The 71413-nt window shown below is 48.5% G+C and overlaps 2 protein-coding genes across 3 annotated transcripts in view; both read right to left on the reverse strand.

The window, feature by feature from the left end:
* Positions 1-2837: 2837 nt before the first annotated feature.
* NSMF (NMDA receptor synaptonuclear signaling and neuronal migration factor) lies at positions 2838-51440 on the reverse strand. The gene is made up of 14 exons (XM_067309159.1): positions 51262-51440; positions 42384-42445; positions 29775-30254; positions 25323-25398; positions 18156-18208; positions 15993-16082; positions 14162-14283; positions 11514-11597; positions 10307-10340; positions 9653-9723; positions 8442-8521; positions 6428-6530; positions 5949-6024; positions 2838-3977 (listed from the first exon to the last, which is right to left on the reverse strand). Exons 1-14 carry the CDS (start codon positions 51366-51368, stop codon positions 3880-3882), a joined length of 1536 nt encoding a protein of 511 aa, XP_067165260.1. The 5' UTR covers positions 51369-51440; the 3' UTR covers positions 2838-3879.
* A 15969-nt stretch (positions 51441-67409) lies between these two features.
* PNPLA7 (patatin like phospholipase domain containing 7) overlaps positions 67410-71413 on the reverse strand; it is a 129250-nt gene continuing 125246 nt past the window's right edge. For both annotated transcript variants that reach the window (XM_067308809.1, XM_067308810.1), the window contains exons 35-36: positions 69461-69564; positions 67410-68292 (exon numbers count right to left, since the gene is read on the reverse strand). In XM_067308809.1, coding sequence (XP_067164910.1) covers positions 68212-68292; positions 69461-69564 — 185 coding nt within the window. In that variant the 3' untranslated portion in view covers positions 67410-68211. The remainder of the gene's footprint in view (positions 68293-69460; positions 69565-71413) is intronic.

Raw genomic sequence — 71413 nt, forward strand, 5'->3', positions numbered from 1 at the left:
CAGTGCAGGCCGATCTGCTAATTTCTTGTCTCGGGTGCAGAGAGGCAGGATGCAAAGGGAGGTTGGTGGCTGCAGGACGAGGAGAGGCCAAGAAAGCCGTATATAAATTCCCCGCTTATTTCTACCCTTCTTATTTCTCAGGCAGCCAAATTTTCTTCTCTCCTCTCTTTTGTGGCCAAAGGAGAGGAAAACCTCTCTGGGAAGCCCTGCGCAAGACAACCACCATGTGCCAGAAGAGGAACCCTCCAAAGCCGCTGCAGCGGCGCGAACGCTCGCTGCACACCGATGCAGCCGCATCCTTTTCGGCTGCCTCGCTATGAGACGGCACCTCCCACACATGGTTGGGGTAAGCGGCCAGGGATGGTACCCAATTTAGCTATCCTGACCTAACTGCCCCTCTCCAGGGTTAACCCGTTATCAGGGTTTCTCCCAGCCGTGCTAAGAGTGGATTCCGACCCCATGGGAGCTGCTGGGCCACAGTGCTGCCCCGCAGGACCCCGGCGAGAGGGCTGCCGACCTGCCAACGCGGCGCGTGGGGACTCGAGCTCAACCGCGCCATAACCTGCTCGCTGGAATTAACGCTAATTAGAGGTGAGCTCCACCAACCCAGTTCAGACAGCAGTTGCGGACTGCGCGCGAGCAAGCTGGTTGCATGGCTTAAGACAGGCGCATCCGAACGGCAGATAGCTCAAAGGTAAGAGAAGCATTTTGAAGTGGAAGGACAAAGTGTCCTGTGCGCTCAGCAGCCAGGATCCCCCGGGCCGAGGCTGCGGGGGTGCTCGGGGCGCAGGGACGGGGGCTCGACCCCAGCGGAGGGGATGTGCCGGCTCTGACTGCGCTGTGCACTGGCTGGGAAGCACCTACCAAAAGGTCATCCTTGACACAGCAGTCCAATGGAGGAAGCCTCAGCATCTATTCTTACTCTAAAATTTAAATAATCGCAAATTTTTTTGCATCCTGTCCTCTGCTGATCCCTTCCTTTCTCAGCAGCTGCTTAAAAAATCCAACAAGTTAAAAGGGGAAGACACTTTTTTTCTTTTCCTTTTCAAAAGTGGTTAACTCCAGTGATGCTACTTGCACAAAGGACTTCAAACATCAAAATTCTATTGACTTTCCAATTATCTGTTTTAGAGTATTTGATCTCTTTAGTCAAATGAACACTACAAAGGAAATAATATGCTCATGTCATAATATCACAAACTACGTGGAATATAGATCTTTGGAAAAGAGAGAAATGCATTCATCATTCGTCATTATACTATACTAGAGTCAACTGCACCAGTAAAACAGTCCGTTTTGTTCATTCAAGCATACATCTTCCTACAGAAGTTCTGCAACTGTACAAGCGACCTCTCTACTTTGCAACCCTAGTTCTACAAGAGCTCAATGATAATAGATATACAATAGTTCTACAGATAAATCACCGAAGTGGATACATAAATGGGCCCTTTCAGAGTTATATAAGATTTTCAATAGTTCCACAATGCTACATTCATGCTACCAAGTTCACTGAATTGGGATTTTACTTTAGAAAGGAGAGAGGAAGAGCAATTTATCTTTCTCCAGTTAGGAGCATGAACACAGGAGGTGAAAGGGTCAGAAAGGGAGAGAGTTTTGTGTCAGCATTTTAATCCTGCCACTATCATTTTCTTCTCTCAATAACACATGGCTTTTTTGCTTTCATAGCACCTACGACTCCCACCTCTCGCAAGTACAGCTGGCAGAAGCTACCCACGCTAAGTAATAGCTAATCAACGTAATTTTTGTGGTTGTTTTTTTTAGATCTGGCATTTTCTTCCAGAAGTCAGACTGGTGCCAACTATCCCTTTCACTACAAGTCTGGAAAACATGATGGTGAGTCAAAAGCATGAGTCCAGCCAGGGATGAAATGCAACCACCATGGGTAGGTCCTACAAGGGCGAGCAGGGCAGCTCCTAACCAGAGCGGGGGGAAGCAGCTCAGACCCGTTTGGTTCAAATGGGCTAATTTCAACGACTCCAAACTATCTCTCTCCAACCATTCCTCTCCTTACTTACTAATATGTACATTACTTCTTCAAAAGTTTTGCTAATAAAACTGCTATAAATGTACAGGGTTCAGCAGTTCTAGCCGGAGGCCTGCTCCCCACAATTACAACCACAGATATGTCACGGAGGGAAGGAGTCCTCTACAAATCAGAACAAGTAGTTCTTTTTTGCAAGTATTTAAAAGATTTGTACACGTATTTTCTTTCACTTCACAATCAACTGATTTTAGATACCAGGAAGTCAGGAAACCAAGGTAATCTTTCCCTGTTATTCTCCAGTGTATTTTACTTATATAAGAAATAAATCATGTAATCCCCCAGAATAGCCAGAGTGACTTAGGCAGACTTTAAGTAATGTTTATCCTCTGAACAGGTGGGTTGAAGACTACAAAACCTCCCAAAACAAAAAAAACAACCCTCCAAACAAACAAAACGTAGATCTGTTCCAAAATACGTCCTCAAATATTAACAACAAATGTGGGTTCTCAAACCGCAGCTGCTCTGACAAAGCTCTGGGTTACTCTGCCCTGCGCGGGAAGGGATGGGGAGGGTGGCAGCTGAGCGCAACACACAGGTCATTTTAGCATCGGAAAAGAGGTGGTGTACGCGCAAATGACTGGCATTCAGGTGAACGCGGGGAAAATTCAAACTCGTGCTACAAACCCATGCTGCATCCTTCAAGAAGCATTTCTTCCAGATGCTTCGGTAAAACGGTCTGCTTGGAGGCTTTCGGATGGTCCTGCAACCTCCCTGCTCCATACGGCAGACGAGAAAGAGAACTCGTCTTCCGACACGTAGCGAAACACTGGCATGAGCAGGTAATTACCATGGTTATTAGTTTCTACTTCATTGTTACACCATAATGGACCTTACTGAATTCTCAGTCATGTAACTGTATTTCTAACCTAAAATACTCCAGCAAAACTAAAGGCATATAGTTTTGCAAGCAGCAAAATAGTAACAAAGTTGTGTCTAATTGGAGGAGAAATATACATTCGTGAGAGCGCATACAGTCAGTGCAACACAGCTACTCTGAAAGTACCAAACCAAACCGGATTAATCAATGCAGCAGACATGCAGCGTCTGCTAAGTTATGTTAAAACCATGTTTGCTGGTGATTAAATATGTCTACAGAAGATATATTACCATTCTGAATATATTTTCAAGCAGACCAAAAATACCTCATCTATTGGTTACTGGTGTGTTATTTTTAACTAATTAAATATCGGGAGGGATTTTTACCCCTCTCTCTATAAAAATTGCACTTATTTTCTATTAAACAAAACAAAAAGTTAGACTTCAATTCTATATTCCAGTATATATTCACATTGAAACTGGATTGTTTCACTCTAAGCTTGCAGGAGTAGGTGTAGCAGTCCTTGCTCTCCAAGATCCCCAGCACAGAAGGTCCCATCAGTACAAACCTCTCCTTCCTCTGTGCTCTGGTCACTTCTTTACTGTAGTGCATGGGTAATTTATTTTATTTTTTGTAAGAAAACCTGAGCTTCAAAAGTCTTTAAAAGGACCTGGAATCAAATCTGGCCCATTCTGACCCAAAACAGCTCAGTTCTGCAAGGAACTCCATCCTGTCCTCGTTTCACACAGCTCCTCCTGTGACACCATGGCTCTGACCTGAGGCGAGTGAGGTGTCAAACCCTTTCCCTCCAGTCTCTCTTGACTCAGGAGACTTTCCTCCTGATATACTTCTGAGGGCTCCTTCTTCCCTCCCTTTAGCACTGCTGCCTCCTCTAGGGCTTTGAAGGGCTCCCTGTGCCAATAAAAAAGTCTTTCTGCAGTAAGCATGACTTCTTGGACACTGGTGATCAACTTCTTCTTGCAAAGTCTTCTCCAGCTCATAAAATGTCATCATAATCCAATAGTTTAGAGTGCTGGCGGGTCTTCCAGAGGCGGTAAAGGCGGAAGTCAAAGTAAGTCTCAATCATTTGCTTACCTAGGAGAAGAAGGGAGATGAAGCAGAGGGGTTACACCCTGCAGCACGAGGGAGAGACCAGACAGGCTACAGCAGCAGCAAACCCACCTGCAGGTATGGGCACAGGAGAACCCATCTGGATGCCTCATTTGGGGAATACTGCCATACTGCATGTACCCAGGGCAAGGAAAGGTGCCCGTGAGACCCAAGTATCTTTTTAGGTATCCTCAAACAGAGAAAGGCTCCTCAAAATCCCTTGGCAGGGTCTGTCTATGGAGGTGGGAACTGGACACAGTCTGTCTCCAGACTTTGACCTCTCTGCACTGACTGCAAAAAGGAGGGGCTGTGGAAGGTCAGCAACAGCCCCAACGTCCTGCACTAGACAACCTGTGAGCCCTGCGAAGGACTGAAAACCCACAAAAGGAATATTTGGGCAAAGGATGTAACAACAAAAGGTCCTTCCCTTCAGTTGGAGAGTGCTTTTAAATTGGGTTTCTTTCAGGTGCAGGACAGCTCCAGCCTCCACAGGCACAGGGATCTTGGAGAATCACAAATCAAAAAAATTCAGTGTAATGGTTTGTGGGAAGTGTTAAAAATAATTACATTTTAAAATTCAAAACAAAAACTGTTGTGGGAAAATTAACAGTTAAAATTAACAGGGTCTCTCTGCCCTGCAGAGCTGTCTTCTCTTGCAGCAGTTAGCTCAACAGAACACTTTTTTTGACATGTGTGCTGCACTGTTGGCACCTCTGACTGAAAGCAGGGGGGCTGTCTTACAGGGCAGTCACAGACTCAAGGCCTTGCAGGGCTGGTGCTGGAGGCACCAGGAACAAACAACCCTGGACTCTAGCACAGCGCTCAAGGAGGGGATTTTCGCTTTTGAGCGCTGATTAAGATTAGTTTCAGGTGACTGCAAAGGATTAGAGAGGTTACATTATTAGCATGCCCCAGATTGATCAAAAGGGATAAATTCAGACGTGTTCTTCAGCCCAGCCTCCTGGAAGATCAACTGCTTAAACACATACATGCAGAACCCATGGCCTCACCTGCCAGGTTGTGTACAAAACCAGAAATTTCCCTGCAAGGTCCTTCTTGGCACGCATGTACAAACAAGTCTGCTGTGAGATCTGCGCAAGCACTGGATAAAGCTGGGTCCAAATCTCAGCGGCATTTGCACAGAGAACCCTGCGCAGTGCTAATGCGCTCAACCCCTGTACCTTCCCATGACAGTAAGTGGGAGTTAAGAATAACTCATCAGTGCTGAGGCCAGCAGTAAACAGGAGAGGAAATATCCCCAGTGATTACAGCCTGATGCTCTATGTCTTTATCTTCCAAAAGAACAAAGTACCAAGGACCGTGGCAAAGATGAAATAACAAGGGCAGCTTCAGAACAAGCTGACTGCAGGTCCCTCATTAAACTTCACCCACAATTACTTACATTGATCAATGAGGAAGAACTCTTTAGCCCCTTGAATTTCTGAGCTACAGGCAAAAGAAAGTGAAGCAGGCTGAGGTACAGAATGGCTAATAATAAGCTCCATTCAAGTCTCCTGTTGATGAGACAACCCACTTGGTACCAGTGGTTTGAATCCCCTGGAGAAACTTGCTTACAAGACAAGGTTCTGCTCCCATTTGCATCTCTCCCATGGACGCCACATGCTCTAGTAATATGGCGAATCTCCTAAACTCAGCCCAGAAGGCACGGTGCTATTTAGACTACTTTGCCATTGCCAGTAGCCTGGGAAGGGGCTCTGCAGGTTCAGACATAATAAAGGGGATAACTGAAAATGCAAACAAGGAAGAATTGTGAGGGGGAAACCAGGTTCTGCAAATGAACAACACAAGGTGATTACAGGCAAGAGGAAGGCCATGGTATGCGCTTTTCTCCTGGTAGGGCTCAAGGGAACTAAAAATTGCTTTTTCATGAAGATGCTTACTGAAGGAGGCAGGCTGATTAGGAAGACATGCTTGTTTGTACAGAAAAGAAGTTACCTTGAGCTGATAGTTCAAGTGGAGACTCAAAGGCAACCCTATAAGGATTCATTAAGTTTTTCAGATTCTGAAATAGCTGAAAGGAAAACATTTTGAGAGTTAGCAGCTGAAAACAATGAAGAACTCCGGGACACCCAGGATAGCCCATCCTTATTCCCTACCCCTAGAAAACCTCTCACTACATGCCCTTGAAAACATCTAGCTCATCACTAAACTAAAAGTGTTTGGACTGACTATTCTGCCCTAAGGATCTGTCCCTTCCTGCATGTCTGTTGCTCTAGCCATTCCTCCTCTGCCCTCTGGGAAAGGGGCAATCCACTGGGTTGTTCATCCATTTACAGCCACTCATGGGATAGGACAGCAGCAAGCTTCTGCCCAGCAGAAAAGGAGGGGTTAGACTCCTCAGTGTGATTTTTGCCTCCCTGGGCTTGGTGCTACTTAGCAGTCATTCCCAGAGAGGCAACTTGGGAAGCTCTTACCTTCTCCCCATTGGGGTTTCCAAGAACATAGCAGCCCATGATGTGAATGATATTTGGTTCAGGATTGACTTTACTCATCAGCCGGCCCAACCTCTTCCAGAAGCTGCAAGAAACAGGAAGAAACAAAATGGACCATTTAAAAATCTATCCACTCATATGCAAGCATAATTACATGTGCACACACTGGTCAGGAGAGGCCTGAGGCTGGCAGCCTCAAGAGCAAGCTGCCCAGAAAGAGCCCCTGGTTCTTAGACAAGGAAGAACAAGGGCAGAGCCAGCACCCGAGGAGCACGTCCAAGTCACACAGTGGAGAAAGAGGAGCACCAGTTCAAGCCAAGAATGGGCCAGGAAGTTCCAAGGAGAAGAGAAGGGAGCAAAGCCCACCAGAAGGGTTTTCTGACTAACAGTTTTACGAAGCGTTCTCTTTTCATGGCAGTTCCCTCCAATATCCCCTCTCCCATTTTTATCAGCACCACCCTTTCTAAAATACCAATGTTATCAGTACACAGGTTCATTTTCAGGGCATGAAATCAGCAGAGAACAGCTGGAGAGATTCTTCTTCTTCTATGTAGCTAAAGAGACAACACCAAAATAGACAGTTTTGTGTTAACCAGTGCTTGCTGCTGCTCACTGGAGTCAGACCTGGTTTACATTTAGTGACTGTTGACCAGGTGCACTGTGAGATATAACCACCTTCTCTGCACAGTGGGTCACAGCAGATCTTCTGGTAGGCTCTGAAGCCCAGCAGTTCTTCTGCGGAGTTTGTGATCGGATGTTTGTTTGCAACATTAGCTTCTCCCAGGCATGTACATGTTGGATGGAAACATTCACTTCCAAGCATGCAATATTTCAGCTCTATGTTCACAGCTTTCTGAGAATTACTAAGAATTACTGATCTCAGATCATTTAGGCTTGGAGCGTGTTCAGAAGTCATGTGTGTGTGTGTGCGTGCACATGTGCCTATGAATTTTAGTGAGAGTATTTGTGCCAGAGCATTAGTGTTGAACAGATGTTGAGTTTAATACTCAACTCTCATGCCAACATTAAGCTGTGTATGAACAGGTTGGTGCACATGCTCTCCCCCACAATGAAGTGCTCTTAGCCAAGTAAATTTGAGCCAGCACAAGCAAGCAGACAGCAAAACAGGCAAAGTTTAACTCTCTGCAAGGAGAAGCAGAATTGCCTCAGCCACCTCACTTCCCAGGCTGGCATGCTAGTTAAAACCCTCCCTCCCCCCATCAGCGGTTTATGGTAACATGCTGGACTTTGAGCAGGCTTTTCAGAGACACAGAGACAGATTCCAGTTCCCCCTGCCTTTAGAAGGGCAGTCACCAGACAGCTGAAGGGGGAACAGTTTGGATTTCTGCCACTAGTCGCCTGCTTAGAAATGCTACCTCAGCCACTTCAGAGCAACAGAGGCATGAGTGCACATTCTGGTTTCTGCTGCAGGAAGGAAACCTCCAGCAGAATAACAGAGCAAGTATCTGGGTGGTCAGCAAAGCCTTTGTTAGGAGAGAAACCTTTTTTCCTCTTTTGAGAGTCTACAGCTGAAAGCCCAGAGAGACACTAAACAGCAGATAAAAGCATGAAACTACCAGTGCCCCTCTACCCAAGGGTAGCAAAAAACCACAATCATGGAAGTGTTTGGTGGGAGGGACCTCTGGAGGTCTCCAGGCCAACCTCCAGCTCAGGGCAGGATAGTCGCCAACACTACATCATGTTGGTCATGGCTTTCTCTAGCTAAGTCTCAACAGCCTCCAAGGCTGGAGAGCCCCCAGGTTTCTGGTGACCTGTCCCAGGGCTACACCACCCTGGTTGAGCTTCATTCCATTATCTTTGTAACTCCTCTTCAAGGAGTTGTGAGCTGCTATTAGATCTCCCCAGTGGTCTCCTCCTCCCCAGAGGAACCCAGCCCAGCTCCCTTCACCTCTCCCGGTAGGCCATCTGCTACAAACATTAAGTAAATAGAGTAGAAAAATACTACGCAAGTCTGCAGTGTAACAAAGACACTCACAGGATCATATCTTCCTCCTTCTCCACTTTGGCAAAGGTGGCAACTTTGTTCTTTAACAAGTATAAGTGACCAGGACCTCCCTGCAAGAAAAAGAGACAGATGCAAACTACCTTGCACAGGTCCTAAAGAAACAGACTCTGGATGTGTTTCTTGTTCTGCACAGCCATACCCAGAAGTACCACAAGGGAGCAGAATGGACATGCCAGGCTGGCATGGCTTCTACAACCTCTGTAGCACAGACATTCCAGCCCTCATCCAGGAAATATTCACATACAGTTGTGTTGCGGGTTGGATTCTCTGTTTTCTACTATTATATAACTCACTTCACTCTAGTAAGACACAATAATAGACAAAAAAAATTCTTCACTGTGGTGGCTGGAGCATAATAGGGAAGACCAAAGAAAGTCCCTTTCATTTGGGGATGTTAGGGGACTTGCCATGGTGAGCAGACAAGGAGCTGAGCAAAGCAGGGATAAGCAAGCAAGTTGTTGCTGCAGAAGAACCGAGATTTGGTGGTTAAAAGAATAACAAGAAGATCCAGCACAACATCAGGAAAATTAAGAGTTGCAATCTCCAGGTCAGTAAACTGCAAACTATTTTGCAGCATTAGGCATTTGGGAGGAAGTTCAAGTTAGGATAGCTTCCTAACTTCTCATTTCAAGGTTCCCTGCACTGCCGCTGGGGAAGTCCAGAGCTGGCCACCCTCAAGAACAGGATACTTGCAAAGGAAATCCCCAGGCAAGCACCAGACGTGGCAGGGCCTGTCCCATCCACAGCTCAGCCAGCCTTGTACCCTGACCCCTCTCCAGCAGTATGCTGGCCTCCACCATGGCTCCAAGCTGAGCCACAGCACCCACCACTGTCAGTGTCATAATGAAGCTGTATGAAAACTATGAACATCACATCGCAAATACTTATTTCCTTCTCATAAAGCTTCCTTTGGAGATCCACTCTAATGTTAGTTTGCCTAGGTTTCTTTGAAAGCAGCTGAGAAGCAGCCAAGCCCTGAAGTTGGCTACACTAAGTCAAATTTTATTTGCTGCCTTCACAGCAACTTGAGACCGCTGTCTGGGGAAATGAGAAGTGGAAGTTGTATATATGCGGTTACTTTAACAGAACCTGGCTTTGGAAGATCAGTTCCTCCATTTAATTTTCTCTGACAGAGACAAATTTGTAACAAACACCCCAAGGGCTTAACAACTATCACGTACCTGGCAAAATATTAGCATCTTCCAGATCTTGCAGCCTTTCCGATAAATGTTGAGTTTCTTCTCTATTTCCTCTGCAAAAAACATGTTGGGAAAGATGAGCCATGGAGGAAGTTAAAAATGAGTCTTGCAGAATAGGTCTTATTTCTTCTCACTAGTGCTTAGTCCTGAAGGCGGGGGGGGGAAGCTGTGAGAGGTGCTCAGCATCCACATTCCCACTGATGTCAAAGCAAACCCTTTGCTTTCATGCTGTGAGAAGCAGAAAACCACAGCAGAAAAATCACAGAGCAGGTAAGGTGCAGCACCAGACAGTGCTTTCTAGTGATCACAGCACTGGACCAGACTCAGATGTCTTGACCCTCTGTTAATACTTTTAGTGACCTACTAGGGTGCATTGAACAGTTCCCTTTGCTGCCCTGTGCCTCAGCTTCCCCTTCATAAACTGGCAGCATGGACACAGAAAATGCACTACGGAAGTGAAGTTTTATTACTGCAGCATATCCAACAGCAGTTGACTGACTGTCAGACGTCACTGGGTTGATAAAACCCCTTTGTAAACGGCAGCTGAGGCACAGGGCAGTGGCATGACATCAACATACTGCTCTGTTACATTTGCAATGGGCAGAAGTTAAGAAAAAGGAAGCAACACTCACATACCTAGGATGTCATCAAAGGTGGCGTGTTCGTGGTCCTGGAAATGAACAGAGAACATTTATCAAGACTAGCTGTCACTACGCCAGCTTCCATGATATTATCTACAGAGATGTCTCTAACACAGCACACAGTTACGTTCCCAGGGAAACACAGGTTCTAGAGCACAATCAAACCGACTGATGGCCTCCGGGCACACCACAGGAATTACCACCCTAAAACCTGTCTTAGCAGAGAAGCTGAAGACTGAATGGTCCATGAAGACCAAGTCCATCTGAAGGCTTGGAGATGGAGAATCCTACAGACTGATGAGGGGGACACAGGTGCAACACAAATACCATCGGATATAGTCAGCATCAGCAGTGTGTACTTGCCTCTTGGCCCAGGTTCTGTAGCCAACCTATGGCTTTACACACGCCCAAGCTGGCCAACAAACAGCCACACTCCCAACACATCTGCCTCTGGCACAGAAGTTAGACACTCTCTGTGTGAGGATCCATGATGCCGGCTGTAGACCTGGTCAAACCTGGACCAGCAGGGTCACCACAACAACAGTACAACTCTCCAAAGAAGAGAGAGGTAACAAAGCTAGACGGCTGGCAGCACTATCTGCTGCACACTGAGACTGAGTTTTCTGGGCAGTCCAACCCTTCCCTTTCAAATTAAGTGAATATTAAGCAATGAGGAAAAGCGACCCATGATTCCCTGCTGGTGTTTCAGACACCTGCTCAGGCAAGACTCCTAGTGAGGCCTGTGTGAAAATCAAGGTTAAATTCATGACTGGCAGGGATGCACCAGCATACATGGCATGATAGGTAAGTCCAAGCTCCACCGCAGAGCTCTGTGGCCCTGCCTGGTCTAAGGACGAGCATAAGAAGAAGTCCTGAACCTGGCAACACACAGCTCTGCCCATGTGCTCAGGCCTGCCCTGCTTTCCCGTGTTCACCTTCCCACACCAACTGGCTGTGCCTGGCAGTCCACAAGTGCAATCTTCACTCCACCTTGCCCTTCCACCTAGACCTGAGCCCCCACAGAGCTGCCCCAATAAATCCCAGTCTGGGCCCAACACACCTCTGGCCCTTTCCTGACAGCTCTTCCAAATCACATCAGTGTTTCAGAATCACCCTGCCAGGAGCTGGGGATAGGGACAGAATAACTCACTGTATGGAGCCAGCTCCCACACTCCCCAATGTAGCAGAAGTGATATACTTACATAGAGAATGGGGATGATGGAAGGGTCGTCCCTGCGGATAATCGTTGGGACATATTCAGCTTTGGGCACCTTGGAAGAAATGAGCTGGAAGAAACAAGTGCACCAGGGTTAGGAGGAGCAGTAGAGCCTGGACAGAAGCACAAAGGCCAAGACAACAGCACCCTGTTCAGTCGCTCCCAGGTGTTACCTAAACCAGCAGCTAATCCAGTCTATCTGCATCCCTGTGGAAGGTCCTCTGAGCCTTTGGACCACCAGAGAGCACCCCGGGCCTGCCAGCTACCCCACACACATCACAGTCTCCCAGCCCCCAGCAACCGAGCGCACAGCTCTGCCTGAGGGGCACGACCAAGTCTGGGGGAAGCTGAGACAACATTGGTCTGTAAAGGGGAGGCGGGTGTGCACAGAGGATGGAGCAACTGGTGCATCCCAGCATATGGCTGTATCCCAGTAAAGATCGCTTTCTGTTCAGCCTCTCTCCGTGTGAGGGTCTGTGACGCTGGCTGCAGAGACCTGGGCAAACCGGCCCGCTCTGCTTGGGGGTGGTGGGGCTGCAGTGCGCCTGAGCAGGAACCAGCCAGAGCTGGACAAAGCAGTTGCCAAGGGATAATCTGGTATCAGGCACAGCTCTATGCACAGCGGTAGGATGCCAGGCAGATGCAAGATGCCTGGCAACCCTGGCTGAAGCATTTGGATGGCTCCATCAGGGCAAGAGCCCGAGGAGAAGGGCCTGCTACCGGCACAACTGAAGGGCTACGGGAACGTGAGTGACCTGGCTGCGCCATGATTTCAGGCACCTCTGTTCATCGCTGCAAGAGTGGAACAGGCACCGATGCTGGTGGGCCTATATGTGCAGCTCAGGCTCCAGCACGAGGTTGCCTCATGCTTCACAGCGTGCCCTCCTGGTGGGCAGCACATCGCTGGTTTGGTCACAGGGGAGCTTGTGTAAAGTTTCTCCAGAGGCACAGCGTGCCCAGAGGGAGAGACTCTAGGGCAGGCTGTACAGCACAGGCCACAGAGGCACTCTGGTGACCCAAGCAACTCCAGGAAGGACACTGTTCATGGACACCACCAGGGGAGACACCCTGGCAGTGCCAAGGGCTGAACGATCCCAAGGTTTCCCAGCATTCAGGTCTCACCCTGTTACCTTGCCCTGAGAGCACTTCAGGGTTGAGACTGCACAGACAGTCTGGGAACATGTACTCATGGGCAGCACACATACGTAGATGTGGTCACACCAGGACAGTGCAAATACAGCCAAAGGAACCCTGGACAACATTTCATCCCAGGTGCAGGGCTGTCTCTACCCCTGCTAGGGATAAAACAGCCATGGTATTCACAAGCCACTCTTAGCTACTTTATTCTTCCAGAACAAAGAGCAATTCTTTGCTCATCTGCTGAACGAACCAGTGGGTTTCCTACCCTTGCTCACTGACATCACACACAAGCCATGGCTTATCCTCCTCTCACTGACCAACTAAAGTTTCAAGCCAAGCAAGACTTGACAACCAGAGGGAGACAGGGGCCTCATTTCCTGCTCATGTGGATGTGTCCATGGCATGGCTGGTGACAGCACTGCATATTCTCAGCTTGGTCACCCTCTGAATGGCCCCTGCTGGACTCTGCTGTGGCTTCACCAACTGCTGCTCCCAGGCTGCTGGTTTCCATCCAGGCTATGCTGAGGACACTAGGCGCATAAGAGCTAAGGGAGTAGCAACAGCAGAAAGGCTAGTCTGAACCCAGCAGTTCTGTACCTGCCCCAAATGTTGCCAAGCTGCCTGCTCAGGGACCAACCTCCTCTGGGCCTTCAGCTCATGTGAATTTTATGGAACAAGTTGCAGACTCTGATCTTTCCTTCCGCTCCAAGTAACCATGGGATTTTATGCCAAGCATGGTTCTTAAGTCCTCCCCAAATTTACATGGTAGCAATTGCATACAAGATGTCAATTTGGCCTCAAATTTCCATTTTTCTGCTCAGACTCCGGAAAAAAACTCTTTTGTAAAGTATAAAAGCAAACTGTCTCCATGTCCCTCACTCCCCCAAGTCTTAGCCCAACCTGTTCAAACACAGCATTGCCTGAGTGGCAGTGCTGCCCAGAAACCAAGCTGGAAGCTTCAGGTCCCATTTTTGCTGATTACTTGTGCATTTTTCCAAAGAAGGGGTGTGCCAGAACCTGGTCCTGTCTGAAGGGCCCCATAAAGCAGGGGGGGAGCACAGGGGTGAGCCTAGCATCTAGGAATGATAAAAGAGCAGAAAACATCTCAAAGGATGACACACGGCTCCGGAAAAAAACAGAGGAGTAACAACTGGAGGGAGGGATTGATGGGACTTTAGACTCAGGCTTCCATCGTCAGGGGTTGTCAAGATTCATGCTGACCCAATCCAGTGTTGGTGACAGTCTTGGTCTCAGTGGGGGTTGGACTACAGGTCTTTCCATTTTTTTTCTTTCAATACATTATCCCCAGTGATAACAGAGGCTGAAAACCATGTCATGTCTTTGCTGATCTCTGAGTGACACTCGTACATATCTGGAGTTGCCTACAGGTAACCAAAAAACCTGTCTCTTCCCCATAAACATCCTAAAATTAGCAGCTGTGAAAAGATGGACAGGGTCTGAGCAGATAAAGGTACCTGAGTTGGAAACCCTCACCATTATTTTTGGTGGAATAAAGTCTTCTCCGTCACACGCCATGGCTTCAAGCTCCTTTTCTGCTTCCCAGTTCAAGTCAAAGTCACCATCCAAAGTGCCACAGGAATCCTGAAGGTCATGGCCTGCCAGAACACAGCGTGCATTACAAGGGCAGAACAGCTTGCCTTTGCCACTCGATCCGCTTTGTCTGGCAGCTACATTGCAAGATGTACCACAAGCCGTGAGACTTGTGACCTCCTTTCCTACACAGTGACAGACACCACACTTCGAGGCTGGCATCTCTAAACAAACAGTCTTAACAAGCAAGAGTACACAGACAGAGCCTGATATCACATACCACATAACATTTTCATCACTCTCACAATCACCAATTTTAGCTTTCAAATGCTAATTCACAACAATTCCCCTGTCATTTCAGAAATAGAGAAGGGGATGAAATGAAAAAAGCTCTCTACATTTTAACATTGCCAAGCTGATGAGCAAAGGACCCAAGACTTCAAAGCTGGTCTCCTTGCAATAATTACTGCTCTGACTACATCTTCTGAGTGGCTTTAAAGAAGCTCCACCTTGTTAGTCAAGCTGATCCTGGCAGAGAAGTTCCAGAGTATGAGGACAGCCATGGCAAACACAGTAGTAATGCAACAGTATACTTGAATTTGCTCTCCAACTTACCTGTTGGCCTGCAATGCTTCCTGGGAAAAAAAAAAACATCTGGAAGGAATATAATTGACTGTTAAAAATTAAAAATAGAAAGGATGCTTCCTTGAAGCCAGGGACTGAGGAAGAAAACTGAGATGTCTCTATTTGTGCCTTGTGGGATGTCCGAATGTCACTGGGCAGTGCCTGGAGCACAGATCATGCCTGTCTGAACCATGTCTTTTCCATTCGCCTCTGAGTTAGCTGAGGGAGCGGGGAGGAATCAGACTGCAAAGGAACAATCGGGTCATGTTTTGAACCTGGCCTTTCATACAGCTCCCCCTACAACCTGGTGCAGTGTCCTCTATAGCTAGGAGGGCTGAACCCTATGCTTACCTGAAAGGTCAATACATTTCATTAGTGAAATTCATTTACGATATAACCCATTTCAACATGGGCAAACTCATATCCACAAAGCAGATCCCTTAGAGGACTTTAGGGCACAAGCCTAGAGGACTTCAATAAGATCTGGGTAGACAGGTAAAACAGCCATTCGCTTTACAAAAAGACAGTGGGAAGATGCTGGCATTTCCTCCTGCAAATTAACACAACAGCATCTCAGTCCCTGCACACAGAAAACTGTAGCATCACCGGGGATTCCCAGAGGAATTCCTAGCAGTCCAGACAGAGATCAGATTGCCCCAAGCTATCATCTGTGCAGCAAGCACAGGCAGGAAATCAAAGCTACACCTCATGGAGCACCGCAGCTGTGCTCAGTTACTATAGCCTACGAAAGAGCTCAGAAAAGGCTACTGCACGGGAAGCTGGGCAGGTTAGCCCCACTACAGTGAACGTAGCCTGGACTGGTGTGTGTCAGTATTTCCAGATAAGGTGTTTGATCGCAAACAAATAAGGTAGGATGGGAATAGATGGCCATAAGACAGCTGTACCACTGGGTGTCCTTTGGCAACTGCACAATAACATGAAGTTAGAGCACAAGCGCATCTATACGTAAATACAGGTACACACAGTTGAACATGTGCATATACCTGGAGTGCTGTTTCCTCAGATCTTGTAAAACTAAAGGATCACAGGTGGGGAAAAAGGACACAGAAGCTACTCCAGTGGGACTCCAGTCAACACCTCAGCTGGAGGGTTTGGCCACAGGAGGAAGCTCAAAGGACTCAGAACTCACTTTCTCGAGAGTCATGGAAGGAATCAGCTTTGATGGGAGTCGGGTCACTCCAGGACCTGCTGAAGCTCCTCTCACGCCGTTCGGCAAATGCTAGGATAAAACCAAAGCATGACATTAACAGACTCCAAAGCCACCTCTGTTGCTGCCAGCAAAACAAAACATCCAGTAGATTTCCATCAAAGCTAAACATCACGAACTCCCCTGCGCTTGTTCTTCCACTTGCCAAATATGAGTCCTTTCCAAACAGCAAAACAAGGGTCTGTCTTCCAGACAGCAGCACACAAAGTGCCCACTTTCTGAGCAGGGCCATTGTGGAGTAGGTAACGCAGAAAAAGGAAGAACGCTTGATGGTCTGTCCTTAAGTGCACACTGCTCACATCTCAATTTAATCAGGGCTATTCCAGGGTCTCAGTGTAAATGCTCTGACTCAAAGGCCTCACAGGAAGATGTACTCAATACCTAATGACACATATGTGACCAGAAAAAGGCAGTAGTTGTCCAGTCAGTTCTCCCTTCACATCTGTTTCTGGGCACTCTTTTCACATTTTAGTGACACTCCAATCAGAGCTGGACTGAACAGAAAGGTCTCTGGAAAGCTCACGGTTCCTAAATTTTGTTGCAAAAGAAGAATTCCTTCAGTTTTTGCTTGCCAGGAATATTGTGAGCAATTTTTCTCCCCCTTTTCTTCCCCCCAGAAATGTTGTATTTTCTGTAGTGGCTTTTCCCAAGCAGAATCCAGGGAGCTCTGGCCCAGCTGGCTGCACCATTAACAAATTTCTGGGAACTGCCAACCATGATGTCTAACTTGGCAAGTATGCATGAGAGTCATTAGATTAACAGCAACTTATAGCCACTAATACCTATTTCTGGTAGCAGACAGACCAAGCTTGCCATAGTATATCTAGTAATGGCATGTCATGTCAGCAGCACAAGAAATCACTGCAGATCTGTGTTATGAAAGGCAACCTGTCCTCTGCTGCAGTGTGTCCAAGTGTGGGTGTACTCTCCAGGGGGACAAATCACACAGGAGGCTCTTCGGGTGTTCTCCATCCTCAGCTTTCATTTAAAATCAGGCATTTAGCTAATATGCATACGAAGAATGCTTTGAAAACATGACCCGAGAGTTACCAAGGCAGAGAGACTTGCCTGAACTTCCAGACAGCTCTGGGGGAGGTGGGCCCTGTTCACTTCAGGCAGTGCTAACTCAGATGCCAATAAAGACACTTTAAAGGACAATACTGTTTACTATCAGCTTCCCAAAGCATATAAGAAAGGAGAGGAAAGAATGCAAATCCAACTCGGTAACACTTTGCTCTGGGCAGTTCTTGCACGATGGCTGGCCAGGGAGGGAAGAACAAGCTGTTTCCTCTTCTGGAAGAATTCTCATTACTCAGGAGCTGGTTACACTGTTCTCAGCCCCGGGCAGGTCGCAGCAATAAGGGAGCTGCCCCAGCCAACCTCTGGAGCCTTCCTCAGGGAAAGAGGACTGCCATTTTCCAGGGTCAAGAGCTGACTTTTTCTCCAGTGAGGCATAATGCTCCCTTATTTCCCCCCCTTGCTCCGATCTCTTCTCTCTGCATGTTCCTCTTCTTTCTCCCCTCCACCTTCCTCTCAGCTCCCTAGGCAACCTTCCCCCCAGGTCCTGCTGTGGAGAAGAGATGGTGTTGGGACAGGGGAAGAGAAGAGAAAGCCCTCAATTCATGTAGCACATGAAGCACTGGCTGTCCTCGGGGAGCCACGGCAGGACCTCGGCTTCCATAAAAGGTCTAGCAGCCCTTGCTTGCTCCGCTGACCTCTCAGCTCTGGTTCTTCCCACAAGCTTCTACGTCGGTGATCACCAAAGCCGCGTGCACACAGGACAAGGACGCTCATGGGCAGCCCTCCTTTCGCATCTCAGACTGAGGCCAAAGAGATCTCCTACAACTATGGCAGAGGTTCCTTGGAAATAGCTTAAAGGCTGCTTGCAGAAATTTGTGTGTCTTGGAGACTTGCAACAACCTGGCCTTCTTTTCATCAGGTAAAATGGCATCAACAGGGTAAATCTTTTCTTGGGCCCACTGCTGGGTCCTTTCTACCCGTGTCTGCACACAACATGGGGCTCCCTGTGTCCCACTGACACAAACCCCAACTTCTCAAAGCCACATTTTGCAGTTTCTCACTTACTTTGTGCTTTAACCCTTCGGCTCCCCACCATGCGGAGATGCTTCCGAAAATTCCTGAAAGAAAAGCCAAACAAAAACTCTGAGAAAGGTGATGGGAAGCAACACCTGGACCCAGTGCTTGGGGAAAAAAAAAATGGAAGGCAGCCTATTTCCTTCCAGGCATCCAAACACTGGAGACAAGTTTCCCAGCCTGCATCTATTCAGTGCTGCGGAGGGTTATGTTTGTCAAGAGTGTGCCTGTTTTTTCTGAATTCTCTGGGCTGGTGGTAGGGGGCAAGTGAGGTCCTACATGGCAGTCCCCTTCTCATGGCCTGCTTTGGGCTTTGCTCCCACTTTCCTATGACTAAGGCACCTGTGCTGAAGGGACTGATGCTGCTTATGTTGGCAACGTTCCCTCTTCTCTTGGTAAGCACAGTAACCGCTCCCCTCTCTCCTTTTTTCCACAGATGGGAAGTGGGGTGCCCCAGGCTCTGCCCTGCTAGGCATCATGCATATACCATGCTATGGCGCTGCTCATTCGCAAAGACGTTCACAGCAACTGCTAAAATCTCAGCAGTGCTGTCAGCAACCATGCAGCCCGTGCCGCTTGCCAGGCTGAAGAATTAGGAAATACTGAAGCAGCTTTTTCCATCTTGGATGGCACGGTTCAGCAAGGTCGCACGTCCTCATGGGCCTGGCCTCCGGTAACCCTGCCCATCTCAACACGTGCTTTCCTGCCTGAGACTCACGGGTGGAGTTCAATGGGGCTGCAGAGTATACAGCTGCAGGGGAAAGTCCACCAGAGGGGCAGCCTCAGGTACTCAGGTCTATAAACACACCGTCCTGGCCATTCCTGAGAGAGCAAGGCAAAGCGACTCTTCGTCCAACCCCTCGGACATAAGGGACCACAGTTTCCCATGGTTTCTCATTACTTACCCAGACAGTAACCAAACAGGACAGGAACAAAACAGGACAGCAGAAGGGACAGTGGGAATGAGTAGCAGGGGGACTAGCAAAAAATGGCTCACTCCTCCTTGAACTCTACTTAGTTAGGGTGACTCTGTTCTAAACTGCAGTTTTTGTGGCCCCCAGGGGACATTGGTGAGCCCCCAGCAGCCTGCATGGAGTGAGGGACTTCCAAGACTCCCTCCTGCCCCACCAACATACGCCACAGACAACAAGCAACAGAGACTACAGCCAGGGGAAGAGGAGAAGTCATCTGGCTCACACACGAGTTGGTGGGATGAATAAGGACATGTTATAACTGTGTAGACACTCAAGCAAACTAACTTGAATAGAAGATACTTCCAACACAGACATTGAGTTGTTCAGAGCAAGTCAGGTATCACTACTCTGATGTAAAGAGAACAACCCAAACGCGTCCTTTGTGAGAGGAGCACTACTTCACCTACAGCACCTTCTGCCCTGTCCCCCTCTCTGGCCTTGGATCGCATGCAGTCATCAGAATCCACATTCAGCAGTTCAAGAAGGAAAACCTGTGGCGTGTAGTGAGGCTGCAAGCAATATTATTCCATGACAAATTTCCATCTGCACTTGGGCTATTAACGATCCTTTGCAAAGCTTTATTTGAGCTTTACTTGGATACAGGAAGATTCATTTCTGTGGATCAGACAACTGGCTCTTTAAAGAGGTAACCAAAACAAGATGCTTCATAAACATATGCTGGACTGGCTCTGCACACAAAGCCCTCTGGGGTGTGTGATGACCGATATCCTGGGCTGTCTCACTGCATTAAATCTAAATAAATACAATATTCTAGGGGAAGGAGGCACATTCTTTAAACTTACATTGTAACTCGTCGGAATGAAAAGCTTTGTGACCCATTGCGAGACTGAGCTCACACCAGACACCAAGCTCCAATATCAACTGCCCAGGCCACTGCTATATCCTTCGGGCTTTTGCCATTTTGGACCAAAACCTGTTTCTCTGTTAAATGCTCAGTTCTTCTCTTCGCAGAGGAGCTTCTTCAGACCTCAGGGGGGAACAGGGAGGGGTTTTTGCCATAAGAGAGTGCTCCTCCCAGCTGCCTAGATAGCTTGCTCCATCCCCTGAGGAAGGGCTGGGGGCAGCTTGCTAGATAATCTTCTAAACTCTGCTGAGAGCAGCTGCCGAGGGAATCCAGCTGCTCTGCAAGGTTGCCATCACACTGAACCCCTGGAGAGCAAGACAGAGGTCCATTTCTCTCCTCAGCTCATCTAGAAAAAAGCACGTTGGAAAAGAGGTGTGAGCCTGGGACTGCCTCTTCATGTGGGCATCCTGTGGCCATTTAGATCCTTCTGAGGACTTTTTGCAGCTGCATCATCCTCAGGCCTGCTCTGTGCTTGCATGTTAGCATGAAAGGAGTGGCTCCACACTGCCCATTCAGCAACCCCTGGAGGAGCAGAAACCTGCTCTGTGGGCACTGGGGCTACATAAACCTGCTCAGGCTCCCTGCCTGGCTCCTACAACTGCACCCAGCAAACCCAGTGTTATCTGATCACTAGCGAGATCTCTTCGCCCATCAAAAATCCAACAAGCACCACTCAAGTCACAAATAGTAATAAAGGCTCCTTATTACTCCCTTTCCTGAGCAATCCTCCTCCTCCTGACAGGCTCCAGCTTACCACTCAGTTGGCACAGACACTATGCCGCCTCCACGAAATCCATCCCACCCAGGGGATCTCCGAGACGCGGCAGCCCAACTCAGCGCTCCCCTCTATCCAGCCCTCTGCTAGCAGCTCTGCCTGCATTGATTCATTATCCAAACAGAGGTCAGGGACACCGAAAGAATTACTGAAGTCCATCAGTACTCAGCAAAATTCCCAGCAACACCTCTCACCTTCTACACACCCTCATCCTCCTCAGCTTCTGCCTGCACAAGTCCCAGGCTTCAGCAAATCACTGGGCATCACTCAAGGCAACATCCATCGCACCAGCACATGTGCTGTGCTGTGCAAAATGCCCTCCCTGTGCACCAGACACACAGGACCAAGAGCCGAAGGGGCTACATGATAACAAGTGAACTTCCAAAACATCTGAGAACACAAAAGGACTGCAGGATGGGCATTGAGATGGAGGTGAGGCTGGGATCCCCCCCACTCCCTGGAGAAAAGAGCTAAATGCAACTGCAGGGCAATCCTCATGGCTGACCAGGGTCTGCTTGGATAGCACAGCCAAAAACCCACTCTGACTTTGTCATCATTCCAATCCCACCTCCTCTCTACCGCAAGATAAATGCAGATGGGCTCCTACTCTGCAATCGTGCCCAGCCCTTCAGTGTCCGCAGGAGGTGAAGGGACACGCCGTCCACTCAGCAAGGATGACATGACCCTCTCCTCTCCTAACTAGTCAGCATCACTGACGTACATGACTCCTACTCCTGCATTTGAAAGCCACGGGAACAAGTCATTTTCTAACAAAGGCTCGTCTCTGAGAAATCTCTTTCTTTTTAAAGATACACTGTCTATTTATTTAAAGAGTCTTTAGTTTTTGTTCTTATTTCTCTTCTTTATTGATGAAAAAAAATTTTAAGATGCTAAAAAAAAAAATCTTCCTGGCAATTTCCCAGGTCCGAAAACCTGATGTTTTTCTCCCACTTTGTTTTGAAGAGTGCTGAAGTCATCACGGCAGTTTATAACCAAGGACACAAATCACGAATGCTGTGTTGTCCTGCTTAGTTGGCTGCCAAAAATATATAAGCCTTGGCACAGTTAAGAAACCAGAACAGTTCTGATTACCACACTGGCTCTGTGTTGTGCCTTGTGAAGCCAGCAGAGGGAAACCAGGAGCCTTCTGTAATACCAGGACAAGGAATCATTCCCCATCCTCTTCCCTGTCCTCTCCATTCTTCAATAAAAAAATTTTTTTAAATTGACTTTTGGTCATTAGAGATGTTAACTTTGCTTAGGCCTCAGCTTTTAGAGGTGCATTTGTAGATGCAACCTAGCTAACAGGTCTTATGTGCTATTATATTCAGCCCAACAAAATTCCAAATACTGGGGGGGTGTGGGGGAGGAATTGAATCTTTAAGTTAGACATATATGTTTTTCTACCTGAGAGAGAGAGATCCTGTATATTACATTTGGAAGCATAAAAGACACTCGACAGTGTTCCTTTAAGAAGACAGAGCTGAGCTACTTTGCGTACTGCAGCATCATTCACCTCCACGTTTCCACCATCGCCACTGCTAGCATCCCTACTGAACAGCAACACAGACAGGGACAACCACGGTCAACGTCATCAAGCGTCACTAATGACCCCCGGCGGGCCCATGCAACACCAGGCAGGGTTACGGCTGGGGGAGAAAACGGGCCCTACCTCTGTATAACAGCTGCAGAATCATTCTCTCGTTTCCGTCTCTTCCTCTCTGCGTAGCCCCTGAATGCCCTGGGAAACCATTTTAAGCCATTAACCAACTACAGAGCTTTGAACTGGAGAGGACATGAAACATAGACAAGAGAGAAAGCTCCCACCAGACAACAGAGAGAGGTTAGGCTGCCTGAGGAGGAAAGCCAGGCCTTGCAGAACTGCGTGCAAGTCAGGGACTGGGCAAAAGAGTCACCAAACCAGAGGTCTTCGCTCTCTAGAGCAGGCGGCTGGAGAAACTGTTGTTCCTAAAACAAGCAGATGAGTGGCTAGAGCACGGCCCAAAGAATGGGGAAGAGCAGCCATCAATCCCTGCTACGGAGGAACGGACCTAGGAGACCACAGACAAAACCTCTGTACACCAGGACCAAGAGGCACAGAGGCATGCTAGCAACTGTAGTCTCCATACTGAAGATGAGGATGGCTGCAATGTGATCCACATAGGCCTACCAAGCGGAGCCACCTAACCTCTTGCCAGCTGACAAATAGCCCTAGCACAGGGAAAGCACGAGTGAATACGACAGACAGGAGAGGAGAGGAGTTTATCCAGGACATCAACAGACAAGGAAACAAAAAATGAAGATTATACTTACGAGATGCTAGAGATTCCAGGAAACGCAGGGAAAAAGAAAAAGAAGAGGAATTCATTAGTGCTCAGCCCCAGCCAGCAATCTGAGGGAATCCTCATTCCAGAGGAACAAATATTTCTTGTTGAGTGGAAGAAAACTGCTGTTTAAATTAAGACAGTTCTCAGTGGTGAAACTCCTACTTGACCAAGCTAAATCCTCCCTGAGGCAGTGTCAGCGTGTAGCTTGGACACAAATTAAGCTCCATGCAGACCCAGAGAACCACAGATGTATTTGTACAACTGACAGCTGAATGTGGCCCTTCAGCCTGCAAGAGGAGCTCAGCCTCGTGGGCTTCTGCAGCGGGGAGGCCTCCTCACCAAGGCGACTAAGACTTGGGAAGTCAGCTCACAGTATCTAGTCTCTGAAGGATGGAAGCACCATGGGCTGAACATACCAGAGCAGAGGCTGGGAGAACAGGGGGACCCGGGGGAGCCATCCCAACCGCCTCAGGGAGGCACGCTGAATTTTTGGAGACGTTTCTATGCAATTTCCAGAGGCAGTACCGTATCTCCAGAAATATTAACTAAGGGAGCTGTGCTCCCCAAGGGCTTCCTTAGGGCACATTTCCCCAAAACAACAACCTGGCTTTGGCTACCAGCAGCTCTAAGCCTTGTAGCCCTGCCACAGGCCACCAACTTGCAACAAATCTCGTGCACAGCAAAGGTGACTTCAGATAGCAAAGAATGTGTCCAAAGGCAAGGGGAACTGGCTGGTTTTGTGGATGGTTTTGTTTGTCAGATCAGGACCAGTTCCATGCTTTCATTCTCATGGTCCGACTGTAAAATACAATTCCCTGTTTCCAATCAACATTTGTAAAGAGTAAAGCAAGAACACATTAAATTGCCCTTGGATTGCCCAAGGGTCCCATCAGCCTGTTTGGTGCCAAGCAGCGTTGACCACCTGGAGGTGCTGCCAACTTACAGTCCTTGGAAAGGAGGCAGTGGGCGAAGGGGCTAGCGTGAGGGCAATATAGAAAGGGCAGAAACCCCCAGAGGCCCCTCACTACTCCCCACCAGGTGGGATAAGCACGCCATCGCTACGCCATCAGCGCCCACTGACTTGCACCAAGCAAACGCCTCCCTGGCCAGCTCCCTGAGCTGGGACGGTGGGTCACACCTCCAGCTAAGCCGGGAGCTGAGGAGGTAGAGGTGAGGAAGGCATGCAGCTTTCACCAGGGGATGCAGAGTCCCTCCACATCTCAGCAGCCACCCACCCTCCTCCACAGCCCTGAATCTGGCCCTCTCTGCCTCAGCCCTTACACGTCTGATTCAGTCTGGGTTATCCCAACATCAGCAAGCAGCTTCTGTTTGGAGCTTGGGGAAGGCAAAGTACGTGGGAAAGAGGAAACAGCAGAGAAGTTAACCATGAAAGGGAGACCGAGTGAGAGGAGGAGAAATGCAGAGCAGCGGAGCAGAGGGCGCCACAGACATAGATGTGAAGGAGGTAACAAGGCTGGAAAAAGGCCTTAGAAGACCAAACAGCTTCTCATTTTCCTCATGACCTGCCTTAGCTTTTCAGTCAGGTGGGAAATACTTGAAACCAGGAAGACGTCTTTTACCGGACAAGCTGAGCACAACCTTGAAGTGAGGCTTTGCCCACTCTCTTCGGTCCCTTGGGAACTGTTTCCTCCCACCACAACAGCGACCTAGGGGCACCAAATCCTGAGCAGAATGTGAAGGGAGAGGCTACGGTTAACTCAGATTCACTCACACTCTGCAGAGATTTCACTGACACCTTCTTCAAACGACCAGACCAGCGCAGTGGCCGCAGGTCTACACCTCACCCTACAGAGACATGCATCCTCCGGAGCGATGGATGCAGGGCAGGCCTGGATTCATGACTCCTCAAGGCAGCGGCTGCAGCAGTATCAAATGGTGGAGGGTCTCAGCAGGCGTTCCCGCAGGACCCTTGCTCTGCGCAGGCGGCCGGGGCCAGGGCACAGCGTCACAGAGCAAACAAGGGACCGGGGGAAGAGCTGGGCAGCCAACAAAGGAGTTAAGGAAGGGGAAAACAAACAAATGGGAGTAGCAGGAAAGAGAAACAACAAGTGCAGGAAAGAGAGACAAGATTCTCTCTCTCACTCCCATACTGTGGTGCCAAACACGACTCAATTGCTCCAGGCTCTGAGATACAGCTCTGTGTGGACCACACGCTCCGAGATACATGACCAAAGCTACAGCAGTTGTTTCACTTACGCTTGCATAGTTGTAGTAGCAGTTTGAAAACTGAAGAGGTTCTCTTTTGGGAACCAGGTCCGTATAGGGACATCATCTGGAAGAGAGAGAGCGACACCTGAAAACCCAGCAGGCAGAGACACAATTCACACAGCAACACTTCCCAAGCTACTGCTCTTGCCACTTTTCTTCAACAGCCTGCCCTGTACTAAACAGGAGAGTCTCATCCTCCTCATATATACGGATGCTACCGCCAAGTGTTTTATAAATTTGTGCTAAGCTTTCTGAGTTGCACCTGTCTATCAGGCTACTAAATGAAGAATAAAAGCTCTCTTCTAAGCACAGGAGATTAGAATAATCCAGGAACTACATAAAAAAAAAAAAAGAGACATCTGGAGAAGGAAAGAAAAAAAAGGAAAAAGGAAAAAGGAAAAAGGAAAAAGGAAAAAGGAAAAAGGAAAAAGGAAAAAGGAAAAAAGAAACAGGAAAAAAGAAACAGGAAAAAAGAAACAGGAAAAAAGAAACATTTCTCATTAAAAGCATTTTCCAGCCTCTGCCTTTTTCTTAGTGCTGCTAGTCTGGAACGGCTCATTCAAACGCTTCTTTCCAACACAAACCCCTCGTTGCAGCTGAAAAGCATTCCCTTCCTCTAAGCAGAATTATAAGCCTGAGATATACTCTCTTTCTCCTCCATTCAAATTTTCCAGTATATCCCTTACACACCTGTCCACAACAATCTGGCCTTCATGTTTTGTTTTTTTTTTCTTCTGTTTTTAGCAGTCAAACAGCACATCAGCTGTGCAGTCTGGAAATCCCTCCATGCTTATTTGCTCCCTTATGTTTGTAAACTGCCCTGCCTGAACCAGCTGTGGGTTACTTCCCAATTCTGTTGCGTTAGGACATGGCATCATCTCCATGTAATGGCCACTAACTGACAAAAAACAGGCAGCAAAATAAGTTAGTAATGATGTTTGTGGAATGTTGGTGTCAAGAAGAAGAAGGAATTTGACCAAAAAGCAGCTCCGGCCGAGAACTCTTGGGCTAAAGTCCATCAGCCAGGGAATCAGAGGTAATATTAACACCCACGGGCACGGGATGTGTGCGATCTCACTGGACTGGATTCCCAGGATTTGAGACTGATTTGCAGCATGTTTCGCTTCCAACTTTGTAGCTCCCTTGGTTAACATCTTGCCACACGTTGTTGATAGCATGTCTTGTTTCACTCACTGGAGTTTTAAGATCATTAGCAACTGCAGTATCTTAGTCATTAATATTCTGGCATCATCAAGAGTATTTTTTACTCACTTTTCCTGGCCAAAACCCAACCCAACCCTATATGCCTACTGCAGATATAATTACTACAAATCAGATATCTTACCAAATGTTTCATATAGGTCACCATCTACCTAGAAACTGATCCTGCAGTTCCCTGAAAGTACAGAAGCATGGCTGCAATTACAGATGCAAAAATGCTAAATGCAAGTGGGGAGGCTTCCTTTGAAGTGGAGCTCGTATAAATCCAGGCACAGGAGTAGCCCCTAAGAAATCATGCAGAAAGCTGTAACAGACACTCCTTCCCAGCTGACAGTTTATGTCCAGCCTTGTATAAAGGCATCCTAAGGAAATAAATATTTCAAATGAAAACTAGTACTCTAGCATTCCAAGTCCTTATTATGAAGTTCATATGTCTGCCCTCCTCCAAAAACCACATAGAGAATAAATATAAAATAGCTCAGGATATAAATGGATTATTTGTTTGAAGTCTTGATCCCATAGAAGTGCTGAAGGAGGAGAAGTCGTGTGAATTCTGGCTTAGCCAACGCTTCTGTGCAGACGTTTCAGGGACTACACATCTCAAAGGACTGACAATGTCTGAATATATTTTCCAGCTTTTAAGTCACTAGTTTTGATTCAAAACAGAGCTTACGAGCACCAGCTAATAACCTTGTGAGGTGCTGTCTGAACAATGTCTGGAAGCCTCCCCTCTACATCTGACGGACAGGAGTGGATATAGGAGAGCTGTCACTCCCCCATCCATAGCAGTCAATGGAGAATAAAGGAATTTGCAACCCTTCAAAGGTGCCTCTTTATCTGCCAGAGGTGGAACAGCAGCAGAGAAGCCCCTGGCTGGGGCCAGGGAGCACAGTCCAGCTCCAGAGCTCATCTGGAAGATTGAAACTCTGAGTTTGAATATAGCTATTTTGCTTCCAGGAGCAGGTAGCAAGCGCCTCCTTTTCTGCCAGGCAGAGCATCTTGTTTTCCCTCTTTCTTATCATCTACCATGATGAAGTAGCCAAGGAACCATGAGCCTAGGAAAGACTGGAGAAATAGTGACACCACGCTCAGCCTTTCCAGCACCTGCCAGGCAGCATGAAACACCTCAGCTCCTCCATCCACTAATGGCTGTGTTTGCATCAGATGCTGGGAGCAACATGGGAGACAACAGCTTGTGCTTCTCTGGAATGGTGCTAGATATCATAAACTCAGCATAAAAATCCATATTAAATTATGCCAATCTGGCCTAACTGCCATGAGGATTGGTTTGAAGCAATAACTTGTCATGTAAATCCAAACAGAAAAAACAGCATCGTGAAATGAATCTCGGGGGAAATTAGTCTTTCTCCTGTCTCCATTCATCTTTGCTCTGTTTTCTCCCCTAGCCATTGTGAAGGACATTCCAGGAAACACTTCTTGCAACCTGCCATTCAGTTATTGGTTTTTCTCTGAGTAACAGTGCTTAGATAGAGAGCACAAATTAGGTCAAGCTGAGAAAACTTTCAGTACGTGGTGCCAGTGCGTATGATGGGACTTGGTCTCCGAGGCACAGTGCTGTCTGTGCTGCCACACGTGCAAGCACTCGGAGGCTGGAGACAAGCACAGAGGGCATCCGCTGGCTGGTTGTACAAGACGTGAAATATTCATGGAAGCATCTGCAGGTCCGATGCTATCCAGTGCGTTCCCATTTACTTAACTACTCTGATATATTTTCAGAAGGACAATCTCCGTTTCACACTGATAACTGGCCCTAATGAAAACTGCTGCCCGGTTGAAAAAAAAACAACAACATATTATAAAGCCCTTTCTGTATCATGGAACCTGTTTCAGTCCCACGGCACAGAGTATAATTTTGATCTTTTCAAGAAAGCTTTCAGCATAAACATAGCAATATTAGAACAGGAAATCTACACTTTCTCAATTCGGAGCAGGTCTTACAGCTGGAACCGATTCAAACTAGCACTCTGATCTCCATACAGCCAAGCCCCTCCAGGTTGTGGGTCTCTCCTCCTGAAAGTCCAGGCACTGAAATACTTTATTTTTCTATTTTCACATAAATGTTCCTGCTGTGCCATCATAAGCAAAGCCACCCTTTAACAGGTAAAACACATATGATCAGAAAACTGTAAATACAGGAAAACACTTCTCGCTCCTTTTCTTGTACCTAAGAAACAAAGTCTAAACCTGTACATGTAATGTCTCAGGTGGAGCCCAAAAATCCACACGGAACAGAGAAATAACGCTTGGAAATCATACACAGCCCCTGCTTCCCCTCCCCTTTTTCCCCTTCAGTATTAGCCCCTGTATGAATTTAGTCGTGCAATTTCAGGCATCCAAGTATGAAAATATGGTCCCTAACCTAAACTTTCTGCCATTTTTCCTGCATGTAATTATCACTATGAACCCAGGAAAGATGTACAGCTTGATGCCCACTGTCCTTATATGCTACTTGGTTCCTTTTCAAGGGGAAAACCTTGAGCTACCTCGCTGGACACTCAGCTCTAAAAGCCTCAGTGTGCGATTACAAAAAAGTCAGGCAAATTAGGTCAGACTCATTGCCGGCAACGTACAGAGCTGACAAACAAAGAGATGGACTGCGTCCTGGCTTATAATTCAAAGCACACAGCTTGCGACATATATTTGATTAATGGTTATGTTTTTAAAAACAATCAGGAATTTTTTTAATGCAATTGAGTAATTACAAGGCATATTCCCTGAAAACATTCAGCAAGTGAATGGAGGAGGAAGTCCAATATCATGTTATTTGGTAGCATTTATGGAAAGACTGCGAGGTGGCACTATATGAGGGACCCTGCCAAACCAACTCCAGCCACACACACAGGCATTTCAGGGACGCACCAAAGTCACCCTCACTAAGCTACGTTAAGCCGGCCTGAAAACCACCCCAGCTTGTCTGCTGCGGACAAGCTGGAAGCAGAGACAACAGGGCTCTTGTTGGGTCCGGTTGCCCACTTGGAGGAGCTGCCTTCAAACTGAGCTCAGCGTGTTTTAAGCTCCCCCTTCGTCAGTCCCTTTCTGCAGACACCGGTGCAAGGTACCAGCACAGTGCTGAAGGGCTCAAGTCAAGCCACCCGGCAACGATACCCTTGTGCCAGGAAGAGATGGGCCTCACCCTTCACCCACGTGTTGCTGAGACCCTTTGTGCCCTTTCAGCACCCAGCACCCACCCTTACTTACCAGACACTCGATCGACGCTATACATCCTCTCCAGCCTTTTCCTGTGCCACCCTGTCTCGCTGGATGGATGCTGCTCCAGGTCAAAGGAATGCTGGGAAGGGGCAGCCAGCCGGGTGCAGTTTGGGCACTCCTTGGAGCCCTGCCGACCGCCTGGCCAGCCTTTGCAGTGCCTGCTCACACCGTGAGAGCCGCCAGCACTGTGCATAGGGTGGCCGTGGTGGCACTCCTCTTGGGTGGCCCCCTTCATCACCACCAGTTCCATGCTTTCGTTCTCATGGTCCGAGAGCATCGGCCGCTCGCCGGAGATCGTGTAGACTCGTGGCTTCGGTCCCTCGCTTGGCATCTTCTCTGCCTGTTCCTCAGAGAAGCTTCTCTCAAACTTGCCGTCCGAGATGACGGAGAGCCTGCGCTTGTTCTGTGCCGCCTGCTGCATCTCAGGAGAGTCCTCCTGTCCGATATAGGAGTCTGCTAACAGGTGATCTGAAACAGATGGCACGCTTTACTGCTTAAACCTGAGGCACCCCAGGCACGGACAGATTCAGGAGACTGTTTGCTACTGCTGCAGAAAGGGGAAGGGAGAAAGAGAGATATGGTAGGCCCCCCCAAGAACCTTTTCAGATGAATGTTTCCACACAGCCTTGTAAGTCTCCAGAACTGGTACTGCAGCAAGACATTTCTCACAGACATGCCCAATAGTTTAAACTTGCGAATGGCCAGCAACAAGGGCTAGGAGCAAACGCAGTTCTTGGTGCACAGCCTGAAAGTGCTTATGTGCAAAACAGTCCTTGTTCAGCTGTGCAGGCCTAGCTACTTCAACACGTTCACCTACACAAGGACTACTGAGTTGGGGAAGGTTTGCAGGACAAGGACCAGCCCCAACTTTTGCCCTGGTACCCCTTTGATCCTCCTAAGAAATCACAAAGTCCAAACGTTCCTTGCGCACCAAGCTATTACTTTCTAAACTAAAGGAAAGAGGCAAACCATCAGGGGTTTCTTGCTAATTTTCTGCCAATTGGTTTGACATGAAAAAGATGCCAAAAGACTTCAGCCGACAGCTGTGACGCAGGGCGTCTCTCTGCGGCACCCCTGGCTAGCCTCGTGCGTGCAGATGGCGATGGCACCGCCTGCGGAAGCTGTCCTGAAGAAAGATGCGGCAGCTCCCTTTGTAGGGTAGCAAGATCGAAAGGAGAGAGACCCATGAGTGCAACTGTCTTTGGAGCCCACACAGTGGATGAAGTGCCAGGAAATTTCAGCATTTCCATGGCAATTCCATGCATGAACCCAACAGTAGCTGCCACCCACCTGCTAATCCCTTTTTCAAGTGGCTGTTAATTACCTCTTACACCTCCCTTCAGATGGGAAGCAGCTAGGGGACTGTTAAAAAGGCTCAGCAGGGAATGCATTAATCATGTGACTACTACCCCAGAAAAGATAAAATCGTTAGCATCCAGCACAGACAGCAGCATTATACACAGAAGCAGAAGGCAAACCCCTTCCTTTACTTCATCATATACTTAATGAATGTTTTTCCTTCAGCTGCTGAGCCATGTTCTGGAAGAACTGAACAACAACTTGAGGCTTGGCTATCTTTAAATTACCCACGAAGAGATGAAGGATGAAGGCAAGTCTGCTGTAGTATGTGTGCATGCAACCTGGACCTTTCACTGCTGCCACATCCTGCATAGTATGAAGTACTCTCATGCCCCACTGGAAGAGAGTCCTCCCATGCTGAGCCCTTGGCAGCTGGCCCCAGGACCTAGGCTATCAGGTTTTGAATCTGAAGTCCATCCTGAATCATGCTCACATTGCTAAGGGCCTCTCCTCCTGCTCTGTTTGCAGCCAGGACTGAATTGAATTTTCCCAGTGATGGCAGTGTGTCACCCTTATCTCATTTTTCTGCTTGAGATACAACTTCCTCCAGCACTACTAGGAGATAAATGTGTCCCCAGCCATTCTGCTCAGGAGACAGGAAGAAGAGATTGTCAGGACAGGTCAGGCTGACACAACAGAGGTTTGTTCCAGTTGTCTCCTAGCAAGACCTCGCACTCTCCACATGCTGTAGCTGGCAGCTGCGCAGTCCTCTCCTTGAACTGACCAGTAGAAGGGGCCGTTAGGAGTCCTAAAACAAGAGCTATGTCTTCCAAAACAATAGCTGGTGCTGTCTTTCCAGGCTTCACATGAAGTCCAAAATGCATGACTACGCACAGTGAGGGGTCAGGCACCTCACCAATACTGTACAGGTAAAGTCTGAAAGGCAGGCAGTGGTCTAGGTAACCCATGGCCCTGCACAGACAGACAGCATGGACATCTGCATCTCCTCCAGCAGGAGGGCCTGATGGACTAGAAGGGCCTTCACCAGAACAGGTTCATCCCTTACCATTCAAGCAGAAGCAGCTGCTCCATCAGCTGTCATTCAACAGCTCATCCATTGAGTCCTACCAGTTACAGGGTAGGATATCATGCACCAACCAGTACAATAAGGGTTCACAGGCTTCAAAGCCTCTCCAACCACTTTTCACCCCTCAAGAGGCAGCAGGACACAGTATTTGTTCACCAGCCACTCAATCCCCCTCCAGTGCCATGTCTAACTGTGCTTCAGAGTATGCACGTCTTGAGAAAACACCATCATTGTGCAAACCTGCGCCAGTTTTTTTTCCCTCTACTCACAGCTCTGCAAAATTTGCTATTCTAACAATCCCAAGCACACCATTTTTTAAATTAAAAACAAAGACCAGTTCTAGGCGCTCATCTCAACTTGTCAAATTTACTAATCTGTGTGGGCACAATGACACTAGATATTCCTTGAGACACCACAATATAGTAGCTGACAGCTGCTCCTGTTCCTCCTAAAAGGCTTACTTCTATGGAGTAGAGACAGCATCATTATAGCAAACAGACTGGATTATACGCCTTTACCCATGTACTGATAGTGCTGCAGTTTCTGTGCTTCAAACGAGTCAACCGTTGATAAGAGAACTGAGAATTTCTGAACTCTGGTATCTGAAGGCAAATAGTACTGAACAAAGTTTGAAGTCTGAATCTTTTATTTAGGTTCTAATGCCTCGGTCACCTCTGGGAAACAGAAGTGCCCAAAATGCAATATGTCTGAAGATGTCAAGGATTACAAGTGCAGAGAGCCAAATTCCAGTCTCAGATTCATAAACACAGAGTTCTGTTGGCTCCCTCAAGATTTACAGACATGTAAATGGGAGATGACTGGTTTCAAGCAAGAGTCGATCTTTTACTGAAGTCACAGCAGGGTTACAGTTCTTGGGTAGATATATTTGATATAAACTACCTATCTGATGAGAACATGCTATTCTGCAGAATGTGCAGATAATCCTTCCTTCTTACCTTACTTTTCCCATACTCAAGGTGTTTTGACTTGTACTTAGCTAGGAGTTTTCATGATGAAATACTGTAAAGGACTACCAACACACCAATACGCTTTCTCTTTGTCAAACAACCGGCTAATTATTTTTTTTTATCCAATTACTTAGCACCTTCAGTAACCATAAACTGAAGAAGCAACTTCATGTGCAAAGGGAATAGGAAGTTTTGCTCAAGACTGCTAGCCAATAAAGAATTTATCTACAGAAAGAAATTAGTATAAAAAAACCCATCCATCATAACGTATTTCTGGCTTCTAAAAATGAACCCACACTCATTACAGGTAGTGAGTTTGTGCTAATGTTCACACGCAGGTGGGTGCACGCATGCATGTACATGTTTATTCATGTATATCAGCAGCCCTGAGATGTTAGTGTGCTTAAAAATGATCGATTCCATCTTCTGTGCTTGCACTGAACTGAATTCAGGTGCCAAAGCACTGTAACTGCTTCCACTATGGCATTTTAGGTTAACAGTTTGCTTCCGCTAGGAAAGAAGCCAAGCTGGTCCAGAAATCAATGCTGAATTAAATCTGAGCCACAGGGATGTTTAGTGAAGAGAAACAGTAACTGGGGACTTTAGCAATAATTGAAATTGCCTTCTAACAGTCATCTGAAACAGCCTGCTGTTAACACCCTCTGCCTGGTTACTGCTGCTCTGTTTCATTTCATTTTCACATTGCTCTTGCCACCTCTCCCACAACCAGCTGCTCCATCAAACTGCCACGCCAGCCCAGGGCAGGGTGACTCAGGCAACCTGGCACGGTGCCCTCCTCCCTCTAGGCACTCAGATGAAGCTGACCCGGGAGCAGCTCTCTTCTCCCATTCGCTTTCATCAATACCGCGCTTGTCCTACACAACTGCAGGGTTACCTTGGAGTAGACAAATCAGGTTCCTCAAATGGATTTTTCATCCAGATTTGTGCTCTACATGGATTTGTTGTGGCTGAGATGTTGAATGGTAGGATACAGAGAAGTAAGGAGACCAACGTTTGGCCTGTTGATCATATGCCTACTGCTAACAGCAACATCCAGACCATGTATTTTCATTATTTCCTTGTCTACCTGGGCTGAGTCTAACAGCCTCTCCAGAATCTAGGGGCTTAATAGTCCAGTCCTGAGAACCGCTCAGCTTCCCACTCCTCTTGCTATTTACTTAAATGCATTTCTCTTCTTACTGGCTTTACTTGCTTTCTGCCCAAAACAGTCATGAGGGCCTAAGTACCAAAGACATGACCACTGACAGCAATGATAATCTGTACTGGTTAATTTGTGATCCTTTGGGTGGATAGATACAGAACCGAAAGAAAGAATCCATGTTCTCAGTAAATGTATTCTGATTATTATGCACTTATTACTATCAGATACCTAAAATCTATTATTTGGCATCCAGTAACTCTAAATAATTTGAGCACACAGTCTGACCTAGGCAACTAACTTTTAAAGGGCTTTCTCAATTTCTTTCCCTGTGACAGCATTTCTAGAAGAGGAAACATGCTGGGATAAGTCTCATGTGACTGATGCCCATTCACATCAGTGGGGAGACTTACTCAGCCAAACTCGTATCTGATGCAGACTGTCTCACCATGAGATGAGATTATAAATCATGGCAGAATATAGCCAGTAGGCACAGACAGAAGCTTAAACATATATATATACACACACACACACACACACACACACACACACAGAGTTATATATATATAAACTGTATTTAGCAGCCAAACTGATGATTAAAGCACCTTAGATCTAAAACCTCAGCTCTACCATTAGAAGCAAAGTGGCAAACAGGAATTTAGATAAATCCAATTAAAAAAAAAAATCTGTCATTTCGGAAAAGTAGAATTTAGAACTGTTTTCTCTCCTCTGCTCCTCCTCAGCTGGACCTCTCTGGACCGGATGCTTCTTCAGTTTATGGTACCAACATCAAATAAAGAACTGGTCCTGACCAGTGAAGATTAATGGAAAGATGCTAGGTTTTAGGACATGGACTTGCAGTATTGTTTGTAGTAAGAGGAATGAAATTAATGTTTTTTTGTTTTACACCATTAGAAGGCCAGGTGATGCGTTCAAAGAGGAGGGTAGAGGGCTGCACTGGCTAGAGCCCAGCACACTGCTAAAAAGCAGGAGGTTTCCAACAGAGTCTGGGCAGCTTCTCCTGCAGTTTCAGTTCTGAGACATCACATACTTCCGGCAGTGCCCCTCAGGTGTGCCAGGATGCTGCCCGCTCCCGTTCTCCTCTACTCCCGCAGGGCGCAGAGACGACACCTGAGCCACAATGCAAAGCTCCCCGCAGCATCAGCTCTGCCCTTCCCAAAACCGCTAACGCAACACCACCTTTCCCAGGCAGCACGCTCAGCCTGTTCCCAGAGACAGGCTGGCAGCCGACCTCGCTGCGCTGGGGGGTTGAAACGCAGTCAGGAAACAGGCATGGTAAAAAAATAGGAAACTTATTCAAAACATTGAAGCATGAGGCAGGGAGTTAAAAATGGAGATATAAAAATTTTAAAAAGCCAGAGTCATTTTAGCCATTCAGTAGCTTCAGAGTCAAGCGAGTGGAGCCGCTGTGACAAGCTGGTCGGAGATGAAAAGAGCAGCATTTCTGTGAAAAGCACAACGTTCACTGCGGGATTCTCCAAAGCCTGACAAAGCCAGCTTCGCCGTGACCTTATCTGGTGCTCTAACCCTGCCCTTCCAAGGAAGGAAGTTCACACAGTTCTCTGTAGAAGTGAGAAAAGGTAAGGAAAGGTAAGGTGACTTCAGGATGTGAGCAGCTCTGAGAAAACAGAAGGTCACTTAAATATGGCAAAATGGTTCCAACTACTCTTGTGAGCTAAAACGGGACCAGAAAACAGACAAACTGAAGATGATGTTGATACTGTCTCTCACGGATCTGTAACCTTTTAGTCTGGCCCATAACATTAATGTGAATAGATGAAGTTGTTACTGTGAGACAAGACCCAAAGGAGCGAGAGGGAACGACTACTACCCACCTAAGCATTTCCATGGTAACACTGCGACCTGCGTTTCTCTTCACATTATAAGCAGTCAAGGTGTTTTAAGGCAAGTCTTAAAATATATCCACACCACACCTGTGCTGACTAAACCTGGAAGCAGTCCCAAACCCTCAGGGATGTGGATTTCACACCCCTGTTCCACCCTGAACTCAGGCCGCCTGCAACCTCCTCTGCAGCAAGTGACGTAAGTGCTCTTCTAGAAAGGCCACCTCAGTTGCTCAGCACCAGCCACGATGCCAGCACGAGGGCACAGGGATACACCGAGATGGCTGGGCTGGACACACTGCTGGGGTCCATCCCTGGGACAGTGCAGTACACTCGCTAGAGAGAACAAGGCAAACTCCGTCCCTCAGCCATCTACATTGCTTACCCCGAATCAGGCACCAGAAAAGGTCTGGCAGCTCCCCCGTCTGAACATCGGCAAATTAAAGGTCCCTCTTGGAGAACAGCGTAGATGCAGCCTTGCAGCCGCAGCTTCACAAAAAAACATAGCTCACAAGTCACCTACTCAACCTGAAGCACCTGCAAAGCCTCACACTGGAGTTTTAAAGCCCAAAATAAGTCCCTGGCAGCATGACAAACCTCCTCTGTTGCACGGCTGCTGCCTTCCACACACACTTGCACATTCATGATTCTTCTGAGGCAGCAAACATCCAGGATGCAAACACAAGTGGTTAGTTCAGTAAAGTGTCTGCATGTGGCACAGTAGCCTCAGCAAACAGGTTTTTCTCCTGCCAGTATTCCCCATTGCTATTTTAGCCTGGGGAAGGTCGCAAGCAGCTGCCTTCTCCTTACACATTCAGTGTTTTCACTGATGGCTGAAACTTTCTGCAAAGATGAGGAGAAGTGAAGACAACTTTTTTGAGCTTGAAAAAAGTTGGTTACAGTTTTGGGTAGTCATCCAGTTTGGTTTGTACCGATGCAAACCAGTCAAAGTACCTACACTATTTTTACTAACAATCATAGCAAATTTGAGTTAAGATCTGCTAGGGAACTCTGACCCAAGTTCCATCATCTCTGGGCAGACCAGAGCTTGATCCTACAGAGAAAGCCCCAGTGTTCTAGCAGCAGTAGCTACCCTCCAAATAACCCAAGTGGGCAAAACAGAAACCGCTTGAAAAAGAAGAACGAGGAAACAAAGCCAGCACAGCTCCCTTCCTTTCCCCAGCAAAGAAACCCTGGGTCTGGACCTACCTACTGGGATGCATCCCTGTTGCCCCCCAAACAAGAAGACATTTCTCAACTGTTTTACTTGCCCTTATTTTTAATTTTGCTGCCCCATGCCCTGGGTGTCTTTCTCTCTCACTCTTCCAGTATATGAATATAAAGAAACCTAAGCCACTATCTCAGTGTGGGGCCTCTGAAGCCTAACCTGGAGAGGGGATCCTGTGGAGGTCCCAAGCTCCTTATCTCCCGAGCACTAGTGAGACTTGGAGTGATCATTGCTTTTTCATTTTGATCTCTGCAGCCTTATTGCATTCACCCTTTACAACACTTCAGTCCTTTTCCCTATCTTCCGTCTAGATCTGTCCTGAGGGACACCCTCTCCTACATTAACCCCATTTCACAGACACAGATGGAAAGTCTTTAGAAGGTACCAGAAAGCTGTGAGAGTCAGCAAGGATTCTGACAACAGCCTTGTAGTCAGAATTAACGCTCAACGTGGAAGAGTGCTCTTTTTGGGAACCTTCCCAGACTTTCTGTCTGCATGAATAAGCCTGCAATGAACAGAGGCAGGAAGAGAGCAGGAGATACATTACCACCTTGGCTCCAGCCCCTTGACAGATCAGCAGCCTGTGTCAGCTGCAGACTCCAACCCTCCCTTTTTTCTAAACCCTCAGGGTATTTTAAGAATCAGGAGGAAAAGAAAAAAAACACCACCACCACCAAACTGAGTGGTCCCAAAGGGACAATCCTCTGCCAACCACACATACCCTGTCACCAGGCAGCTGGCCAGTTCCAAAAGGGACTCAAAGAGAAGAAAAATCTACTACCACTCCCTGCTGTAACCTAACAACATGGCCAGAGCACTCTGAGCAAAGTGACAGAAGAGGTGACCCAGAAAAACCTCCTCCAGAGCTGCACAGGCTAGTTGCACAGTATTTTTGATCCATGAAGTCCTCAGACTTTAAATCAGGAAGAATCAAAACTACAGAAGTCGTAACCAACAACAAATGCTGTCCTTCACCTGTTTCTTCCTACGTGTACCCTACAGTACCCTGCAGTCCTGTTTACCTTGTGATGATGTTCAATTGCTTACTCATTACTCTAGCAAAGGAAGCAGAGCATGCCCAGACTGCAGTTGTGCTGAAAATAGTAGGTAAACAAAACCTTGCCAATAAATCACCCCTCATCAAAAGTCTTGGACGTGATAGCTGGCCCATCCTGTTTATATACAATCCCTCTATAGTTCTTTATTACCTCTCCCCAGTTTCTCAAAGCCAATCCCTACTCTCACACACACACAATCTCCAGAGTGACCCACAGAAATAGACTCTGGGGTGTAAAACTTACCACAAGGTCTCAGATCAGTAGTGCAATGTGAAACAAGAGGTGGGACTGCAAAAGCTGTTATATCATCCCCTCTCCCTCAAGGGACTCTAAATACAAAAAAAGTCAAACCAGAATAGATATCCTCAGAGAACAAAATGCAGCAGAAATTGAGTAAGTTGAAGTAGCCTCTGCACACTCGGCATCTCCATGCAGATGGTGGGTCTCCTGGGTCTTCCTGGGGAGTTACAGAGCTCCACCCTTCTGCCTAGGAGATGAATTAGCAGGTAAAGCAGCAAAGGAAGAGGCTTCACAACCAAAGATTCATACCCACCTCATTTTATGAATGAAGATTTGTCTCTTTGCCAGCTCCTCTGCAAGGAGAGAGAAGGGTTCTACCTAACAGCGTAGCAGAAGAGGAGGATCCTGCCCTTCCCTCCTCCATTTAGGCCTCCATCATGACACAACATGAGTGTCTTGGGCTCCCTCAAAAAGTCAGGAGGCAAGAACAGGACAATCAAGAGACTGGGGGGAGAGGGCATCAGGGCGATAACAAGAGAAGAGTAGGGAGACAGCCAAAACCAACCGAAACGCAATCATAGGGCTGAGCAACAGACATGGAGCAAGGCAGAGGAGGGAACAAGCAAGAACAGATGATTAGGGGGAAAAAGCAAGGGAAAAACTGGAACTACGGAGAAAGTCTAGATCCAGAATATTACACTGAAAGGCACATACCACTGGCTCTTCACCTGCAGGGACTGTACAGAAAGTGTACCTGTACATTACTAGCATTTATTCCACTTGGACATCAGAAATCTGGATACAGGCAGCAAAGCCATATGAAGCAGCTGCTGCCACAAACTGCAGCACTGGGCAAGAGAAGCAGGAGTGAGAGAAAGGAAGCAGCTAACCAGGAATACACACATCTCAGACTCCCAGTAACCAGCACTGAAAAGAAAGCAAACATTGTGTAAACACCTGGCTATTTCAGGAGAAAAAACACAGGATGGCAACCTTTTCTCAGGTTTTGTCAAGAACCCTCCCTAACACATGGGCTGTCTGACTGACCAGCTCCTGGCCAGATACCCCGGACTTACCAGAAATGTTGCTCTTCCGAATGCTCAACTCTGGTTAAGCCTTCAGTGTTGAATTAACAAGTACATCGTCTTCACTGTCCCACTGACGGCTCTGCCACATTCTCTTCCTGCTCAATAACCACAACCCTTTTTCATCATTGTGTTCAACAATTACTTTAAATCCCATTCAGGAGTTTCTTAAACCTCTTTTCTGGACTATAAACTACTAAAGTCAAGGCCCATCTCCTTCAATTCACTTGCATACTATAGCCTTGATCCCAACTGCAATCTGCTGACAGTGCCCGGAGCAATCACCCCAGTACATGCTTGTGGTTATTACTCCAGAAAGCAGGCCTATCCCACCAGGTAAAGAAATTCATGGTAACAGTCCAGAATGCTATGAGCAAAAATACACCCAACCACATACAGAACTTACACAAGGGGCATTTACACAGGCACTGAGAGCTCAACTCTTCAGCGTGCTGAGCTTTCTGGACCTGAGCCACCTACACATCCGAGTGTGAATTTAACTGCAGGATACTGGTGGGCTTCCTGCTCTCTTCAGCCAAGTTGATGAGTTGGAGCAAATCCTGTATGTGCTACATCTTCAATCATCATAGAACAGACCCTTCATTTGTTCCACTGGAGTCATCAGATCAAAGCTAATCATACAGCTTAAGAGCTCTGTTGGGCCAGAGGTGAAGTGTTTAGAAACTTGCAAAAGCAACACTGAGATATACAGCACTTCTGCAGGAAAGAAAGAGTTCTCCATAATTAGACAACTGGGACACATGAAATTGGGCCAGATTTTCTACCCTCAAAATTTTTGCAAAATAATAACCTTCCTACCATGATTGTCAAGAAAAAAAAATGTTACAGACTGTGTTAAATTATATGCTACAGCATTTCAAAAGATGACTTAAAAAATGATGTTTCTCCTCTTCCGTAGGCAGTTAGAGTCATTTCTAGGGAATGTCATTAGTTTAGTTACAATTCAAGGTCCCATAAGGATTGTGGTATATTCATGCATACTCCTCTCTATTTGATTCATATCTACAGTAACTAAATTCACTTGGACTGAAACAGGATCTCAAGTCTTATGTATTAAGGGGGCACTGGGTAAGAGAAGGTTGTCCTTGAGAGCATGGATATGTTATAAGCACAGACACATATAAGCAACATGAGCTTTGTTATTCTCATGTGCAGTGACTCTGGGGAGACCCACAGCAGAGCATTGTCCAGCCGCAACACGGTCATATTAGCTCTATTTTCATGTTCTCCTTAGCTACAGCTAAGGATACTACAAAGTGGGCAGGAGGCATCTCTCCTGTTAGGAAAACAGGGTCAGGGATTGCAGAAAGGGACCAAAAAAGGCTCCAGCTGACAGAAACGGCTGCAAAAATGGCCATGATAAAGGATGTGTTGCTGTTCTGGGAAGTCTCCTCAGACATGACTGGCCTGTCTCTGTGCAGCTTGTACCACCCTTTCCTTTCCTCTGCCTCACACACTCTTGATCTCAGTTTTAACAAATCCCAGCCTTTTCCTACTCTTTCCTCCCCACCACCACTGTGGGTTGTTCTTAGAATAAGTACTGTTAATAAGTAAGGTGTCACTGGAGTTTCTCAAGGCTGAAAAATCAAAGAATAGCACTACATCTTTTTAAAGTCCTTCCGTTCACAAAGCAAGCACAATTCAACCAAGGACGACTTGAAGGTCATCAGAACAGATCCAAGAAGAAAGGCAGGGAATCATTCAGCTGGCTGTCAAAGGCTAGTGTGATTGAACACATACTTTAAGGAAGAAGCATTTCTAGCCTAAATAAACACACATGCTTACATTTTATATAAAATAGAACATAATATCCCCGCAGAAGAGATTGATGCTAGAGACCAATCTGCTATTAGTTTTCTTAGGATTTTCTATAGATTCTACAGGATTTTCTACAGGATTTTTTGCAGTGAATTTAGTATCTGCAAAATGTTTTATTTCCTCACAGAGAAAATACAGCCCCGCTAAAAGTAGAGCAAATTTCTCTTATGCCCCCCAGGCCATCAGTGGAACTCATGACAGGCTGACAGGGACAATTTCTGAGGCTAAAAAATTAACATGTTAGCTAGCACATGCCGATGTCCTCAACTAGACAAGGCAATTCTCATTTTAACCCCCTGTTGAAGCAAGCCCTGGGAATAAATCCAGAGGTCGTATTGGCCAGCAAACACAGATTGCTGCACATATGCTAAGCACATCACTTAACATACCATAAATCACCTTTTTTTATTCCACAGTAAAAGCAAGACCTAGGAGTGACAAGCCAGTGCAGCAGCCTTGTGTAGTGCCGTCCTTAGTTTTCGGCTGAAACATTTTCCAAGGACATGGCTCTATAGGTGAATTTATGACAGGGCACTTGTCTACTAAAATTGAACTTGTCCCCACAGTCCACCCACCCCATGAGTCACCAAACTTCCTTTTCTCCTCAAGGGTTTCACACAGACCCATAAAGGGACTTCTTCTGTCTTTCACCTGCTGAGATCACACACTGACCCTTTATGATACATAAATGCATTTTTTAATTCTAAGACCTATTAAAAAAAGGTGTCATTCGCATACAAATATAAACAATACATGCCACTTCTCTTACCTGAGCCGTTTCTACCTTCAGGATGGTTTTGTGAAAGATATTCTCCAAAAGCCCTTGCCGCTCTGCATGTCCAAGCATCATGGAAGGCAGCAAGGGAAAGAAAGAAAGAAAGAAAGAAAGAAAGAAAGAAATGGGTAATGGTTAAAGGCCAAGAAAAGATTGAAAAAACAGTTCAATATAATACTGCTTTCCTACACCTATCTTTCCTTCAGCTGCAGGCCACACCAACTCAAGTGTGCTGCAATAGCAGTGGGGGCTCCTGCCTCTAACATGCCTCAGTTTTCCCCTGGCCAAAGCATTTCCTTAAATGGGCTTGGACTAAAAGCCGAGGACTAGTTTAGTCTTCAGCTTCTCTGCTGACAGTGAAGAAAAAAAAAAAATATACACCCATGTTAATTTTGGATTTGTTTCTGTGAACACACCTATCTACCAGCTAGGAACTGGATTGCTGTCTCTAACCTCCCCTGTCCAAGTTAAACTCCTCCCAGCAGCCCAGAGGACAAGGTCTCATCATTCCAGTCCCAGTCATCACCCCACCTTGTCTTTCTGCTCTTGTTCTGAACATCCCTATCAACGAGCAATCACAGCTTAGCTGGTAATGCCAATATCCATTTCACCTACCTTAACCCCAAGTTCTCAAGCACCACTATCTCAGTATTGAGATTAGTGGACAACTGTATTTGAGAAACACCACAAGACCCCATGAAAGCAGTTCCTTGTTCTCCAAGGGATTCAGGTCCCATGGATGACCGAGTGCTTACTCAAACATACTAAGACTCAACCAGGCAAGGCAAGCTCAAACTTTATCAGACATCAGGATCTACATAACCCTATGAATATCCCAATCTGGTAAAAGCTTTCCAAGTTCAAACTACGCAGAAAAGGAAACCTTGGTTGAAGCGTGCCCTCCCTGGTATACAGTAAATATACAATCTCCAACCTCCTATGACCAAGACATTTGTAACCTCTTGCTGCTGTGCTTGTTCTCCTGTACCCAACAGACCTGTCACTCCAAGGTGCAAATACCAGATTTCCCTGGCCATACATCTTCCCCAAGTTTGTAGATCTCGGTCTCTCCGAGGTCTGCAGTATCATATACAATCTGCCTGAAATTTGCCAATAGGCAGTCTGGCGGGGGGCCTGGCAGACAGCGAGATCAAACAGGCCCTCACCTCCTTGTCCAGCCAGGCCAAGAAAAAGCAGCAGCTGAGCACTCACAGTGTGCAAGCACACTGGCATCTCTCACTGGGGGAAGAGAGGAAGACGTGCTGCAGCAGGGAGGACTTTCCATGCCCGAGCATCACATCCACTGTCCTCCTCCTTCAGAGGTACTCAGCCTCAGAACTGTCCTCTCCAGCTCAAGCTACACTCGCTGCCACAAAAGGACACGCTAATTACAGCTGTTAAAAGTCCAAGTGCAAAACGGCTTTGACCTCCAAAACAACCTTCTGCTCTGCTACCCGAGGGAGCATCATACCCCCTACCTGTTTAGCCAGAATTTTCTCCCTCTGCTTTCGTACACCTCCTCCCAAAGGGGCAAAGATTAATCAAGCTGCCATGTACTCCCCAGAGTGACTGGAAGGAGTGGGAAGTCCATTTGTCACCCACAGCCAGCAACAGGCGATCGATATGAACAGTGAGGAACAGAGCAATTTAACCGCTCTGGGACTAAATTTTAGCACGGCCAAGTACAAAATGCCTTGGAGCAGCACAGTTGGAGCTGCGCAAGAGGCAAGGTTTAGCCTTCTGCATTGTTACAGGCTAACAAACAGAGCTGAGGCTTTCCCTATTTCCGGATTCCTGCCTGTCTAATACCAGGCTGTACCTTTAGACACCAACCTGGGACGGCAGTTGCCCAAACTGTCTTCCCCAATGCCTAAGCGCCTCCAGAGAAGGTCACACAGAGGCTCTACCTCATGTGCGGGAGCTGTACAATTAGCACAGCAACCCTCACTACAAAGAACGAAGGGATGACCACCACTGTTCACCCATATGGGGAGGACAAAAGCCTCGTGGACGTTCCTTGCACCCACTACTTCCTCCCTTCTACCTGGGCAAAAAGCTGCACTTCGTCCTGGCAATGGACAAATGCAAATTTGGGAGCTGTAATGTGGGAACATCAGCCTACAAGAGCACGCATGAGCTACTTGTGCACTTCCATCTTAGACGCGGAGAAGATTCAGCTAGACAAAGCCGTGACTGACCCGACTGAGCACTGGCAACAGCCCTGCTCCGAGCGAGAGGCTGGGCTAGCGACTGACAAGATCTCTTCCACCAAGACTTTTGGGATACCACGGCTTCCCGCAGAAACATCTCTCCTTGCAAGCCATCACTAACACCATTCACAAACAGGACACCTATACCCTTGGAAAAGGCTCTGAAGTTTCTCTTGTGCATCAGCAGTCATTCCATGTAAAGGAAATAATCATGCGCACGTTCCCAGGCAAGTTATCAGCAAGTGAGCATGGAGACTTATATAAGAATAAATTGAAATATGAAGATAAAATTTAGTTTCTAACTAGCTCAAAAGCTCTAAGTGCATCTTAGTTCATCGACCATTGTCCCCCTTTAATCTCTGCCAATGCCCAAAGCTAATCTGTCTGCCTTAAAATCTGAACCAATGCTTCACCTTTAACTTGCAAACCACAGTCTCAAAATATTAGTACCAAGCGTTTCTTAAGACCCAAACTGCAAATGGCTAACGTGGCACCAGAGAGAAGCACTGCCACCTTCCACCCCACCCCTTCGCACAGTGACAGTAGAGCCATTGGTAATAGCCCCAGAGCTCAAGGGTGCTGCAGAGCCTCCAATCTCACCCTCCCAATCCCCCAAGTGGAAGAGGTAGGAGGGGAAAATCCCATAAGCCAGAGATCCCAGAGAACGTGTGACTATCCAGACTTCTCCTTGCAGACCAGAAGCATGCTCAAGAAAGAGCGACTCAAAAATGTTGCTGTCCATCGCAGGCTGGATCCGCAGATATGCCATTACTGTTCCGCTTCCACTGCTCTCAGATGCTGCAGGCCAATCTAAGAGCTAATTAATGCGGACACTCAATCGCAGTTATCTAGCGACGGCTAATAAGCCATTGAAAACTGCACAGCACAATGTGCAATGGGGGTTTTCCAGCCAATTGCACTGCAAACTTCAGACTAATTTTTTGCCTATTATCTCAGTGGTTCCCTTCTACATTTTTGCTTCCCAAGTGCCACCGGCTTCTCCTTGGCTGTGCCTCAGCTGATCTCCCACAGATGTCTCCATGTGCCCTTTGCCAAGGGGACTCTCAGTTGGCCGTGGTTGCTCCTTATGCCTCGTCTCTCTTTGCCAAGCCTTTTGTGTTCTTTCTCTGCCCTCACTGTGCTCACAGTTACCCCAGTTTATCAGCATCTGCCAGTATCACTAATGTGCCATTTACCCCATCTTCTTGGCTATCCACCGACACGATCAAAGTCAAGTCAATAAAAGGCGAACAGATGATAACTGCTCTATTCTACCCATTCTTTTCTATTTCTGTAATTCACACAGTATTAATACAAGTCGTATGATCGTAGTTTTCTCTCAGCTCAGTTCTGCCACTGCGATCACAGCCAACATAGTTTAAGTCCTGTCAAGCCTACTGATGGTGTAGACAGAAAACCCTTCAACTGGGCTCAGAGCAGAGAGACCTCAGGATAATTTAACTGGCGAGAGGTTAAGAAAGGAAGCTTGTTTCACATAAATGAGATGAGGTACAAGGTGCCTTACAGACACACGGGCAGATGAGCTATAAACTTAAGCATATGACACTGCGAAAGCTGCATACAAATGAACAGGAAGCACTGAGAGGTAATCAGCTGAAGACACGACAAGTTTTGCCCTGACTCATCTAGAGGGACCTTTTCATATTAGTGGCAGATCAGACCTGCATGTTACACAGTCAGTAAAGCTTGATTTGACAAAAGGCTATCAAACGGGGACCACAGCCTTAGTATGCTGAGCTACCGGGTATAACCAGCAAAGATGAGACTGCCATTGCTTCAGAGAAAATACCACTATCTCCTCCAGCTTCTTCTTCATCAGAAGAATGATGTCAAGAGTGCAAAGGGTGGAAGGAGGTAGCATAACACAGGTAGCAAAGGCAGTTGCCCCCCTGTGGGCATTTTTCGGTACTCGTTGTGTGTTAAATGTCAAAGCTGGACTGAGGTCTGGAAGGGAGACAAGCAGATTTTGCAGAGAAACGCAGAAGGTTTAGGCACACATCTGCTAGAAGTAACAAGGATCTCAACTGCAACATGATGAGCACAGAAAAGTCTTTACGTCTCTGAAATAATCACAACAACAGGATAAAAGGGAGTGTGCACAAAAAAAAAAAGTTAATGCACATAAATTAATGCAACCCACCAAAATGACACAGAACTGAGTGAAGAAATCTGTAGTGAAACACTCAAAGATATATGAAAGCCCTGTGATGACTCCATTTAGAAAACAGCAGCAGGCTAAGCGAAACCTGGAGCATTCAGGGAAAAATTACCAGGAAAAATAAAGAATATCTACCTCCTTCTCATGTCCCTTCAGAAGGACTACTGCACAGGGGATTTGCAGCAGGAATCTGCTGTGATAGCATCTGACAGTGCTGCATCTCAGGAAAAGAGGAGCGAAGGGACCTCCTGCATCATCAGAACTTATGTCCTCCGACAGCAGCAATCCTGCTCTTTGCACTAAGCAGAGAGGGGAACGCTGCCCGCACATCCATAGTTAACAGTTCAATCATTAAAGACTGTAGATACCCAAGTTGTTTAAACCTAATAGTAACAATATCCTGACAAAAGTTAGCTTTCTGCAATATCTATATAGGGAGATGGTACCTGTAAAATGTAAAATTTTCAAACTCAAGAAAAAGAAATGGGATGTTAGAGATGGATCTTGAGGTCAGAGACGCCAGAGTCTTGGAAGAACTTATATTCACAAAGCTTGGGTAGAATGAAAGAGGACACAGCACGAAGATGTTGAAGATAGTAATGGAAAGCATGAGAGAGTTTTTACCAATCATAGGAAAAGCCGCAAGCAGAAAAAGGGAATCTAGACTGATTTAACCCTGATTTAAGCCAAAAATTGCTTGAGCAGAAAAAAACCTGGAACAAAGAACATATACAAGTATCTTGGCATTTTGCCCGTGCAAGATTTACCCTTTTTCAGCAATTAAACCTTTGTGGCTTTGTTTAAGCCCATCCTCTGGCCTCTCTGTGGCCAGCAGAGAGGGAGTGACGCCAAATTCTCATCACTCTCCCGGGCATCCTGGACTGGATGCCAACCTGTAGAACTCCTGAAATTGGGTAAGATGAATCACATTCTCAATTCAAGTATTTCTTGGGCTAACTATAGAAAGGAGAGATGGTTCTGGAACGCCCTGCAAAATTCTCACGCCTATTTGTTCACATGATCATGTGCCCCCCAAAGAGAAGCTGTAGGCTAGAGTAACCAGAGCTCCAGGAAAAGAAAAGACTTATTTTACTGCTGCATTTGGGTTGCCAGCACTGTTCTGTAGGGGCTAAGGCAGCAAGGACCAGGAGAGCTCATTTCTACAGGCATTGGTTCATCTGTGCCCTTGAAAATTTGATAAGGGAAGCCCAAGGACAGCGTGTTAGACACTACTCAGGCAAAGACCCTGAAGAGACTCTGCACAAGTCCTAATCACAGCAGCCTGGGAGCTTCCAGAGGAGTGCCTGTACCAAGGTCACGACTCAAGGACAACTGTGTCAGCCCTCCATCCTGCACATGTTCCCCAGAAGCTGCAAGGCAAAGGCACACTGTGGAAAGACTTCACACACTTACGAAAGAAACACAGTATGACCGTGAGATCTCACATATGAGTGTTTTAAATTTGAGCAGAGCAACACCACCAAGCCATACGCACTTCCAGGGTGCAGTGCACAAAATCAGTGCACAGTTTGCTGCAAATCTCTCAGGAGAAGACAAGATTACAGAGGCAAAAGACGGCAGCATCATGAATCCCCTCAATAATGCCCCACCGGGCAACCATGCTATTATTTTTAAAGAGCTGTTTAAAAGACCTAGCACACAACAAACTGCATGGAGCTTAATTAATTCTCCTGGGACAGGAGACTCCCCTGAGTTGCTCTGCAGAAATTTTAATTTAAGAATCTAGGGAGCTTGCACCTTCTGCTTAGACCGCATTACTCACAACAGCAAACAAATTATACTCCCTGCTCAGTAAGACAGTCAAATGCACACACATACTTCAGCCACGCTCGATGAAAATACATCAGCTGCCACTTGGACTTGCAGCAAATTTCAGGAGATGGTTTTTCTCTCAACAAAAAAGAGTTTCCTGCCCCAGGTGAAATTGGAACAGGACAGAGCTCAGGAGGTGCAGAGAAACCATCCCAGAGCACCTCCCTCCACAGCACACGAGCAGGTTCCCCCACAAAATTGCTGGGGACCCGATCATTGCAGCACAACAGATTACCCATGTGGATACCAAGTCCCCAGCCCTCTTAGCAAGGACAGAATATTCCAGCTCTGTAACCTTATCTGCTGTCCTGCAGAGTCCTCTCCATAGAGAAGGTGGATAAGCACACAAAGGATTCATGGAAGAAGGTCCAGGACAGAATAGAGGAGCTATGTATGATGTGCCCCAAGATGCCCAGAAGAAAGCTTTCAGCAGGTGGATCATCACCGCTTAGAAATTCCGAGGATGGGGAAGACGTGTGAGGCACAGACCAAGACGCGCCAGGAGCTGCGGCACGGAGGCGCCCAGGCAGGGCTTGCTCCCCACCAGCACCGGCTTCACACAAACGAGCAACGCAGGGAGCTTCTCACCAAGTTTCTGCCCTCCACAAAGGCTATTTTTGGTTAGGCATTTCTAAAGCAGGGAATAAAAAGGGGGACGCACATATACGAGCATATGCCCTGTGGCGTGGTCTACATGAGCGGACACCCCTCAAAGACTTTATGTTCCTTCACCCAAGCCCACTTGGCTAACTTTTCCGAGCAAAGCACCACAATTCACACTACCAACAGACACCTCAGTTCCCGCACAAAAACTAGCAAGAGCACATCAATATTTACAGCAAGGTACAAAGCAAATGAGAACCTCGGTCCCTCTGGGACTCTCCAGAGCTGATACTCCTTGAGTAGCAGCTTCCCATCTCGATGTGGGCTAAGAGGTCGCGGCTTTCAAAATGCCTTAGCCACTGTCAAACACCCACACTGCCATCTGAATTCTTCTTATCCATTACAGAACGTGTTATTTGGGTGACAAGCTTTCTAATCCCGCTGAAGAGAAATGCTATTTTCCAGAGCTCCTTTAAAACTTTTGCAGTGCAATTTGTGTCATTTCTATTATAACCCCTGGACTGACACACGCCGGAGAGAATTTCACCTCGCTATCTTTGAACGCCGGTGAAAGCGCTCACGCTTTCATTAATAGTTACCAACACAGCGCATCGTAACGCGGGGAAAAGTTCCTGGTTCTGCTGGGACAACTCTCTCCAGACACACTCCGGCTTTTGAAGGATGGGTTTCTTTACAACACAGCCAACACTATATATACCTTTGGATCGGTTCACTTTGAACCATAAGACTATCTCCCTTCCAGCCCACTAGGGATGTCGTAATGCTGCGTTACAGTCTCAGGTGAGCAAGATCTCTGTCAAAGCAGCATGGACTGAGTCCTACACAGGACTCCAGGTTATTCTCACGTCATTTTGTCTAGCACCAAGGAGGCGTTATATAATGCAGCTGAGAAGTTTCTTTCTTCCCATTTTTTCAGCAATGAAGAGTTAATCTGGATGCAGCAGAGACACTAACAGATTTACCCCTTTACCCGGCCGTGCTGTAGAATCAGCTAAGAAGCTGCGCCAGTGCCCCCAGATTGTCACCGGAGGGCTGCTGTGACACTTGCACTGCAGAGCAGGGGAAGGGTCACTGCAATCCTTCTGGGCAACGGTCAAAAAAGCGAAGCCGGTCTGTGACAGCTTTTTAAATCTGAAGTGCAACTGAGCAAAAAATACGTTTTCTAGGATCTCCTGTGTTTGATTTTAACAGCACTGGGAAGAGGCAATAAATGAAACTCTGTACTGTGAGACAAATAATATAAGAACATAACTGACACCGTATAAAACCCAAATCTTTTATCTGGTCAGCACAGGGGCTTGGGACATTGGAAGGTGCAGCTCTGGCAGGTCGGGATTTTCGTGCACTGGCTTTTCCATAGAGAGGCACGAGACCCCTTCGAGCAGGCTGCTGACTTTGTCCTCGGATGCGCAGAGGGGACTTCAGCCAACGACAAACCACGGGGCAAACCGGCCGCGCTTCCAGCTCCCCGAGACTAAAACGCTCCAGCCTGCACAAACCCACCTCCGAACAAGGCTCCAGCCTGCACAAACCCACCTCCACCACCTCGCAAGCGCTGCTCAGCCGGGCCGGGCTCTAGCTCCGGGCACCGCGAGCGAAACCTCGCTCGGGACGATGCCAGCCGAGCCGAGCCGAGCCGGGGCAAGGAGCGGTGACGAACCGCCCCTGCGAAGGCTGAGGACGGGCCCGCTGCCCGCGGGCGCCCGGTTTCGCGGGGCCGGGGCCGCCCGACGGCGCCCGCCGGTGCCCCCGAGGCTCCCACCGCAGGCAGCCGCCCCGAGCCCCGGGGGCGCAACGGAGCCTCCGGAGCGCCCTGCCCCGACGGCCCGCGGGCAGAGGGGTCTCCAGCAAGGCCGGCGCGGTGCCCGCCCGCCGCGGCGCTGCCTCGGGGGCCGCGCTCGCCCCACGGCGGGCCGGGCCCGGCGCTGCCGCCCCGCCCGGGCGCGTCCCGAGGGGCCGCTCGGCCTCCCCGGGGGGGGGGGGGGGGGGGCGGGCAGGGAAGGGCCCCCCCGCCGCCCGCACCCACCTCACTTTGGCCGCCACCGACGACATGGCCTCGTTCCTCAGCGTCTTCCTTTTGGACACGGCTGTGCCCATATTCGCGCGGGGGGGGGCCGCCGGCGGAGCGCTCATCGCACGACCCCGCGGCTGCCCATGCCGCGGCGGGGCCGGCTGCCGGGGCGCCGCTCACCGCCCGCTCACCGCCCCGCCATGGCGCCGCGCCCCCGCCCCGCCGCCGCCGCCGCCGCCGCGCTGCCCCCGGCGAGTGCGGCGCTCCGCCGCGCCCGCTGCCTCCTCATTGACTGCGGCAGGAGGGAGGGCCCGGGCGCGGCCCGCCGCCCAGGAAGCGCCGCTATATTTGGCCGGCAGCGCCCTCCTCCCCGGCTGACATCATGGCGGGCGGCGGAGGCGCCGCGCCGCGGGGGCCCTCACGGGGCCCGGGCTGAAGCGGCGCTTCCCCCTCCGCGGCGGGGCTCGGGGGGGCGACGGCGGGAGCCGGGACGAGGTCGCTCCTCACCTGAGGGTTTTCACCTGTGCAGCGCCGAAGAGCCGATACAAACGCGCCTCCTTCGGTAACGGTGCCCCCGCGGCCCGCGGGGCAGCTCGCTGCCGGCGCCCCCAGGCAGCCGGAGGGGCCCGGCTCGGGCCGCGGCTCGGCGGGGAGGCTGCCGGTGGCGGCCGGGCCGCGCTGCCCCCGCGCCCGGCCCGGCCCTCGCCTCCTTCACGCGGTGCTTGAACCCCGCGGGAAGAGCTCCCACCGCCGTCCTGCCCGCCGCCCCGTTAACCGAGCCCCCGGTGGTCTTCCCTGCAGGTCCTGGGTGTGGGTTTGGGTCCCCAGGAGTGTTTGGGAAATCGCTGCTCCGTGAGCGAGCGCTTCGTAAATCCGCTCTCGGGACACCCGGGCAGGGAGCACCAAGTCTTTAAATGCTATTCACCGTACGAATGGAAACGGTGCTGGCACAGTCCCGTTGGTTCTGCAAATTAGCGCATAAATGCAGTAATTTGGAGCCAATTCGTTCAACAATATGCAACGGGGTAGAAGTTTTAAAGGTGATTAAACTTCCCACAAGTTTGGGGAGAACAGGTGGCAGAAGGAAAGACTGACAGACAAATAGGCATACCCTATCTTCTCTTCAGCTGGGGAAGGGCTGTAGCAGAAGCCAACGCTTCACTGTCCTTCAGAGACCCGGCATGGAAGAGACCGAGAGTCTGGGGGAAGCTTCAGCCCTCTCTCTCCTTAGACTCCAAAGTCAAATCTGTAAGAAAACAGACTTCATTCATTCAGGTCCTCATCTAACTGTTTGTTTTTATTCATCTACAACTTGAAAAATTAATTCAAGTGGAGAGCAGAAAGAAAAGCTCTGGATGAATAAGCTACCCAACTCCGCTGTTATGCATGGACACAAGAAGCAGAACATAATACCTCATTGACTGAAATTTTATCATTTAGGCAATGGGGCGAATCACAGTGAACAACACATTTGCAGAAACGTGTCTTGGCTTAGACACAAGTTGGGAGTCGAAAAGGTTCCCTGTGCACAAAACAGCAAGACAGCAGCCTGCTTTCTAGTTTGGAGCAGCTGACTGGTGCGGAGGTGCTCATGACTTCGGATATGCCGTCGCTGTCATGAGCGAGCAGGGTCGTCGGTCCCACACGCTCGGCAGAGTTGCCTTTGCCGAGGGGGGTCGCTCCTCTTCCCAGAGGAAAGCCAGCCGTTGCATCGCTCTTCCAAACGGCAATGAGAGAAAACAGCTAGAGACCGGGACACTGGTGGAGATGAACCTGCCGTCTGACCCAGGCAAACGGCCTATGAAATGTCACAAATCTTTGAGGTTTTTTTCTTTTTGAGTCGTATTTTTCCATCCCTTTCTCTGGGCACTGAACTAAGCGATGAGAATTCTTTAAACTTTACTGTCTTGATCCCGTGTGCTGGTGTTGGAGAGCAGATTTCGGGTAGGGACCATTCAGTCCTGTGTGCTGGAATCAGGAGCGGCAGAGCTGATTCGTGCTCATCTAATTCAATGCCGCGTCTTGCTTCGCACCGTCAGGAGCATAGAGATACAGATCGAAAGGTGCACGCACAGTCAAAGCAAGGGAGAAAAAACAAATATGTGGGAATATTTAAAAAATAGGGACAGGCCGAGCCTTTTAGCTCTGATTTCCTTTTTTTTTTTTCTGAACAATTAGAGGAAAAAACTGTCTATTTCTATGTTTAAATATTTTGCCAGCTGTAGCAAGTTCTATTCTTTTAAAATGCAAACAAAAAAGTAACAAAACCAACAGAAAGTTCTACTCTCTCTCTGACATAATCCCTAAAAGGCCTAGCTGGAAATATCCCAAAGTTGCTACTGGCAGCTTCGTTAAGATACAGAACAAAACCCAGTGTCAACGCATCGGATTTCTTCCTGCAGAAGAGGGCTCCCATTAAGCTTCCACTCATAGAAACCATCCCCCCTTTTTTTGTACAATCCAGAACACCAAAGAATTTCTACAGCAGAAAATGAAAGAGAATTCATCTATTTTTAGGCAGCAGCTTAAGAAAAAGCAGAGGAAACTTGAGAAATGCAAGCAGTTACGGTCTAAGTGACAGTGTCTAGTGCTGGCAACCCAAAGTTAAAAAGCAGGAATGTGTCCACCCTCACCCACTTTTTGGACCACTCTCTCCCTCATTTCTCCCTCTTGGAGCTCTCTCAAATTCTCCCTTGTTCATTCCCCAGCAAAGTCTCTCTCTTGGAGGGTCTAGTCCAGCCTCCTGCCCAGAGCAGGGCTGGCTTCAAAGCCACGTTGGCTGCTACAGGCTGAGTTTTGGAGCTCTCCAAGGATGGAGATGTCACCACCACTCCAGTCCCTGTCCTGGGGCTGCACCCAGAAAGAATTTTTTTGTGTATCTAATGGGAATTTCCCTAGCTGCAACTCATGCTCATGGCTTCTTGGCCTCTGCACCCCTGAGAAGAGCCTGGCTCCGTCCAGCCTGGAGCACCCCGTGGGTGCTGGAGGATCTCCTGGCAGTTTCCTTCTTGCCCTCTGCTCCCTTCCCCACGTGCGGTTTGGGTCTCTCTCCTGTCCTTGGGTTTCTCACAGGAATTCGGGGGTCCTGGTGCGGTACAGCGCAGGAGGCAGCTGCTGTGCCGAGCTCCTTCAGCTCATTAGATCCAGCGAGACGTCTTTGCTTCGTGCTAGGAGAAAAGTCACGCGAGCTAGACAGACTGTTCTCCATCGCTTCTCCATGGCAACAGGCCTCCAGAGACGCACGTAGGCAAACAGGCCACAGAGGCAGGGAGCACCGTCGTCCCTCCGACCGTGCCCCAGCCTCTGCTCATGGGCCTCTCCCTGCTGAGCTCCCTAGATCATAAGGGAGCACACCCGAAACACTTCAAAAATCATCATAATTTGCCAGAGGAATGCTGCCCTCCTTCTGCCTGTAGAGATGAAACATCCCAAAGCCCAAGACAGGCAAAATTCATCCTAGCCAGTGACAATTTTTATCTATATGAATGTGTCAGACTTGAAAAATCCAGTATCTCAGCGTCCTGTCAAAGCAAAAAGCACATATCTGTCCAGTAGGAAACCCACAGTCTTAGATCCGGTTAGATCCAGGGTTTAGATCAGGCCTAGTTGAGACGAGACTCATTTCTCAGGCTTTAAGAATATGGTCTTTTTACATTTAGAAAAGTCAGTTTTGTCTAAACAAGGAAAAGAGCTTGCATTCTGATAATGTAAATGTAAAAAGACAGTCAGGCAAGCCAAAAATGGTTTCAGGAACGACCTGCAAAAGGCAAAGGCAAAAAATAATAAATACTTTTTTAAACACAGCAAGGCACAGGAAGCCCGCTGGAGAGCCTGGAGAGCCAGAAGTTGGCCAAGATGTAACAGGAGCGTTCCTACTAGATAAGGCCAGAACAGAAAAACAAAGTGAATATTTTGCATCTGTAGTCAGTGAGGAAAAGCTTAGAGAAGTTCCTCTGCCAGAATTCTTCTTTATATGGACATGGCATAGGATTTGGCTCATGCTTAAGTGTCAGCAGAAGAATAGACAAACCAAAGCGTGCAAATTCACCAGACTGAGACGGCGTTCGCTTGGGTTTTCCTTGAATGGAATAATGCCTCATAAATCTGTTACGAGTCTTTAAAGGAGTCAATGAGCATATGGTATCGTCTACCTGGGTTCCTAAAAGGTCTTTCACAAAAGTCTCTTGCAGAAATGCGGCTGCAATGGGATAAAAGGAAAGGGCTTGAAATGGATATTTAACTGGTAGTTAAAGGATTTCGCAAAGAGTGGCTATCAACAGCTGGGTTCCTAAATGGAGGGAGGTCTTGAATGGAGCCCCACGGGGACCAGTGGTGGGGCCTGCACACTTCAGCATATCCATAAATAGTCTTGAAAAGGAATTGAAAGATGGGGTGACAAAGCTTGCTGATGATCCTAAGATATTCAGGGTCATAAATACACGAGATGCTGTAAAGAATTGAACAAGGCTCTCATGACAGTGAATAACTAGGTAATATAATGGCTGAGGACATCCAGTGCAGATAATTACACAGATAAACACACTGAAGAAAAACAAACCTAAATTTAGTGCCACAGTACTGGGCTCTGCCCTGATCCTTATCCACAGAAATGAGCTCTTTCTCTCCCAGGTTTGTCTGAATATCATCCCCACCCAAGTTGCATTTGTGCGTCACGCACCAGTCGCTGGCTTCGGTTGGAGTCCAGACGCAGACAGCTAGCAGAAAGGGGCTCAGCGGTGTGGCGAGAAGCTGACGTGTGGAGGCCGCAGGAGAAGGGGGACTGGGACGACTGGCTCGGACAGGGATGTTTTAGCGTCCTGCCCTCTGCTCCCACCATTCTGCACAAAACATCTGCCCCAAGTGTGGTGAAAAAGGAGGGACAAAGCACCAACCTGAAAAGAAGAGTCAAATTGATGTGCTAATGTCCATAAATGGAATGTCCCGATTCAGCTCTTCTGACATGCCCCAACAGCCCAGAGAGACAGTGATGAAACTAAGGTGGTGGGGGAACATTAGCAACCCAGGGTGGGAGCTGGATCCATGCTCTGGTGGTCACTGGGGCTTCCCTTCTTTCTTTGCCTACCGAGTTTCACAATCATAGGAAGATTGGATGGGACCTCCAGAGGGCTCTGCTCCAGCTGCCAGCTCCAGGCAGGGCTCACACCAAGGCTAGTCCCTTGGGCTTTCCACTTGAGGCACTTGAGGTGGAGCTTAGTGAGTTTGGGGGACCTGGAGTTTCTCATTTCTAAAGTGCTGACATCAGTAGTAGCTAGAGGATCTTTCAGGGTTTAATCTGTGAAGCAATGCTTGAGGGCAACGGGTATTATTTTATGTCCAACCACACTGAGAATCTCAAGGTCTCCCAGGTACCAGGAGGTGACTCTGAAATATCAGCTAGCCACCTCCCTGCTCAGCCAATTTAGTCACTTCAAGATGTTCCCCATTGAATTGATCGATTAGAAACTCACTCTAATGAGACACTATAAGAAAATAACTTTCCCAATACTGGCATAATTAAAATTAGGCAATACATCATGGGAGCAATATCAATAGCTAACATGTTGGAGTTAGCCAAGAACTAGGGTTTTGCTTTGAGTGGATTCATTTGGACAGGGCCATTCGAAAATGGCCAAGCGCTCAGCATCAGAAAATCAGGCCTTGTTCAAACACAGTCCCAAACAGCACCGATCACTTGAAGAGCTTTTCTGAACCAGCTACAATATGGAGCAGTCAGACCTGACATTAGGCCAATTCACCACCTGCTATTTTTAGTAAAAGGCCTAATCAGTAATTATCAGGGCTGGATACAGCCTCTCAGCCTTCCTTTCTGTTCTGTGACACATACCAGGGCAGAAGCAGCCCAGATCCAAACTGAAGATTTAGAAGACGGGCCCTATGCTTAGCTGGGGATGGAGAACATGGAAAAGCAAAGCCTTTCTATCCCAAATTTGGAAAAAAAACAAGCCTTCACATGAGGAAGGTCTTGGAGCTTCACTTCCCATCCATAGTCGTAGTTTGGGGGGGACTCAAAGGCTGGTGCACCTCCTTCTCCTCCTCCCACCCAGTCCTCCAGCCTGGGACACTTGCCTGCCCACCCTGCGCAGACGTCGGCCCTTTGGGGGCGAGCGCAGTGGCCTGTTAACGGCACACACCACCTGCGCTCAGGGCATGGCCCTTAGCCCTGCATCCAGCGAAGCGCAGCTCGGAGGTGCAGTGCACGCTGGGCTTGTCTTCTCACACCAGGGGATTGCCCAGGCGCAGGCTACCAGGCACCTGAACACCAGCAGCAGAGCCCTTCGTCAGCCCTTGCTGGGTTTCCAGACTGGCTCAGATGATGACTCAGGACAGGAGCTCTTCCAAGACCGATTCAGCAGCAGCAGCAGCCTGGCTTTTCACTGGGAGACTCCCATATCAGCCCTGAATTGGCCTGGGTCTGGCCAGCTTTGCAAGCACAACCAGAGCTGACTTTGCTGTCATTCGGAGCCAGGGGGAGATGACGAGGCTCCAGGATTTATTTTGCCTTCTTACCCACAAGCAGTTGCCCTTCTTACCTTCTCTGAGCAGTCACTAAAGACGGGCAGGATGGGCTTCAGCTTGGCACCTCCATGAAACGACACCTCCGGCCAGACGATGCCTTTCCCTGCTCCCGCTGCACTGCAGCACCAGCGCTGGCACAGCCTGTCCCTAGTGGGAGGCATCACACTACTTAAAGAAAATTATGTTGCTGGCCTTTTCATTATGTTGCCCAGCAAATGTTCCCATGAAATATAGGCCTAATTATCTACCCACATTCAGATTACTCGAAGATGCAATTTTCTGCTACTCTGTGGAGTTTGCTTTCCTTCTGTGGGTCCCACAATTGAAATACACTCAATTAGCTATTACTCTGCTGGCTGAAATCTTGAGCTGTCTTCCTGACAAGGCTGCTTCATCCGGGTCTACCTGGCATTACAAAAGCCAGACAACACAAGCTCACATGCAAGTCCTGTCAGGATTGAGGGCTTGCGATGGGAAGCACTGAACAAGCCTATCTTAAAATATGGCCCCAGAAAGCTAAAATCACCTTCTAATTACAAACCATACCTGGCACCAGGTAGGCTGGATTGGACCCAGTCCATGCACAACCCTCATTAATATGCATGCACACCCATTCATATAATAATAATAGTAATGATACAGCCTGAGCACTTAAAGGAGCACAAGTTGGAGCATCCCAGATGAGCGTGTCCAACCCCATCACATAATCCCTTCCATCCTTTCCCAAATCCTTTCCCAAGCTCCATCTTGAACACAGCCAGCAGTGTTTCTCACCACTCCTTCCTACCACCCGCACTCCCAGCCATGGTCCCACTCTCTCTTTTGTGCTAGCAAAAAGCCTTTGCTCTTCACTGCCAAGTTCATTTGCCACCCATTTACTGAGCCCATGCGAAGGGCTGGGACCATGGTGGTGGTCGGAGGCAAGCTAACCTCCCCCAGCAGCTCATGGACCTGTGTCGGGGCCAGCTGGGCGCACACGGCAGGCGCCCTGCCTTGCCCAACCCCAGAGGGATGCATGAGCCACATCATGCCTCATCGCAGCGTTGACTGCAAATTTCTACAGGCTGATGCTACCACCAGAGGAATTCGCAGTAATGTTGGCATTGGCCAGTATCAGGCAACTGTGCACAAAGTCTGTGATGTTCAAAATCAAAACAGGCAAGAGGAGCTGCCAAAGACCCCAGGTGACAGGACCATCACTGGCACATGAGGCTGCTACAGGCTGAGTCCATTGCTCGGGTGGGACTGTCTCAAAAGCGTGGTCCTAGATCCCTGCAAGGGAAATCACTCTGTCCAGAAGAGGAGTTCGGATGAGACATCTCATCTCTGACACAGTGTAATATTATTTTCCTCTTCTTTTTTTAAAATGATACATCAGGTGGAAATAAGCAAAAGGAATCTGACAGTCAGAAGAGCCTTGGCTATAGCAGGAGGGAGGATTTGAACAGGACGCACTTTGTTCCTGACAGCTAACTTAGTGCTTTCACACTGACACAAGTCAGTCACTCAGAATAAATTGCAATAAATAAAACCAAGCAATGTAACAAAGGAAATAGCAGCGTAGATATCTGATATAGGGAAAATATTCCTCGACTCCTCCACTGTGCCGTCACTGAAATGTGGAAGCGCTGGTGGGAACGACCTCTGGAGGTCTCCGATCCTGCCACCTGCTCAAAGCAGGACTGTCACCTACACTACAGATCGGCCACAGCTTTGTCCAGCCATGTTGGGGCATCCTCCCAGGATGGGGCTCCCCGCCAGGGTGACACCCTCCAGGGGACTGGAAGCTGCTTTTGCACCTACCAGTGACAGGTTTTACTCCCATGGTCCTCCAGCCTCGACAGGAGCCATCAGCAGCCTTGGAGGTGCCAGATTTGGCCCTAACAATGGAGGTTCCTCAAGGACGGGAGTCCCGAAACAGCCTCCAGAGCAGGTCTGGTGCTGATTGATTGCTCAGTGATTCAGTGATTACTCAGTTTTTGCTCCATCCACATCTCAGTACTTCATCGTCTGGCAAAATAACAGTCCGACTTTGTCTTGACATTGATGCTGCATAGAAAAGTTCAAGTTTCAGGTGCCTGCGTTATATTTAAGATTGAAGAAAAATCTGATGTTAAAAAAAGAGTTTGCATGAACACGTCCCTGTAACCACCTCAGTCTGAAACTCTGCTCCAATCTGATCCTGCACCATGTCCAGCTCTTGTTGTATCTAAGCATGCTGTGCACTGAAATAAAACCATTTCCATCTGTCTTGTATGTTTGCTATTACTGTTGGCAAAGCTGGAAACGCAGCATCCCCGCTCTGCACGGCGCCGGGCGCAGCAGCTCACTCCCGCACAGTTGCTTCAGCCTGTCATGAGCCTGAGCTGCACGCGGGGACTGATCCTGCGTAGAGCGAGGCCGAGGAGCAAGGGGAAGAACAAGTAGAAATGCACAGGGAAGGTGACTTGAAGGTCAGCTGGAGGAAGATATGGGATGTATTCACACTTTCCCTCTTGCTGGATGGAAGGAAACTATTTGTGATGGTTGTGACAGAAGGAGTGAGAAGATGAAAGGGCGGCAAGGAAAAGAGAAGAGCTGAGCTTTGCTGGTGTGTGTGTGTGTGTGTGTGTGTGTGCGCATCCAGGGGTTTTCATGGCTCTTTTCTACAGCCCAGAGCATGTGCTGACATCCGTGCTCACGTCAAGAAGCGGCTCTGAGCAATGTGGGGAGATTCATGCAGGAGCAGAAGGGCTGCAGCCAAATTCAGGGCCATCAGCAGCCCCTGGCTTGGTGAGAATGTGGCAAAATAGGCGGCTTCTGCGCTGCCCTTAGAAGTTTGTAGCAAACCCTGGATAGATGCTGAGTGCAATTCTGCGGGGGGCTGGCTTGGGAGGGGCAGCAGCTGGGCATGTCTCCATTCTGCAGAAGAGGACCTGGATGCAGAAAAGGACCTGGGTGCTACTGCACATCTTACGTTGAACAGGAGCCAACAGTGTTATGCTTGTGCGGAAAAGGTGAAGGTCACGATTTGAGAAATAGAACAGAAATGCGCCATCGCATGCAGCCTGCACAGGCTGGGTAAGACACAAGTTGGAGTATTTGGCCTAGTTCTGGCTATGGCATTTCAGGGGGGATTTGGGCCAGCTGGGGAGGGCCCAGAGGGATCTGCGAGGGGTCAGTGTGGCCTGGGAGCAGAGTCAAAGAGGGATAGATTCACTCCAGAGAAAGGAAGACTGGGGGGAAGCCACAGCAACACTTCAAATAAATACATAAAAGGCTGAAGGAAGTAATAGGATGAGAAGCAATAGCATTAAACTGTGGAGGAGAAATTCATGTTGGACATAAAGAAAAAATTTTTAATGCTAAGGACAGCGAGGCACTGAAAAAGCCTGTCGGGGAGATCAGAGACACTCCAGCATGGGAAAAACAGGTCATACGCAGCATCCGGAGCGACACAGATGGAGCAGAGCCTCTCTCTGGTCGTCGGGTCAGACCAGATGGTCTCAGCACATCTGCTGCAGCCTGCTCCAGAGGAATGTAGAGAGGAAAATTGGCCGTCCTTTGAGAAGAATTTGCAATAGGGCAAAAAAAGCTATTATTGTACAGTGAAGAAAATGTAACTTTGGCTAAAAGCCCATCCTCTAACTCGAAAACCTGAAAACAGCAATTGAAAACAAAAAAGCAACATATAAGAACAGGAAGAAAATAACAGCTATCAGTCAATGCACAGCAATCATCACAGTGCGTGATGAAGCACAAGCATTTATAGCGGAAGGTAAATGGACAGAGGAAAATCCATGGCTGGCAAAACCACAGACAGAAAGAAGCTGTCTTCTAAATATATTCGAAACAAAAGAAATGTTAATGATTTCACAGCTCCGGTTCATAAACCTAGAGAAGCACAAAATGATTTTGGTTGCGAAGAACCTCTGGGGGGTCTCTGGTGCAACCTCCTGCTCAGAGCAGGGCTGGTGCTCAGGGGTTGTCCAGACAAATTTTGAAAATCTCCAAAGATGGAGATGCCCCGGCATTTCTAGATGAGGGGGTACACCTGCTACAAAGGCAGCACTCGAAATTTCTCTTCTGCGTTTAGAAAGCAGCAGAAGGATGGGAAATGTAAGGTATGAGGATGATGAAATACTCTGTGGTCCACTAGCAACAAACCAAGAGCATCTCAGGTAACATCTGCAGGGTTTATAAATCAGCCGATCCAGCTAATTTGCACCTAAGGGCCCTCAAGCGGTGCGCTGAGAGGAGCTGTGTTCCCTCATTTCTGAAAAGCTTGAAGCCTGGGGAGACGCCAAGCTTGGCAGGAGGCTAACGCTGCGCTCGGCGGGGGGAACGGGCGCCCTGGTTAACAACAGGCCAGGCCAGCCTGACATTGGGATTGAATAATGGAGAAGCATGCCCAGGATTCAATTAATATAGAATTTAAAGATTAAAAATATACCCATCCGTGTGGCCTAATGGAAAATGTCTTGTCAAATGAGCCTCATTTCATCCACTGAGGAAATTACAAGTTTGTAGATAAAGGTTACTGTGCAGCCATTATTTGCTTAGCTTTTGGCAATGTGTTTGACTTAATATCAGATGACACCCTAATTACAAATTTAGCGCTATACAATCTCAATAAAGGCCCGCACTAAATGGATGGTGGGCCGCTAACCCATCTCCAAAACAAGGAGTCCTCAGTGAATAGAGATGATTGAGAGGAATGCTGCAGGAGTCGGTCGCAGCCTGACACTAATCAATGTTTTTCTCATTGATTGAGAAACTCGCACAAAACACAGCTGATATAAATTATACAGCTGCCGCCAGCAGAACTGGCAGCGAGTATGTACGACCAAGGAGCTAGACTGAGCAACCGGGATCTTCTCGGTGCGCAGACCCTCTTCAACTTGGCAGCGTGAAAACAGGGCAGCTTTCAAACAGGTGCAAGAGAAATGTCTCATCCCAGAAGGTCACGATGGAAAGAAAAAACCCCTAGACGTCATCACGGGAAGGTCGTTCAGCGGGACTTGCTTTTGCAGGGCTCCGATAAGCAAAACGAACCCGTCGCAGCCCGATTTCGCTCCTCGGGGGTAGCTGCGCAGCCTCGACGTGGCGCAAGCGGGGCGCCCTCCTCGAAGGCGCTGGGAAGGGGAGGCCGCGCGGGGCCACAGCCGCCGGGAAAGGCTCCGCTCTGCCTGTGTTTTGAGCTCGATCCACCACGTCGCGGGAGCCTGCGACGTGCCCTAGTTTGGCAAAGCGAAGCTCTGCCTCGGCGCAGCCCTGCGGGGTCCACGTGCGCGGGAGGGAAAGCGGCAGCCTCGCGGGGCGAGCAAGCGCCCGCTGCCTCACGGGAACGGCTCCCCGGGGCCCGCGCCGCCTGCACGCGTGGCGGCTGCTTCCCTGCGGATCTGCGCACGCGACCCGGGGGCAGATTTTGGGGAGGAGGGAGCAGGGCCGCGCGCAGGGCCGCTGGGGATGGGGCCGCTCCGCGGGGACGTGCCGGCCCTTTCGTGCCGGGGCTGGAGCGCCGCTTTGCCGCCTGCTTCCCATCTGCTGAGCAAAACCGGCAGCTCCAGCGCAGGGCAGAGGCGGCTGGTGGCTCCCGGGATGCTCTGGGCCGCTTTGACCCCTGGGGCTGCCCGCAAGCCCAGCTCAAGCTTTGTGGCCGGCCAAATCCTGCTCCGGCAAACTAGCAGCAACAGCAGCTTGCGCCTCTACGAGCCCCGTCTGGCTCGGCTCCGGTGCTGGGCAGCTCGGCGTCACGGAGACGAGCTGCTCCGATGCCCTGGCTCCAGCCTTGCTCCCCCGCAGCCCCAGGATGCGCCTGGGCCACCTGCAAACCTGCCAAAATCCCTGTGGCTCCGGCAGGGATGAGCGGCGAGGCCCTGCGGTGACCTCAACCCTGGCGGATGCATCCGCCTCGACCTTCCCGAGCGACCTGGTGGCAGCAGCAGCCGCCGCCGCGCTGAGCGCACGTGGGCCAGGGCTCGCGGACCACGCACCGCCACCCAGGTGACATTTGAAGTCACCCTTCACTGGCAACCCTTAAAGACCCCCCCCCTTGCCAAAAATCAGTTCCCAAAAGTAGATGCTGCCTAGAAACCCCCCTCTGGTGCCCTCTTGGCGCCCCGTGGTCCGTCCCACACAGCCACCTCCGAGCGGGGCCTCGGGGGAGAGCGGTGGCTTTTCCGGCTCTGCCTCCGGTGCTGTGCCGCCTCCGGAGAGTCGTTTCCGCACCTCTCCCCCACCGTCGTACACGGGATGCAATGGCATTTAGCCGCCCCGCGGAAGGACGGTTTGGCAGCCCGCGGCCGGCACGGCCACTCTTCCTCGCCGCCCTCTCCCGCCTCCGTACCCCCAAAACCCCGGGAACCAGGGCAGCTGCACCAGCCCCTGAGCAAACACGTTAAACACGGCTCCGCTTTCACCCACCTTTCATGGATTCAAAGCACAAATAGCACCTGCAGTGAAGCGTTAGTGTTGGCACCTGGTGGGTGCTGACGCCTCCCAGCACCGGGCGCCCGCTCGCCCTCCCTTCTGGCACCCACCCTCGGGCCATGGTGGCCCCCAGACCCGGCGCGGTGCCAGTCCAGAGCCACTGCCGACCCAAATGTCACGTCCGGCCGATAAACCCGCTTACGCTTCCAGCGCCACAGGCCTGTCCGCTGGGTGCCATGAAGCCTGGCGCTGTCCTTGACCCCCTGCAAACGCCACGGCCCCACGCGCGCCCCCCCCCAGCGGGTTTTTCTGGGCCGAGCGGGCAGCGGGCCAGTAGCCACCAAAAGCCACGCCGGAAAAAATCCCATTTATCGCGCATCATGTTAGAAACCCCGCTGCCTCGGGGCCCGGCTCCTCCGGCGACACTGGAGGGGAGGCCCCCGGCGGTGCCCGCGGGAGAGGTGACGACGTGCTGGATTCCCCATCTGCTGGTTGGGCTTGTTGCGGGAACAGGCTCCGCATCCCCTTCCTCTCCGAGGCAAAACCAACTCGCCTGCTCCAGCAACCCCAATCGGTTCAGCTTCTGGTCAGACTTTACCTTCGAGGTGACGTGACGCCTCCCTACGGAAAGCGCAGTGAGAGCAGGCAGATTCCCAGTCTCGGCCAGCGCCGACGGGGCCAGCGAAGCCCGGCAGCTGGGTGGCCCAGGCCAGGAGGGCCGGGCCAGGCGGATTCAGATGCGGAGAAGGGCTCAGACCACCTTCTCCGGCTCCGTTTCTAGCAGAGAGCCAGGCCTGCCAAGGCACGATCCAGGACCGACTCCAGAGCATGCGGTCAGGCTGCCAAGTGGGATAAGGGACCATTTTTAAAATTCCCAAACAACCCCCCCTTATGGAAATACACATGCAAGTGCAAGAACATGGGGATGCACCTAGGTGCGATCCTCTTCCTCAGGAAAAAGATCTTTTGCATCTAAGTGCAGGACAGGGAGGTCACCGACAACGCAGGTCCCAGCGGAGCTAGGCTGCACCACCAACAGTACTCATGTCACACAGCCAGGGAGCGAGGTGCACCACGGCCAGCAGGAAAGAGAGCGGGGAAACAATTTTGCTTTGAAAAAAACCGTACAGCAACTGTTCTACACTCCTCTGCAGAGACTGCTTCAATATCCAGAGCTCAGCTGTGGAGGCTACAGCTAGGAAGGAAAGTTGTGATAAATTATTTAGAACAGACTTTTAATCTCGTACCAATTTTTTTTTTTTTAATCTTCCCAGGTCTGAACTAAGTGCTATTTCCCAGTGCAAAAGGGCATAAAGCAAATACAGCGGCTCTAATTAGCACACCCAGGAGCCCAGGATTTTTATTTTCTGCAACTCCTGCAACCTATGCAAATACGACTCCACCACATCACACCCAGGCTCTCGGGGCAACTCTGACTGCCAGAAAGGTAGAATGCAAAACTTCCAAATTAATTGTGTATTTGGACAGAGGAGAACAGGTCTCCTGGTACAAAGCAGAGCAAGACACAAAGTGGACTCAGTAAAGGCCGTCCGAAGAGCCCAGTCATCTCCAGGATGTCATCTCTGCTCTAGGTTTATTTCTTGTTTTCCAGCTAGGAGAAAGCATTTCTGTGTTGTAAGCATCTATAAATACAGATGTTGAAGGGACTTCACCTGCTTTGCATCCCCTCATCAGAACAGCTCAGAGCGCTAAATAGCGTCATTACTGCTTCCGAATGAAAATGCTCCTCTTCCATTTGCTCTGAGCAGCTCTGGAGAGATAAAGCAAACAGCATCTTTTAAAAAAGCTCTAAGGTGGGCGCTCAAATGTATTCGCTCCCGTTCTTTCCAGGCTTGTAAGTTTGTATCTCACGTAACAGATACTAACACCACGCTGTAAATAATCTCTTCGGAAATTAAATATCTCCAGCTCAACAGGCAGCCTGTGCCTTCAACAAAAGCCCCCTGGCTGCCAGATGCTCTACTTCCATTTCAAAAGCCATTTTTAAGCTTTCTTTGAAAGAATTCATTCTTTTTCCAATAGCAGGGAACAACCTCCAGCAACTGCAGCTTTTTCCATTAATTGCATTACCGGAGAACAGTGTTAAAGATCTGGATGATCGTTGCAGGGGAGGCCTCTGCTCTAACCCAACCAGGCCCCGAGTTTCTTCCATCCCTCCCGAGCAAGCCTGCAGACAGACAGACAGACAGATGTGCAGGCATGGGGGTTTCGGTGGTCTCGCAGAAGGGGGAAGTGGTGGGCTCAGTCCCTCTGTGAACAAGGACACCAGCCCGAGGCTTTAACATTTGAAAATACCATTTTGTGTTACAGGAACAGGCTCCGTGGGGAAAGGCTGCACATTCACCACCATCAGAGGAGGAAAACAGGATGCAGGGCAGAATGAAAGCTTGTGCCACGAGGGAGTTATACGGGAAAGAAGCTTAAGTGCACAGGACGAGTCCCGTGTCACAGGGCTTACAACCGCCACTATCCTCGGTGAGGCCACCAAACACATTTCTGGCCCCAGGCATGGTTATGGCTGGAGGCATCACCTCCAGGCAGCTGATGCATTTCACATGAGAGGCCCAGGACAGCCTAGCGAAGGGAACAGTTTTCAAGAGCATCTTTAGTGTTCTGCTTGGATGACAAATCCCCTCAAGCCAACCGCACCTAAATCTAGCGCTGAACAGAAGAGTTTACGTAAAGCAAGAACTCTTTCATTATCCAGCCAAGTGGAGTTACCAGCAACGACAGACGTGAGACAAGAGGAGCAAGCACCAGGGGAGTCCTGAACACGGTCCAACTCACATTGACCGCTGCAAAGCCTCGGGGGGAGTGAAGAGCACTGGGGATTTCTTTACAATGCTTGACAATACACCGAGTGACTCCTGCTGGGGTTATAAATTGATGGTGCGCCCAAAAATGCGTGTGTCACTTTGCAAGTCAGATAGGAGCGGAGGCAAGTTGGGAGTTGCTGCATTTGCCAGATCTTTTACATTCAGAGATTCGTTCTCAATGGCGACAGAGTATCTCATTCCGAGCACAGGGTTGGGAAAGTCTCTGTTTTTGTGGCCTTTTGAAGTTCCTTCAGATCTGGGCAGGTTTCTGCTCAAAAAGCAGTTATCAAAATACCAGCTCTTATGACCGCAGTGTAATCTTACCAGCATTGGGTCCCACAAAGAGAGACTTGTCAACAGCTAAGAACCACACAGACATTTCAATCCAGCAGAATCATTTTATTTCACTGGGCAAATACAGCTACATATTGACTCTGGAATTGCCTGGCAAATATCAACTGTATGATCCGTCAGTAAACGTTCCCGCTGATGGCTTGAGTATACAGAATCTATAGTTAGTATTCACATTAATTGATTTGTCGTGTTTGGATTTCCCAATCATCCAAGTGAAATACATTCAGACTTGCTCCTGTCACAGCACTGCTCACAAGCACCTGGTTGAAAGTCACTGAGGAGTTAGTTACACAGTTATCTGATCCATATGAAGAGAAAGCAACCTACCGCTGCGGTCCACAAACACCTTTCCTCTCTTTAATGCTGTTGCTTTTCAACAACGGACACGCAGTGTGTTGCGGGATGTTCAGTTCTTCTTAGGGCCTTCACAGCAAAAACAACAACTAGAACATATGGCAGCAGAAATCAAGGCAGCAGTTGACTGCACATTCCCAGCACACTTCCACTCTGCCAGTCTCAGAGTGATTAATAAATTGCCACTCATGCTGGCACCTGTACAAAGGAGTATGGCACGAGGGCAGCTTAGCCGCCCTTCACAAGGGGTCCAGGTGGCCCAGGGACTTGGGCACAATGGAGATATTTGTGCTTAGGACATGGGTCGTTCAGCTGCCTGCACAGCTTGGAGAAGGACAAAAGCTTGCTTAACTTCAACTAGACATTCTTCTGTTTTTAATTACGTATATGTATAAAAATAAATAAAAACGGCTGCTGTCAGTACAAATGTGATATAGCTATCAGCCAGAAAGGTCAGACTCTCTTCTGAGCGCTAGCCTGGCTCTCCTGTGCTGCTTGCCTGGCAGTCCAAATTGGGGAGATTTTTGCGCCGTCTTATTTGTACATCTTCATCCTGAAGGAAGAAAAAAAGAAAAAGCACAAACTCATTCTTCAACATCCTCTCTGAGCTGGATAAAATCTGGCCTCCTCCCCTCCACCTTTTCTCTGCCCACCAACCGTTACCTATCGAAGATCAGCCCAAAGTCTTTAAACGCAGCCAGAAAAGTGAATGGATGCAACCATCACTCCAGCTCCCTGCTCAAAGCACCAAAGCCACCTTACCTCCTCACATTGGCAGCTACCCAAGCCAGGCACCTTCTCAGACTGCTCACATGCACCCATTGAGAAGCTATTCACATCCAACAAACAGGCTGCTTCAGCTTTTAATCCTGCTGGCTACTCTAGCCAGAGTAAGAAAAGCAGGGATACAACCCTCCAGAGCTTTGTTTCTCAGGTCGTGGGCAACAGCATATGAGCTGTGGCCACCCAGCACAGGTTTTCCTCCTGATTATGTGGGCCTGAGTTCCCACATAATCATAGAACTATTTTGGTCAGAAGGGACCTCTGGAGGCCTATAATACAATCTCCTGCTCAAAGGAGGGCTAACTTTAGTGCTAGATCAGGTTGCTCAGGGCCTTATCCACTTAGTTTTTGAATATCTGTGAGGATGGAGTTTCCATGACCTCTCTGGACACCTATTCCAGTATTTGACCATGCGCATTGTAAAATATTTTCTCCCCATATCCAGTCAGAATTTTGCAAGTTGTGCCTGTCACCTCTTGTCCTTCTGCTATGCACTCCTGAGAAAAGCTTCACTCTGTCTTCTCTACACTCACCCAGCAGACAGCTGAAGGCAGCAGTCAGATCCTGTCCTCACCTTCTCTTCTCCAGCCTGAACAAACCAGCTGCCTCAGCCTCTCGTTGTACCTTAGGTTCTCCAGCCCCTACCTATCCTGCTAGCAAGCCCACGAAGCCGTGTGTTTTTCCCAGGACATGGCCACGTTTCGCCACACAAGACACCTCCTTAGACTGCTTACCTGAACAGGGTGAGCACGTGTCATTTAACATCTGTGCTGCGCAACAAGCCAATTTATTTCTGCACAGTCCTCCTTAGAGAATGTCTTCCAGGTGCTTCTCTCAATAACCCTTCCCGACACACCTGTGCCTCATACCCACCCCACGCAATTCACACAGGACTCGGCAATAACACAGTCACAGCCCATTTCCAGTGCAGCTCGTACCGAGTCAGAGTCTTCTTCAACCTGGTTGCTTAGGAAATTAATATAATCATCCTTCTGGCTGTCCAGAATTTCTTCCTCATATTCAGTCTGGTAGTCTGACTCATCTAAAGAGAGGAGAGAAAAAACAATGATTTTTAACTAGCAGTCAGAGAGGCAGAAAAAGCTGGAAGCAGAATCATGATAGCTGTCCCTGTTGAGCGTCCAACTAGGGCAAAGTGACTGCTGGCCAACTCTCAGCAGCTCAGTGAACTGGGACTACTTAAACACAGATATCAGTTCTCCAGCCTGATCACAAAGATAAGCTTTAAACTGCACCCTGCTTGTGAAGTGGTGTCCCAGAGCCCTCCAAAGTCTAAAGAACCTGGAGCAGAAGTAGTAAGCTACAAACCATCCATGTTATTGTGGTGGGCGCCTACTGCCCAGCCTGATGCAATACAAACCCTGTCAACAGGGAGATGTTCCCACTTAGTGGTGAATGCTTTTTGCAGCATAGTTGGTCTGTCTCTCTCCATCAATCCAGAAGGAGCCTGTAAAATACCTTCAGAAGACATGCCTACAACCTACAAATTCTAACTTTCCTGGACATTTAAGTCATAGACTCCCTGGAAATTCAGAATTACAGGGATATGATGAATTCTTCCTGGTGCTAAGCCCTCACCACTGCAGAGATGATAATTATGTGTCTCAAGCTCTGGTCCACAGGGGACAGTGACATTTACACTCCCCTCCTCTCCACAGCGGACAGTCACCTGCTGTCTCCGGTAATCTGGAGGATTAACATAACCAAGGGAAACTCAAGAACCTGTCCTCCGCGTTCATCTACATTTTAAGTGTTGCTTCCACTTCAGACCTGAAGAGCAGCTTCTGTGAGTAAGACATTACCCTTCCCCATAAACCCCACCCCAGCATCAGCACCCCCAAACTTCTGAAAACAAGGGACACTGCAATGAAGGGCTGCACTGTCTACTGTGCACAGCATCTCATTTCAAGCATTCTGTAGCAGACTGAATGTGTGGGGTCCCCCACTTCATTTTCCCCACTGGGATGGTGAAAGACCTGATACAGCTAATAGAGTGAGGTCAGATTAAAGGAGAAACCTAGCAAAAGGCTTTTTCAATGTTTGGCCGTAGAGGTGCACCCAGGTCTCAGATGTGAGGTGAAAGGTAATAGCAGATTCACTCCTCTAGAATCACAATTTTACCAACTCCTTTACAATCGTGTGTTTCCGATGGCTCAAAAGCAGAGGATTTTTATTGCCTGTTATAAGGTAAACACAACCTTAACTACCACACAGACCTCTGGCAAAGCCACTGCACTTGGAGACATGCTACGAGCACCCCTGCCACCAACATTACTCTTGTTCTTAAACTCCCCAACAACTTTCAGCTGCACTGTCCGGTCCTGGGGGCTTGAGGCTTAATTTATTAATTTGTTCTAGAAACTCCCACTTGAGCCTCTCAGTCAGCATCCTTCCCTTGTTACCACCTGATGAGCACAGACAGGAGTTGCCACTACAGCAACTCCTGCAATGAAGAGCAAGAAAAGCAAACAGTTAACACCTTTGCGACATACCTGCTTGCTTCTTCTACTTCTTTATGTCTAGCTCTTTGGACCTTCAAATTCATTTGTAGCTTCATTTCTACTTATGTTTTCTTCATCTTCACTGGGGTATCAATTTCCTTAGGAATCCTTGTTTACCTTCAGTAAATTCTTGAACTTTGCCATTTTAATATGTCCCTATTGCCCTTTACTTGTCTGCTTTCCCCCTCCCACTATGTTCATCTTCGTATATTCTGCTACGGTTGCCTGAGCACCTTCCACGCTGGATCAAAGCTTTTAACTCCATTACTCTTGGATCTGTTTGCCAGGACAAAACCACGCAAAATGAAGCACAGAAGGCAGCAGCAGAACAGGCCGCCAAGCCCCAGTCCCCTGTCCTGAGCATTACCGCGC

The sequence above is a fragment of the Apteryx mantelli genome, chromosome 21 (assembly GCF_036417845.1).
Source record: "Apteryx mantelli isolate bAptMan1 chromosome 21, bAptMan1.hap1, whole genome shotgun sequence".
In the NCBI taxonomy this organism is placed as follows: domain Eukaryota; kingdom Metazoa; phylum Chordata; class Aves; order Apterygiformes; family Apterygidae; genus Apteryx; species Apteryx mantelli.

Excerpts from the sequence above, each read along its gene's own strand:
- NSMF (XM_067309159.1), bottom strand. The coding sequence starts at position 51,368 with ATGAGCGCTCCGCCGGCGGCCCCCCCCCGCGCGAATATGGGCACAGCC. Across the intron at positions 10,341-11,513 it reads CCATCATCCCCATTCTCTAT|GACCACGAACACGCCACCTT; the intron begins GTAAGTATATCA and ends GTTCATTTCCAG. Across the intron at positions 6,531-8,441 it reads AAGGAGGAAGATATGATCCT|CTTCTGGAAGAGGTTGGGCC; the intron begins GTGAGTGTCTTT and ends TGTTTCTTGCAG.